General features: G+C 39.0%; 1 protein-coding gene and 1 long non-coding RNA gene across 6 annotated transcripts; one reads left to right on the plus strand and one right to left on the minus strand.

Annotated features, from left to right (window-relative positions):
• Positions 1-741: 741 nt before the first annotated feature.
• LOC142041306 (uncharacterized) lies at positions 742-18,109 on the minus strand. Of its 4 annotated transcripts, XR_012653420.1 has the most exons (4): positions 16,420-17,977; positions 15,180-15,356; positions 10,345-10,510; positions 742-1,210 (listed from the first exon to the last, which is right to left on the minus strand). It is a non-coding gene; the product is annotated as an uncharacterized LOC142041306 (long non-coding RNA). The 4 variants fall into 4 exon arrangements; XR_012653419.1 differs by lacking the exon at positions 742-1,210 and having other exon boundaries at positions 6,591-10,510; XR_012653421.1 differs by lacking the exons at positions 742-1,210; positions 10,345-10,510 and adding an exon at positions 18,010-18,109 and having other exon boundaries at positions 14,489-15,356; positions 16,420-17,373.
• Positions 18,110-18,195: 86 nt separating this feature from the next.
• On the plus strand, positions 18,196-60,079 carry RDX (radixin). Of its 2 annotated transcripts, none has more exons than XM_075049969.1 (14): positions 18,196-18,487; positions 26,416-26,487; positions 36,841-36,924; positions 41,921-42,016; positions 44,229-44,503; positions 48,423-48,506; positions 48,989-49,135; positions 50,588-50,684; positions 51,316-51,479; positions 52,132-52,262; positions 54,451-54,611; positions 55,592-55,684; positions 56,523-56,765; positions 57,717-60,079. In XM_075049969.1, exons 2-14 carry the CDS (start codon positions 26,476-26,478, stop codon positions 57,879-57,881), a joined length of 1,752 nt encoding a protein of 583 aa, XP_074906070.1. In that variant the 5' UTR covers positions 18,196-18,487; positions 26,416-26,475; the 3' UTR covers positions 57,882-60,079. The 2 variants fall into 2 exon arrangements, with proteins under 2 accessions (XP_074906070.1, XP_074906071.1); XM_075049970.1 differs by lacking the exon at positions 18,196-18,487 and adding an exon at positions 22,861-23,090.
• Positions 60,080-71,853: the final 11,774 nt, after the last annotated feature.

The raw sequence follows: 71,853 nt of genomic DNA on the forward strand, positions 1-71,853 counted from the left end.
TTCATTCATACACCATTTTAATGAAGAAGGCCATTTCCATTAACCAACTTTAGCCCTGTGTTGGACATGTTCCATAGCTCTGTTCCAGCCCTCGGACTGTCATGGCCCTGAGCTCATTACCCACTTGCAGAAGTTTAGTTGGCAGAGTCCAAGGTCAGCTCCTTCACTGATAAAAGCAGTTGTGAAAAAAGCTAGCAGCAAGGGCCTGCCTCTCCTTTCCCTTGAGAGCCACTTTTAAGCTGAGGCTTTGCCCTGGCCCTTGCCTGTGCCACAGTGCAGCCATGCAGCAGCCCTATTTGCACCGTCTCGCATCTCTGCGAGTCTGGCCCTGGTCTGGACTCGCTGACTTGGCATCCTGACTTGGCCTCGGACCTGCCTGGTCACTGCAGCCCTGCTGGGTGACCACTGGATTCTGTCTGACCCTGAGCACTGTCTCTCAACCCAGTCTTGACCCTGGCTTGCCACTCTGCATCCTGAGTCCTTGTTGGTGAGGTGACTGCTTTCACCCACCTTGGTATTGTGCTTAGCTCCCGGCACACCTTCCTCTGCAGAGCAGCCAACTCTTGTTGCTCCCTAATACCCCCCACCCCCAAACACAGAACCCTCCTAATTCCTTCATAATTTCTATATCATGTATGCTTTTGGGTGGGCAAGCTTGAAGAAAATGGTGGAGCAAATTAGGTCAGGATACCTTAATGAAGTAAGAGTAGCAGAGTGAAATAAAAGGGAAAAATTCTGAACAGTGTTTACCTAACATCTCTCTGAATCTCACCTTAGTTGTGTGCAAGTTTTTGTTGCTTGCCTCCATGGCATGCTCATTCTAATGGTAAACACTCTGCGAGAGGTGCTTCATCTTTCCCATGTATTCATATAGGTTCTTGCACATTGGGGAACAGATCTAATACAACCTTTTTTTCTATAATTATGTTATCCAATTCTTTACTGGTTTTTAAGTTTATATTTGTAGGAGGCTAACAAACCACTAGGTGGCAAACAATTTCAGCAAGATAATACACAGCTGTTCACACAGTCTTCTGTCCTCAGCTTCACCATTGAGGCCATGGAGTGTAGTCCCATGGCAATTTATAGAAATCTGGGATGAAGCTGATACGGTCCTTCTCCTCCCTGCCTCTCCCTCCCTTTTTCTGTCGTAGTGTTCATGAGCCAGGTTTGGGGTGGATTCATACAGGTGATCTATGCAAAAAATAACCTAGAAAAAAGAAATAAAAAGGAAAGGAAAAAGAAGAAAGTAAGTGGTATCCAGCCATTTTGGTTCCATCAACCAGCCTACAGACCCCCTGTGCAAAACAAGAATATGTATTCTGGGAGAACAGCAGTCCCAGCTTCGGTTGTTTTATGCTGCTGAGCAAAGGTACTGCATATTCTTCTATTTGGCATAAAATTCCAAGGTTCAGGATGATAAAAACATTACATATGTATACCAATGATCAGCAGATAATTTCTATAAGTTACTACAGAAGATCTCTCTGAGTCCTGGCTTTCCACCTACAAGAGACATGGCATGAATGCATATTTACAAAATGCAAATCCAGCTGTTCTAAAGAGATTTTTAAAATAACAAATCCACCAAGTAATCCGACTTCTGTATGTGATTAGCTTTTCTGGTCATTATCAAAGTTCTGTGTGAACATGTGTTTTAACCTGGATTTTCTTGGAAGCAAAGTTGTGTCAAATTATCCCTTTCAGTTGAAATACTCAAGGAGATCCAGAGAAAGGAAAGGATCCATGGTCCATGTGGAGCCTTCCTTTTGTGATTGTCTGCTGTTAACCAGCATGGGAGCAGAACCATCTCATCCAAAGTTACTTCTCTAAGGTGGCGTGATTTGTGATATCCTACGATTCCCCACTCTGGTTTTTGGCATGACTCTTTCAGTTCAGTCCTCTGGCTACAATTTGATTAGAAGAGTGCAAATAAGCCCTCTTAAAAAACAGACGGGAAAGCAGCGGGTCATATTATTTCACCTTGGCAACCTTCAGGTGACTTTGGGGCAGGAGTGGTCATGTGAGTTGCTGACACAGGACATTTTCTACATATTTGTTCCTCCAAACTATGCCAGCTCTTCTAATTCTGAGACCGTGTAAATGACCAAGGTCTGTCTCTCCACCTGCCCCTCACAGTTCAGTATCGCAGACCTTGATCTAATTGTAAGCAAACTGAAATAAAATGTAGTCATTGATCATAGGAAGCTCCAACCAGTCAGAAACCAGCAGAGATTCAGTCTGTAGCTGAGTGAGTGGCAGACACAGGCTGGGCACTTTGTTGTTACCTTTAGCCCAGGAGCATAGGACTTGAGAGCAGTGAGGTCTGAAGTAACCCATGCTTGAAAGAAGGCAGAAATGTTAAGGAGACGTCATCAACCAATGAAGGATTAATGGGGTAGTTGGTATTATTTGGGGACTTAAAATAGATTGTAAGCCTTTCTGTAAAAGGCAGGTAATCTGAGTACCATCAAAGTGTGTGTGTCGCTGCCAAGTGATTCTGCAGCTGAAGGGAAATTTGGGAACTTTGGCACTTTGATGGTGAGGATCCGGTAACTGCGGTGCAACAGGGCAGGAGGGTGTTTTGTTTGCAATTGCTTTGTCTTTGCTGGTTTCACTATAGCATCTGAAATACAGCAGGAAACAGATAGAAATGTTTGGAGTTTTGTCAAAGAGGTGGAGCTCTGGAAATAAGCCAGAGCTTGGTGTTAGCCACTCAGAGAGGAAAGCTGAGGAGGTGGGTCCTGTCTTATGACAGGAGGGTGAATTACTGCCATGGAATTCTGCTAAAATGTAAATAATTCATTGCTTCAAAGCCATGGTTCTGTCATACATAAGAGACTGCAAAAATCTGTTTGAGAATTTGCATCTCTGAGTAGGGGATTTTAAAGTTAGTTGTCTGAAAGTCTTGATACTCTTTAACAGAAAGATGTGTGAGTTTTTTTACAGGAAAACTTTTCTTACTCTTCTGAATTTCTGAAATTCTTCTACTTTATGTTATGCATAACTTTTCATAGCAACAGCTCCTTCCTATGATAAGTTGAAAAAATGTGTGGACAGTTTAATGTGGAATTTTCAAAACAAAGCAGAATTTGTCATCGCTGAGTTAAAGCCAGACTTCCATTGTGAATATTTGTCTCCATCAATAGGGGATCTTAAAGTGTGTTCAAAATACAACTGTAAAATGTCATGGAAGGGAAATCCACTGTGCAGGCTATTAAGTACAAAACCACCATGTCCAGCTCATGTCTGAAGTCCTTGATCTGCAAGTTGTTGGAAGATGGGAACGTATTCTGGGTAAGTCAATGCTTGCTCCATTCTCGCATTCTTTCCCAGGTGTCAGCTTTCACAGTTGCCGAGACAAAATACTGGGCTTGAGGGACCTTTGGTATAACACAAAATGGACTCTTCTTTGGTCTAACTCCTTCCTAATTTTCATGCATATAATACCACCCTGAAGTTGAAGTTGTGGAGTTCTTACTGGAGGAGAGGAGTTGGGGACCAAAATCCACCACACCTTCCATGGTGAATTTGGGCTGGGGCAATCTTTTTCACTACTAGTGTCCCAACTCCTGATCAAGACAGTAATTAGAGTGTCCAATTAAACAAAAAAGCCATTTTCCGATGGCACAAGATTTGTGTTGACAATGAATTACAGCCTGATATCCACTCCTGTTCCCTACTGGTGCCCACTTTTCTTCTCTGGATAATGCTGTTATGAATTATCAGTAACACATTTTTACTCTCTTCCCAGGAGTCTTTACAATTGTTTTGTAAGAACACATGCAAGAAAGTGTAAGCAAAATCTCTCTGTTAAGCAAGGATGTTGATTTCTGTACATGCTGCAAGTCCTGCTGTCCTGTCAGTAGCAAGTGGAGTGACTCATGTATGAGGTCCTGCATGCTGGTCTTCACTACCTTTGAAAAATACATCTTCGTATAGCCCTCTAGGAAAGAATGCATTTACTTTTAGTGATAGCCTATTGGTCTGTAACGAGAAGCAGCTCAATTACAGGAGTATAAGATACTTAGGGAAAGTGTGATGCACAGAGGTAGTGTACTAAGGCAGAAGGTTTCTGTGGAAGGTTTGTGTGTCCACCAGGAGGCATAGCAAGCTAGGGCTCCGTCTTGCATACAGCCCTGAACATACTGCGCGTACTCGCAGTGAAGGGAGGCTAAAGCTTTCATCAGATTTTTACATCCAGAGAAATTAAGAGATTTCTAGAATAAAAATTAAAATGTGGAGGACTGGCAAGAAGGTGAAGAAATAAAAGGCATATATGTCAAAATGTTCTCTGGTCAAAGGCTATAATTTCAAATAAATTTTGTTGCTGTCGTTCACAGTCATTGGAAGTCATAATTGATATGACTGAAAATAAAAATGCTAATCAGTGTATAAAGCAGTGCTGGGGCTCAGCTTCTTTAAGGTATACATCAGCAGTTGTGTAAGAAGCCAAATTAGATACTTCCATGTACATGTGGAGAAGGACAAAGTTTTGATGCTGCAAACATTTATGCATGCGAATGATCATATCTGTTATGTCTTAAAAATATAAAAAAATTACAAAACCAGCCAGAGCCTTACCAGTAAGTACTAGCACATTTGGTACTCCCTGGGAATCCAGGTTGTAATAAGCTTATCAGTTATGCTTCTCCTCTGACAGTGTAACTGGAGTTAGAAACAATGATCCTTCTCTCTGACACCCTAGGAGCATGTATATCGCATCAGGAATGTGAACAATGGTGTTTTCAATGCTGCTAAATTTTGTAATTTTTAAAGTATTGTAATCAAAGCCTTCTTTTCTGTCATTTCAAAATCAGGTAAACAGCTAGGAATTGGAAATCTAAACCCAAGCAAACAGAAAGTTCTCTTCCCAGGCTTGAAGAGAAACCTGAATATAAGAGCAAGGAAAGGAAATAAAAAGAACCCTCAACTATTCTTAAGGCCTCATGAGCTGGGTTGTTGTTTTTTTTTAATGCCAGTCTCATGACTTTCTGGGAACTGATTTATTGAAAGCCTTGGTTTGGCAATTCTGTGCTTGGCTAGCTTGGGCTTGACCCAAGTCCCCTTTTTTCTTGGCAGCAGTTAAAACAGTTGAGATGTAGCCTATGCTCCTTTGTAATCCAAGATTGCTGTGTGCAGTCAAGAACCCTTAAACATGGGAAATGAACAAAGTGACCCAAAGCTGTGGGACCCGGCTGGCAGTGCAGGCTGTGGGGCTGGGGTGAGGAGCCAAAGGCCTGCTCTGCTTCCCTGGGACCTATGTGGGTTTAGTGCAGCTGACACACTCCGACTGGTGTAGAAATTCTGTTTTACTTTTAAATTGTGCTAGTTTAGCTGGCAATAATCCAACTGCTGAAAACTCACTTGCATAGAGATAACTTGTCTGATATTTCCAGTTCTTCAGCATTTACATGAGCTGCTGCTGCACAACAAACAGACACAGTGTGCGGCCATCTCCTACAGCAGGTCACGTCCTGCTGGAACAGTGCAGCAGCAGCGCCAGGCATTTTCGTGACTGTTCAGCAATCTCAGCAGTAAGGCAGCAATAAAACAATGCTTCCAATGTATTGCACTGGCTTTGCCTGTCGGCTCTTATTTCAAGGCAGAGCACTCTGCTGGCATATATACATCATATAGTAGGTTTCTCTTGCACTGCTCCTAGGGCTCTTAGCCAAACTGCTGGCACAAGTTTGGAGTTAGTAACCCATAGCAGTACCACTGTTGTTCCAAACTGCTGAGGTAGTGCTCTACCCTATTACTTTTTTATACACTTCTGTTTTCTATATAGAAACAAGGGTAACAGAATCATGGAGCTCTCAAGCCTTAAAACAGGGCAAATTCTTTGTTTTAAACCGGCACAGCTGTGAAGTTAGCAGAGTCCTGCTGCATTACACCAGCACAGAGCTGGGCTAACCATCACGATGCAGAGGCCTGTGCAAAGACAAATAAAGCAATGTCTAGCTCCAGTGTTTATGCCCTATGTGATTAAGCATGGTAATTCTAGTAATCTTAAAAGCAAATGTTTTTTAAAGTTTCTTTGTAACATCCTGGTCTTGCTGACTCGCCTGCAGTTGGGATTTCAGGACTGGTGTTTGTGCACTTGACAGCTTTTATCTGTAGACTGGTGTCTTACTAAGGTAGAAGAAACCTGAACTATTCAGTTACATAATGGACATGCAAATGCTTTTCCAGAAATTACCATTTGTTTATCGAGGGAGGGTGGGGGTCTGTGGGCTGTTTCCTGAGCCACCATTGTTGCAGTCATTGCAGACCTGCTTGTGTCTTTGCCATTTGCTAGCTGGGACATCCAATTAATTAGGCTGAACTTGTTTCTTTTTGTATCTATCCATCCTGGGTTAATAGTTTAAAGGGTGTGTATGAAAGACTGAAGTTTCTGGCACTGCAAACTTATGAATAGTTTTATTCAAAAGACTAGTCTCACTGCATGAAAGACCAAGATGTCATCACACAACAGCTAAAGCAAAAATACTTGGATTTTTACATCTGTATTATTACAAAACGCTCAAATTTTACCCAAGAAAAAATACTTCAATTCAAACACAAGGTCACAGAGTTCCATGCTTTTATTTGAGTATATTACATTTTGATAGAAGTACAACAGAAGTTAGCAGTTATAACAGCACCCCCCTCTACACTGGAGCACAACCTGTGTCAAGGTATGCCTGTCCCTAATGCAGATGTCAGCCTCTCAAGCAGCCCCTGTGACACCTGCAGAAATGCTCACTGGCAGCCCATGGGCATCCTGTCTCTATACCGATGCAGTGTGGTGCCCAGAACGGAGCCCTACGTACTGTGAACCAGTCTCTGTGGTGTGCTTGCTTGCTTTCAGATCCCTGTGCACTAGCAGGTGTCTTGATGTTGCACAGCTGGGTTTATGCCTGACAGAGTGCATCTATTCTAGAGGAAGACTGTGGAGCACCCCTCAAAGGGCAGCTGATATACACCCACTCAGACCAAATATGAAACCAGAATTACCCACAACCTTCTCTGCAGTATCAGTGTCTCAAGTGCATCTGGGAGAAATCCTGTGTTCTCTTCCCAGATTTTTGCTAGAGTTCTGACACCTTGTATAAAGAAGTATAATGGTCCCAGCTTAATTTGGGGTAAACAGTATCTTGTAATCTATCTTTGCTGGACTTGCAGAATTATCTTTCTTGTCCTACAGATTTGTTAGCCTACTGTGTGGTTCAGATGGTTCAGATTTCACTGAATCTGGAAAAATTTAGATCACCAGTTCTGCAAACTAAAATGCATATGAGCAGTTCTTTGACTAAAATAATCAGGACTACTAATGAGACTCATAAGTCTTGTGAGACTAACTTTACTCTGTATTTTAACTTACTGCAATAGAATGTTGTGAGCCTCTGAGTAATAGATTACGTTAGGTACTACAGTTATTTTTGTAACTGATTTCTGAATATATTAAGATACAGATTAGCAGGTTGAGTATCTTAAACTGATGAAAAACATTAGCAATTAAAAATCTCTTCCAGGGATTTTGAAAATGTGATGAGAAGCAAATGACATCTGGTTATACTAACATCTTGAAGAAGGCCTGAACCTTCTATATAGCAGCAGCAGTTCTTATGTGGCAAGATGAAGAAGCGAACACAGAATGCGCCTACGTCTCAGTGCAGGTGACAATGAAGCTTCTCATTTTACTCACAATATCTGGATTAAAAGCCCCTAGGCAGACTTCTGATGTATCTTCATTTCGCTTGTAAAACCACTTTAACAATACAGCCTGCCTTGCTGTATTTTCCAGGATGTGGTGTTTCAGTGTTATAAAACTACTAATGAAAAAGACATATAAGCAAAAATGTTGTATTCTGTTCTGCTACTATTAGCAGTAATAGTGTGACTATGCTACTATTGAAGGATAAGCAGGTTACACTAAGGGCTGTATTCTCTTCTTCCATATAGAGTTGTATAGTAGGACTACTCCCATCAGATTTTGTATGTGCGGGAGAATAAATATCAAAACAAGCCTTTGCAAATACAGTGAACTTTAAAGAATCTTGGGTGGAACTGTGACAGACCATTCCACAGGGAATGGTAGCACTTTTGAGGATCTCAACAGTTGGTGATTGCATTTTAAGTTAGAAATTTAATTGCTAAGCAGAGCTATAAACAGGAATCTAACTCACCATTTTCATGGTCTGTTGCATTTGTGAACAAGGTTTTCTGAGCCCCAGTAGTTGTACAGTAACACCTGAAATGGACCTCTGCATAAATGAATTTCCCCAAAGCCTAAGTTGCGTAGAAGAACTGACTTCCTACAGTAATGAAGGATTTTCTGAACAGTTGTGTAACATGTATTTCTTACATTCTCCTAAAGGGAACTAAAAATTGACCTTTCAGAAAGAGGGAGTTTCGAGCAATTACTTGCTCTTCAGTAGTCTCTTTGAAACTTTGCTTTACAGAATTAAACCTTAGAGATTCCTTCCCCTTTTTTTCCTCAAGGCATGTATAGTTTGATCACTGACATGCTCTCTCTGTGGGCTAAACCTAGTTTTATTTCTAAGAAAATGTGGAGCTCACTGGAGCATATAACTTGCCACACTGCATTATATTCATTTAGCCCAGTTGTGTATCTCTAACTGTTGTCAATTCCCAATGCTTCTGAGAAGATGCAAAACCAAAACAAACCCAAATATATTTTCGACAGAATTGGGGTGATGGAGATTTCATCCTAATTACTGACTTGTTTGAACTTTGTTTTTCAAGCTGTTTTTTTTTTTTTTTCTTTTAATACCTCTTATCTAAGTAACAGGAATATCCAGAAATACAGTAATTTGGGACAAGAGAATATTGCCCTTTCTCTTAGACTCTTGCTGTGCGTTTTGACTTCAATAACATCCTGGAACAGTGAGTTTCACAGTCTATTTTGTTCTTTGATGAAAAGACAACACTCAGCTTCAAATATACGAGTTGTCAGCTACACAGTCTGCCTCCTCTTGTACTACAAGACTAAGAAAATGAAAGCTCACAAACAACATTCTCTATTCTATTTTTATGTTTGCAAGCCTTTTGCTAGATCTTGACCCAGTATTTCTAGGGAATATTTACTAAAAAGTGACCTAAATAATACTGTACTTCCCATTTACAAACAGCTTAACAAACAGAACTTAGAAAGAAGGAAAGTAAAGGAAGGGAAATGGGACATCAACTACACTTTCCCTAAAAGACAGTAGTTTAAATTTAGAGTTATCCTCTGATTTCTAATGGCAGGTGACAGCTACTTACCTCCTTAGGTAGTACTTTATTCACTGGTATTAGTGTCAAGTCCAGTGGATTGACCACCTGCCTCAGTTTAGGCTGTTGCATGCTGAAGTGTCAACATGTAATTTGGGTTAGTTGCTCCGAGTCACCTGGTATCCTTTCCTACTGACCATCCTGCTGGCTGTTTCTTTTCATCAGTTACTCGTTAGTGATTTTGTGCTTTTTCATAGGAGATTACATATAAAGACAGAAATAAACCTTGTTGCCCAAGGAAGATTGGTTTTTACAGAGCTTTCCATTCCACTTCTAGGAGCTGCTGCAACCACAGGCTGAAAGGGAGGTTTTAGATTAGGGTGACTGCTAGCCCTGAGCACATTTACACTGAGTTAGTTTGCCCAGGCTTTTCACACATTACTGTAATTACATCACTGTTTCAAATTTATACCATGCTTTTTCTCAGTGGCTGACTTGTTAACAGAAATAGAACCAAGCAGAAACTTCCAACGGAAGGTTTCAAGCCTGCCTGTTTCTGTTCAACTCCTTTTCTATCCACAAGATGCCAATGGAGCACTCACCCCCTCTTGGTTTTCCATTCCTCTACAGTGCTCAGGAAAGGGCTGCTGGGTTTTTTTTTCCTAAGCCTCAGGCTTGCATATTTGAATCTCTTCTTATTTATTTCATTTCTTAGGCAAAAAGCTCTAATTCAGTTAGAGGGAATTTTTTTGTGCCCCTTCAGTGTCTCCAAATGTCTCCTAATTCTGTAGTCTTTTAGGCTGCAACAATCAGAGCTGTACACAGATTTCAGCTGAGGTTGTATGATCTTACATATATGAATCTTAAACATTTTGTTAATCATAGCCACATACTGTACTGTCTACACTGATAGCTCTGTCTTCTTCTGGAAACAATATTGTCAACCTATAATGTGCAAGATTAATTTGTTACATTCTCTGCCTTCTGCAAACTTCATTTGCCATTGTGTTCCCTGTACACCAACACTAAGGAAATTCCCCCAGTCTTTTGCAGATTGACAACAGAAATGAAGTTTGCAGGGCTCAGCTGAAGCAATGAGGAAAAAAAATTCTCAGCTGTACTTACATGATAGGAAATGATGTAAAGAAGCAAGAAAGGGCAGATCTTCAAGCTACCAAACCTCCATTTTCATGCAAAGCCTCCGTGGTTTTGACTGGCTTCATGTAGAAGAAACTCCATATAGAAGATGATGAGCAAGCAGCAGGGCAACTAGAGTAACTCTCCTCTTCATCTGTTAAGTGGGAGCAAGGAACATATTTTGTTTAAAAGAAACAAAAAATGACCAAACCAGAGGTCTTAGCAGGAGGAATGCTTCATCTCATCTAATTAAACTCAAAAGATGAACATCTGAGGTATAGAGATGTATGCAGCAGACAGATGTTCAAACTAGTCCCAGAATTCATCAACTCCAGGACGTAACATAATTTTGAACTTCCAGATGGAAAAAGTAGTAACCAAACCTGCTGGTTTCAATGTAGGCTGTGAGTAGCATTTTATGCCAAATGTTGAACTTAAAAATGCGTTATCTACTGTCTAGTCTGAACATTAGTTCAGGATATCGGAAGAAATTCTTCATTGTTCAACAAGATGAATGACTTGGATTGGTACTTCTGCCTTCATAGTGGATCTCAGTTTTATAACTATTTTCAGCCCAGCTTTTGTCATCAAACTAGGTTCCTCTGCAAGTTACTTGATAACTTTAAAACCTACTAGCCAACTTCAACCAAATGCAACAAAGGTAGGGGCCTTGAAAGAAATTAATATCCTACAAATTTCATGGAAATAGCCATCAGGAAAGAAGAAGACGACAACTGAGGTGTCCCTAGCTGGGAAGGATTGACTGAGTGACCTCTTAACTTCTCAGTCAGCAGGGAATCCACACCAGGCAGAGCTCTCAAGTTCACCTCAGCCACAGGAAAGAATTACAGCTACACCAAGTCAGTTAGTTGTAGTGCTCTGTTTCCAAACACACACAACCTCAGTCAATCTAGTTTCATGGAGCAACTTACCTATTTTGTAATTTCAACTTCAGCAGCATCTGAAGTATAAAATCTGTCCTTATGTGCCATCCTTTCAATCTCTGTTCACCAGTCAACTTCATGAATGACGTGTCATAGAAAACCATTAGTAGAATTTAGACCCTTAAAGGGACTAAGTCAAACTAATTTTCCATTTCAATTTAATCATATTTCATTGCTTTGGTACTCTGGTAGTATTCTAGCCCATCTGATTCTTCAACTGCCTTTGAGGTGTACTTAAGGATAGCCAAAGACTGTGTCTTTTAATATTTTTTCTAAAAGAAAATAAATACTCTTAAATCTTTCAGGCCTTCTTCATACACAGTGAAATGAAAAAGGAGCAGCCTTTAAAAATATACTTGGGAGACATATATAGCACACTGAAGTTCTTAGCATCCTAGAATTATCTTGCTTTTCTCCCTTTCCTGTCTTATGTTTCTCTTTGCTGAACTTTAATAGCAGGTGATTTGCTCTGGTAAGGTTTGACTGCAACACAGTAACTGCTGCAGGAGCAGGTGCCCTCTTAAGGCTAAATTACCTTCCAGACTCAAAATTGCATCTTTGTAGGTGTGCTGATGACAAAGCCTTGGGATTAATCTAGATCTGCAAATGAAATGCCTTGATACATTCCTCACTTGCCATGCTTGTGAGGTGAAAAAAAAATCAGACTGGGGGGGTATCCGCTTCAGCAATAGAACTGTAGCCGGTTTCAATGACACATGCTTTTGCTAATATCAGCTCAGCCTTTTTGTTCCTAAGTTCCTTCAGAATCCCAGAATGTCTGTGGACTTACAACCTTGTACTCAGTACTACTAGACTAACTCTGAAATAAGCCAGTGATTTCAGTGGAGGCATAACATTTAAAATGAGAGGAATTGTATTCAGTCTCTACTTCATTACATAATGTTTGTGCTGGGACTTTTTTTCGTTTTGCTATTGTTTTCTTCAGCAGTTTCATGATTAAGGGCTACACAGGGTTTAGCTGAAAACAACTTTGGCAAAAATTGCTGTCTGTTTTCTTCTAATTAAAACATTTTCTTAATAAAAGTGGGTTGGGGAGACTGTTGTGGAATATCCCCTTTAAAGAGGTGATGGGGCGTTTCCTTTGGTTCTGCAGGCATTTTTTCATCTTTTGTGATGCTACTAGCATGCTATCAAAAATGTCCCATATCTGGAAGACACAAAACTGAACAGTCTACTTCAATTTTCACTCTTTTTTTTCTAAATATATATAAATAATCCAGGAAATTCCCATCTTAAAAAAGGAGTCTTAGCCACTCTATTTGGCTAGAGTTGAGGGGAAAGGTGGACTTCTATGAGGTTTTGACACGTCCGTTTTGGTAGAACAGGGAGGTGACACAAAGTCTTGAGAATATATTTTGCCTGAAAATTTGTAACTCTCCTTCCACAGTCTTGCTTATTTCTGCTTGTTAATAAGGAAGCAAGTAAATGCAGTAAAATTAGAAGGGGTCAGGACCTAAAAATACTTCAGTGACAGATTCCTAGTAAAAAGCGCTACTTTTTAATATGATTTTGTTTATTCACAAAGTTGTATGGCTGTATTGCAGAACAGTGTACATGTGCCTTAGGAAAAGAAAAAAAAAACAATCCAAAATCATTTGCTGTGGCTCTAACAGTTGTATATATTTTTCAAGCTTTCAAACACTTGCATCCAATTCCTTGGTAACCATATTCATTTTTTTCCCCACAGAAATAGTTTCATCAAAAAAGTTGTTGTCTGGATTGCTGCCTTTAACTCTGCCTAGTACCTTACATCCTATTTTATTTCATTATAAATACTTAACATTATTTCACTGAAGTGAATACCTCCGTGATTATCAATGACTTTGATTTCCAGTGCCATGGACAGGACCCAGCTACAGGCACATTATAACTAAAATAAATGCTGTCACTAAAAAACCAATGCTGTCACTGTGGAACAACTTGCACTTGTCATAATAATTATAACTATGAATGAGATAAAAACATTAAGTAGCCAGAAGCAGGAACTGCAGCTAAGTGTCAGCTGTTAAATGACAACCTTATGTATCAGTGAAAGCATGTTTGGGTGACATGACATGAGAGCAGTGACACAAGCAGATATGTCCCATCTCAGATACAGGAAATCAGACAGCTCGCCCCAACCTTAACTGCAAAGCAGCTTAATTTGTTAACTTGTCTCTTGTGCAATTACCAACAGTTACAAAACAAATCATAAAATGATAATGGTGGCTGAAATAATAGATGGAACATAAGGACTGCATAATACATGCTTTGTGTACAAAAATTAAATTAGGAAATTATTACCACAGAGACGAAAATACTGATTCACTTAGAATGAACTGGTAAGATCCATATCTGACACTGTTAAATAAACACACTCCTCTACAAGTGATTTTACTACTTCCCATCTTGAGCAGAAAAGGTATTAAAATTTGGCCCTGAGGTAGGCTGACGCCACTGCGGTATCTTTGCTGTAGTACCAGAGACTGAATACCTAAGAGAAAAACAAGGATGTGTCATTGGAAGAGGTCATCATGTGTGAGAGATGGTCAGTGGTAAAGCCTTTGGGCTTCTCGCTCACCCAGGTGCTAGGCCAGGGTAACGTGTCTGCTTCTGGCGGGCACAGTCATCAAGAGAAGCAATGTTCTCCTGAAGTCTTTCACCGGCAGGAATTCACTGGGCCGCAGGACAACTTTTGGAAACAACCTTACAGATTTTCAATGGTAGAGGTGTCTGCTGGCCAGCCAAGTTTCAATGTCAATGTTGGAGGCTAAGCCTCTTCAGCTAGGTTATTAAAACAAAAGGTAGAACAGCCTGACACCAAGCCAGCTGCCAACACAGCAGTTCATTAGTAGATTATCCTGCTGATCGCTGTTTTTCTGGTGTTTTGATCAGGCTTTCGGGTGCTGGTTTATCGTTTCTGTTTCCTGTGTGTCCCTGAAGAGGAGAGTGCATCCCTTTTCCATATAACTTTTTGCACACTAGGTCTGTCCTCCCTCATCACAACACTGGTGCTGGGGAAATCCAGCTGGAGAGTCCTGGACCTGGCCTCCCCGACATCTTCCCTGGAGCCGAGGCTTGTGAAGGTGCTGCCAATTGCAGGGTCACAGCACTGAAGGACACCTAAGTGTTCTATGGTATTTCAGAAAGGAAAAGGACAAATCCCTCCAGAGTCAGACCATATTTTGCCTTTTGAATTTGATCAAAGCTGAGACTATATATATGCACACAATAAAGGCAACTTGGAATGCTCAGTGTTGCTACTGGAACTCTTATATTTTTATTGAAATCTGGTATTTTAATAATGGATGAAAAATACTTTCTGGAATTAGATACATTTAATTTTAAATGACAGACGAATTTAACAACAGACATAGAAACTATTACTTCAGACATTTATTGTAATTTCACCAAATATTTAAAATATCTGTGAATTGGATTCATCTAATGACCACAAATTCTTTCAATTCCATTTGTTTCTAGCAAAGAATTTAAAAAGCAATCTAACATACTTGTTGGAAAAGTAAGTACAATTAATGTCCATTAAGGTAACATATCCTATTATTGTTATTCAAATACTAACAAAAGAATAAACAATCTGGTTTTAGACCACACGATTAGTAAAAGCAAAATTATCCTGCAATAATTTTAGATTATGTAAGGTCTGCTTCTGTAAACATATTAATAGATGAGTATGTGCGTGTTTAGTCATATGCATAAATATTCCCAGATAGAGTGGCTAGCTTCCAGGCTTGTAGACTAAGTCCATGTGTAACTTTTCATGTTAGGGGCATGATATGGGCAGAACTACACTTCTATCCTAGCTGATGACATAAATCTTAATTGAATTAGAGGATAAAGTAAAGGTGTGTTGCATACCATTTAAGATGCCAAAAAAATTCAGAAATTCCTCAAGGTGATTTTTTTTCTTCTTAGTTCTCCTTTCCAAAATGCTTGTCCAGTAAATGCCCCTTTGATTGTACATTTAGCTTTCATAAAAGTAGGGTCCAACACACAAGCGGCTCTTCACTAATGCTTTATGCCTTTGCAGGTACACTGAAAAAGAAGAGAAGCATTGGCCCAGAAATCTTTACTTTCAAAAGCGATTCTAGGATTGATTCCTCAGATAGGGCAATGAAAGTTTAAAATCTGTTTTTTAATGAAGAGCTGTATTTTGGCATTATTGCTGGAAGACAAACTTTTATATCTTGCAGTTTTGGCATTCTTATCATAAACTGCAGTTACGGCATTCTTGTAAACTTTATCTTTATAACCTACCTCTTAAAGAACTGTGTAATTTAAGTTGATATGGGTATCTGAAAGCTCTCTTTATTGCCTGTAGTTCTTTCTGTAGTTTCAGTTTCACGGCTAAAAAGAATACGATCTCTAACTACACTTTTGTTTTTACTGCCCTGTTTTATCAGACAAACTGCAATTTTACACCTTGTTAAGGAAGCAAGGTGAGAAGAAAACCGCATTATACTGTTGACAAGGAAGATAAGACTATTATTTACCTTGACATTTTTGAGCAATAATATTCTTCATGTAACAGCATAAGAGATAAACCATATCCTATGGTGATAATGCACAAACTGAAAGGAACTTTCTTCCACATGCTATCAACACTAGTAAAGAAACCATGCCCTAGTGCAATAATCTTGTATTTGAGCCAGTTCACAATGGACTATTCTGGAAGGAAAAGCGAGCTTCTAATTCAGTCAACTAAAGTAAACACATTTATCTGTGCACTGCACTGAATCATAGACAATTTCTTTAGGTGACTGAATGAAACAGAGTTTGGTTTTCGGTGTTTTTTGTGTTTTTTTTTTCATTTCCCTTGGATCTTACTCTGACCTGCAGGAAAAGGCTGTATGAACAGGGAAGAGTATGTTGCATATTAATGGCGGCTGGTCAGTGGCACTGTGTATCTGCAGAGGCTGCAAGACACTTCAGAAGTTTAATGTACTGCAAAATATTCTGTTTCAAGCCAGGATGTTCTTCAGGATGAAGAACAACAGAGAGAAAGAGGAATTAGCCACTGTCACTTCTTCCTTGGAGCAAAATGGCATAAACAAATCTGGACTTGAAATTTTAGCCCGTGGGAGGAAATTGAACATACCTTTAATAGACTGAGATGTTCAGGTTCTGTGGTGATGACTGCAAGAGAAATGCCTGTTTGAAATACACAATAAAATGCATAAAATCATCACAGATTAAACTCATTAAATGCCTTTAGAAGAAGCAATTAAACTCAAGCTTATATAATTCAATTTCATCATAGTTTGTATTATGTAGTCATCTAGCTTATCAGAATGTTCTTTAAATTTTGTCCAAACAAATTTAAAAAAATTTAGTCAGTGAGGCTCCCACAGATTCTCGGAGGTAATTCCTTGCTGTTTGCCAGGCTACTCTCCTCTTCTTCCCCTTCTCCTCACCTCCAATTCATCCTAAAATGTTCTTATTCTTTTTGAAGCAGCTTTAATTGAAAATTCCTTTTAGTTCTTCCCCCAACCTTTCTTTATTTATCAGACAGCCAGAGGGCGAGGTGTATTAATAGCAGCTGCATGACTCAGTGTTGGTAGCTCAAGTGGATCCCTTTGCACTGAGCTTTGCTGTTTGGCCTCCCTGGCTATGTTGCCACCCAGCGCAGGGAGCACCTTCACTTTCTTACAAACAAAAATAAACTGCAAAAGCACAGAGGGGGCTGGGACTGCCTCAACCTCTTTATCCTTCAGAAGGATTCTCCTTGTTGCTGTTTGCTTCTCCATCCCCACTGAACTTGTATACAAAAAAATGAAAACATGTATATGAAAAAAAAAGTGTGATCCCATCCCCCAGCGTGACTCTTTCTCCCACCTGAGTGATCAAAAAGAAGCAAGGGTCCCATCACTGCGATGAGAGGGAAAAGGGGAACAAGGTCAGCGCTCTCCACTCAAACTGCATTCCATGCTCTTTCTCTGAAGGCTTCCCTCTTCTCAGGGGCCATCACAGGTTGAGCCTTCCCAGTCCCCAGCTCACCACACCACAAGCCCCGTTCCTGCCCGCTGCGTCCCCCGGCTGCTGGCATTCCTACCTGCCAAAACATTTGGACTCCCACCATGCCTCAGCTGCGCCTATCGGACCCACAGGGCCTTCTGAAATACACGCCGGCCTTTGTCTCCCCAGCCAAGGAGGGCACGTTATTTCCTCCCGGGGCTTCGAATGGAAAACACCCACGCTGCCAACTCCCCCTGCCTGGCTCAGGCTTTACTGACATTTTCTTTTGACGGGTGCCGTTAGACCCGGCTGCCCAACAGACGAGCTCTTTCGCCTCATTTTCTCCTCACTTACGTGAGCAAAGAGTTTTTCGAGGACAGCTTTACTGCTAGGCAGCTATTACAAGCAAACGCGCGGGCAGAGCTGGGCTCGGGCGATTTCCGCGGGACACTCGTGTCTCCAAGCACCGGCTCTGCCCGAGCCTGCAGGACGCTGCGAAGCTCCGTGCGGGGGCGGCCGCAGCGCGGTGCCGGCTCTGGCGGGCCTCGGGGCCGACGTGCTTCGGGGGCCGCCTCACAGGGTGGGCGCTCGCCGGCCGTGCCCTCGCTAGAGCTCCGTCTCTCACCCTCCCTGTCCCCCAACGGGAGCCCCGATCCCCCACCCTCCCCGTCCCTCAACGGGAACCCCTGGCCGCCGCCGCCGCCCCCTCAGGGCTGCAGCACCGCCGCCTCACCACGGCCACGCACGGCTCCTTCCGCGCCCGCGGGCCGATCGCCCGCCGCCAGCCCCCGCGCCCCTCCGCCAGCGCCGGCACTACGGGCAGCGGCTTCGCGCCGCCCGACGCGCATGCCCGGCCGCGCCCGCGCACGCCCAGTGCGGGCGCAGGAGCAACATCTGATGGGGGGGGGGGGGGGGGGGGGAAATCTGAACGGCGGCGGCCGCCGCCATATTGCGGAGCTGTCAGCAGCGGCTGCGCCTGGCGCCTCGTCCCCGGCGGCGCCGCGAGCAGCACGGGGCGACCCCGCAGCGCCTCCTGCCCCGCTGTGAGGGGGGGAGCCGCGCGGCGGGGGGGGGCGGGCGCCGCCCTGCCCCACGAGGAGCGGAGAGCGCCGCGCTCAGCACCCTACCCGAGGGTCTCGCCCCCGTCCCCCCCCTCCCTCCGCCCGGCGCCGCGGAGCGCCCGCCCCGCTCGCAGGGGAGCGGAGCCCCAGGTGAGGTGGGGGCGCGGGGAGCGGCCGCGCCGCCGCCCGGGCCGCGCCGGCCCCGCGGGTCGCTGAGGCGAGGGGAGCGCGGGGGCGGCTGTCAGCGGGCGAGGGCGCGGGGGCGGGGTCTGCCCGGCCGCGGCGCCCCGGAGGGCAGCGCGGGGGCGGCGGGCCGGGGCCGTGGGGGCCCCGCTCCCCCGCCGCGCCGGCGGCAGCCTGAGGCGGGAGCCCGCCCGCAGCCCTCAGGGGGGTCGGGGGGGGCACCAGCGCGCAGCGAGGCGACTTGTTGCGGCGGCGATGCGGCGTTGTAACGCGCCGCTCGTGTCCGGGGCGCGACGCCCTCCCACCTCGCCGCTGCCGCCTGGGAGGGGGGGGGCCCGGCTCGCCGACCCCGCCGCCGCTGCCGCCTGTGAGGGGGGGGGCCCGGCTCGCCGACCCCGCCGCCGCTGCCGCCTGTGAGGGTGGGGGCCCGGCTCGCCGACCCCGCCGCCGCCGAGGGGACGGCGGGCGGGCGCTTTGTTGGGGAAGCCCCGGGAGCGCGCCCTCGGCGTGCCCGTGCCGCGCAGCCCCCTCTGCATTATTCATGTCGCCGAGCGTCGTGGCTCTCGAGGTTACCGTAGACATGTGGCAGTCGGGTCGGCCAGCTGACTGTGGCGGTGTGGAAGAATAATAAGGAATTACTTCATAAACAAGTGCTGCGAAGCATCTGTTGCTGTCTATTGTTTTCAACAAATGCACATTTTTAGAGTCCTTAAATACTGACCGACGTAATGGGCACAGCGGCCCTGAATGAGCCTTTGTGCATTGTTTTTTTGAATGGATTAATGTTTTGCACAAGTCGTGGGCATTTGTAATTAACCTTGCCGCTTAAAGACTAGCGGCAGATAAGGGGCTTTAGTTTCAGCTTTGTGGAATTCATTTCTCTTTTGTCAGTTTTCTTAATTCGAACGTGAAGAAAATAACTCTTTGGACTCTATGCCAACACAACTAATCACATCAGTTGTAAGGTGCTGTTAAGCTGTCTTTTCCAGTCTGTGTAACACCCTAGACAAGTATTTCATGTTCCTCTTACTGGTACAGGCTTTTAAAAAGGTTCCATTTTTTTTAACTGAGTTATGGGAGTTGCAATTCTGAGTTTTAATTAATTCTGTCTTTGTGACTGGTTTGTGTCAGGCCTCAGACATGTCCCTGCGTCTTACTCTGTTTTGTTTTCATCAGAGATGCTTGTCGTTGTGTTTATGTCACAGAAATGTTTTGAGAATGCATCTGCCTGCACAGCACTTCACATATTCAGAAGACTGGAGAAATACCATTGCTGCTGTCAGCTCTTACATTGGCACAATGCTGCTGGGCAGTATGTGTTGTGAGGGAAGATGCAGAGTTGGTATACAGTAGCGTTACGGGTACTGTGGTGAAGTAGTTTTTTGATCGTTAAAGATAAGAGACAAGTAGTAACTGTTTATTGGATTGTAAGACTTACCTCTATTGATCTATTGATTTAGCGTAAGAGGGGGTGTGAGAAAAATAAACTACAAGTCAGTGCAATGTTCCCAGATAAGCAACCTCCCAGCAAATGGCAATTGCAAGGCAGTGGCATATTTCCAAGCTTTGTGCCAATGTGACACAGCTCTTCTGTCAGGTTGGGAGACTAGAGAGCAAAAGTACAGCAAACAGCTTTAGAAAAAACATGGAAAATGTCGTGGTGTAACATGTCAGGAGCTGTCCAGAGAGTTTTCCTTCGGTGCTGGCCGAAAGAAATGGTGTAAAAGTGTTTGTAGAGACGACAAAAAGAGTTGTGGGCCGACTATTTCTGCCATTGCAATAGAGAGCATTGCAGGACTTGATAATAGAACTGCCAGAAAAATGTTGGTTCACAGAAGATTAGGTAAAGCCATAGAGTGAGAATATGGATCCATCTACAAGATGCAAAATTAGGGGAGCAAGAAGTGTAGAGGTTATGATATTAGAAGGCAGCTCCTGGTAAAGAAAGTTACTTTAATTGCCAGGATAGGTGTATAGCCTTTCTTCTTCAACAGTCTTGCTCCCCTTTTTGAGAAGGGGTACTTCTGTTGGCAGAGGCAAAGAGGGAAGTTGGTTAAGGTATTCTTTCTATTAGATGTGTTAAATACATCAAAGCTGTCCTATCACTTTACATTAGGAGTCTGTGGGAGTAGAAGAAAGGGAGGATTTTCAAGTCTGTAAATGTAAACAAAGCTTTATACAAACTTCTGAAGAAAGTCCTGATTGTTGAAAGATAGTGATCCATTAAAGCAGCACTCAGTGTATCTTGTGTATCTTGTGTGCTCAGTGAGTTTATGCCAGAGCTGAAGGGGCCTAGGTAAACCCTTCCCTTTCAACAGTGAAGGGCTGCATCTGTGGGCTAACTTTACCAGTAGGCTAATTCTTAGCTGCGTTTTGAATTTAAAAAACTCTTTTTCCTTTCTGCTTCAGACACTTATTAATCACTCTGTGAAATGAAACCTTCAAGTCATGTAGTACAAGGAAAAACACATATTACATTGGCCCAAAAAGGGAGTTAATAATCTTTACACTAGAACATTTTGATTTAAGACCTCTAGCTACTCTGTATGGAGACTGATGCAAGTGGCCAGTTCATGTTCATAAGTTTCCTTTATTTTATGGAACTAGTTATAAGACACTTAACAGCATCATTCAGAAAATAGAATACCTGGTTTTGAAATGGGATATACCCAGAATTTTTATTATGTCATAATTCGTTTCTAACTATATTTTTAGAGAAAGGTTTATTTCACTTTGAAACAACAGAGTACCTGCATCAGTCACGCTTCTTAATTTCCGTGTTTGCTTGTATATCAGATGTAAATGGGAAGACTGGCCATCCTGTCATTGTAGGACTCTTCAAAATCTTAGAGTTATTTCAAGTAGTGCAGCTGTGGGTACTTTGAAGCTAAAATTTGAAGTTAGGGTTACTAAGCTTAATAAATACTAACTGTATGTAAATTGTATAGCACATCTATAGCACACTGGTTTATTAACTTGTAAAACTGCAAGTGTTGCACTAATATTCTTTGGCTGGTCTGTGTTGCTTTTTGTTTAACTACTGTGTTGGCAACTGCCAAGTTTTCACTTCAGGAACTCCAGTTTAGAAGAAACACTTCACTCTTCAAAATATATTTAACTATAAATACATTTACTGCATAACAGTTGTACTGGTTATATTGCAGTTATTTTCCAGAGAGACAGCAAGCCTACCTCAGGTGTTTCAGGGAAGGGAGGGTTGGGGGGAATGGTGGTTTTAAGAAGGTAAAGTTACAGTACTCAAAAAAAAAAAAAAAAAAGTTAGTATGTAAAACTCTGCATGTGATATATAGCACTGGTCAAATACCTATTATTATGTGTTAGTTATAGAATTCAGGTCTCTATTTTTCTTATTTTACTCTTTTGTGAGATAGATGGCTTGTTTTGGTTCCCCCCTTGGTTTGCTTACATCGCAGACAATTGTGTAGACGACCTCTCTGTCCCTCTGAAAAAGATGTATGCCGAAGTAAAGTCTGTGGCAAATGAACTTCTTTATTGAATTGCAGCAAGTGTGTCATTAGGGAGCTGTTAGCATAAAAGATGATTGCCCTACAGGCATTCACAGGCTGCTTTGGAGTAGAGAGGCGAGGTGTTTTTGTAGAAAGCTGAGACCAGTTAGTCAGGTACAGTGGCCTGTAAGTTGCCTATTGCTGCCTCCCCAAAGACCTAAAACTTTTAGTTATCACAAAAAATGGAATGGTATAAGACTTTGAAAAGAAAAAGTATATTAATTTTAAATAAGTTCCTGTAAATAAATGAGTTAGTTATACTGCTGTGGCTAAAGCTCTGTGGTCCCTGCCATCTGTATGTAGGAAAATAGATGATGAACCTCTTGCTAGAGCTTAGGAGGCACACTGCTGAAGAGACTGCTGGTGGGAGAAGATCCTAAACTGTGAGATAGGGATCCTGCTTTTGAGGCTTGGTTCTCTGCCATCCAGGCATCCTGCTCAAGCCTTCTGCCTCCTGTCCCATCCTCACCTGACCTCAGACCCATGGGTGTGTGTATGAATGTTTCTTTTGAAAACAGCTGCTGCATAAATTATTTGACAGAATTTTGGCATCAAGCATTTTAGGCACCATCATTTTCCAAAGAAAGCTTTCTTTGTCATCTTTCAACAATTGCTTTATTTGTTGGCTTCTGTGGCATAACTGGAAACATGGATGATACTGATTTAAAAGTCCTAACTGCCTTGTAGTGAAATGAATTAAAATCACAGTTCTTCATTTCAAGTGAATTCTTGAAGTTCTGGATGATTTTTGTTTGTGTTGTGGAGCCTGCTGATATTTTGGTATTTTGTTCCAGAGTCCAGATTACTGCGTATGTTGTGAAGGTCTTGAGGGCTGGAGTGTTGTAGCAGTAGGAACTCTGCAAAATCACAACCCTGCTAATCCTGACTTGGAAGAGACACCTTTGGGAATTGAAATGCCAAAGTGATGAGCCTTTATGTCTAGTAGGTCACAAGCTCGTTTCAGAATGCAGGAGGAGACAGGGATATCATTCCCAATCCCAGTTGACTGGGTTTTTTTGCCTCTATTTGCAATGCCATTTCATGTGAGTGTTAAGATAAAAGTATAAGTAATTAATTGTTTCAAAGATAAACATTTACTAAAACTGATATGGTTGCGCCCACTAAATATAAATTTAGTGGAAACACATAAGTAGCAGAAGTGAACTCCCACTCCAGTAATAATAGTGGAGATGCACAATATTTTGCCTGGCAGTGATTTTTGGTTTCTTTTGGCCAAATATTTTTCTTCTATTTGTTTTGTTTTTAATGTTAGCTGGTGCCAATAACTGTGAAAGATGGGGTGTTATTTTTCTATTCAGTGCTTATTTGATTTCGTTTTTTGCACAGTTTTAAGATCTGTGAACTTCTTGATTTTTATATACATGCAACACTTAGTTGCAATGCTTTTGTGTGAGTATATTGTTTTGAAATTGCATAACATTTTGAGTATGAAAGCACATAGACACAGACTGTGTTTTGCATTGTATATGAAATGGAAACAACGGTCCATGGATTTAAGTTGTAGACCCTATCATTTGAGTTTTATCCCCCCCCTTTATAATATGGCACAAGGTCTTTATTATCTGAAATAGAAAGAAGTTCAACATAGTTGGCTCTAAATCTATTAAATTTCTTTTAAAAAAAAAAAATTTATTAATTTTTTTTTTTTACTCTAGTAAAAGGTATTACAGCAAACACTTCAGCAAAAAATACCTGGGCTATTACTTGTTTTGCATAAATTTTTTTCTATTGCTCATGTACTGTGATAATTTATCAGGCCTGTGAGATCTGTGGGGCTGACAGTGAGACTTCATTTTTATTGAGTTTTGCACAAGAGGATTCTTACTTTTAGCTGATATCTTTGTTTTATTGCATGGGAACAATAAATGTTAATTCTGTAAATTCATTTAAATTACATGTCTACCAGCTGTGATTTGATGACATAGAACTATCCTATAATACTTAGTAGTCGGATTTCTGATTTTAAAAATTACCGTAAGGTTTTAAAATGTGTTTTCAAATAAGTAATTTAGAGTTGATAGCAATTTAACAAAATGTTTGGGTAAAACCCAAAGCAAAAAGTTGTGTCATATTTATGGAAGAATTTGCAGTGATAAAATGTATCAGGGTATAACAGTCGTTTTAGAAAGAGATAGACATGGTCTCTCTTGGAAAGACCTCAGAAAGTAATCAGTTGATAACATGTATCTCGGCCTTGTGCCATATGCTCTCATTTGTCTCCTGGAGAATAGACTTAGTAGCAGTCATCTTACCATACCCCTTCTTTTCAATGCTAACATAACTATAGGCACATAAAAATAGTTGTGCTACTTTCTATTCCTTTTAATACTGTTGAGTTGGCACGTTTATAAAATGGTGGATGAGAATCTTAATTTAGCTTTTGCATCGTTAATTAACTGAGTTTAACTTTAGGGCTTCAATCTGCCTTCAGTTGTGCAAGCAATGAGCCTCTACTGTCAAGAAGGTGAACACAGGGATTACTGCAGCTCGGAATCCTGCTTACTGTTAGCAGATATTACAGCCAAGCTTGTTTTGCTTTTTACTAGTCTTCTAAATTTTTCTGAGGAGTACATTTGGGAAAGAGGGGAGAAGAGGGGGCAATCTCTTCTGTGAACTGGAAACATGCTGTTGGATTTTATCAAAAGCCAGTGTTGGAAGCACCCAAACCCCATTTTTTTTCTTTAAAAAAAAAAAAAAAAAAGGGAGGGGGAGGAAATTGAGGAAAAGCGTATTCCTATTTTTCAATAATATATTGAACAATGTCTTAGAATAGTAGTCTTACTCATACTATCCAATACTTTAGAATATCTTCCGTAATTAAAAAAAATAATCTACTGGAATGTAATTGTCTTTATGCTAGGCGAACATAGTATTATACCTTTATAGTTGTGCTATGTTAATTATATCGTAATGAATATAACTTCAAGATACTGTTTTAATTTTTTCAGGCTGATTTTTCATTAAACAAAATTTGCTCCATATCTGCATTATACCATTAGATCTCTCTTTCCATAATCTTTAGTCTAAACATTCATCTTTCTTTACCAGCCAACAACACTGATGCTTCTTAAATTCCCTTTTCATCCTTTATCTTTGTTCCAGTTCCTCTTTTCAAATGTATCTCTGCAGATTAGAAGAAATAAAAATGAAATGCTAGTGCACCTTAGGTTGCTGTGCAAATGTTTCTAATATTTACTGTATTTTTTATTGCCAAGAAGTAAGGAAAAATAACTTCTTTTGTAATTGTATACAATACCGTATTTGCATTTTTCTTTATGAATGTGAAATCATTTATACAAAAATTTGCTTTTGATAAATAAAATTTTCAGAAGTGCTTAAAAAGATTGAGAAAACCAAAATGTTCAGAGTAATTAATTTATCTGATGCAGTCATGGAGTTATAATACTGGAATCTTGGATTATTCTGAGTAGTATGTAACTGTCATTTTTCTTAGTATAATTGTAATTCCAGTTTTTGAAAAATTATTATTTTTGAAGGCAATGCAATCTTTGGTACTCATTGCAGACCAGCAGCAGCACTGATTCATGGAATTCATTACTTCCAAAGTGTGTGAGAAGGTGACTAGCTGCTTATTCTTTTTGAGTTAGAATGAATTGAAAAGGAGGCAGGATGCTATCTACCAATAACAATGCAAGCATATTTTATTTCAAGGTATAAATACTTTTTTGGAACAGAACACAATACTGCATACTTTCATTACCATGTAGACATAACTTACAGCCTTTCCGCTTTTTTTAAAAAAAAGCTCTATTATTTTAAGCAGAGCAGATTTTCTTGCTTTTTTACTGTGATGGTGTACTTGCATTTCTCTTCATTTGGGAAAAGTGACTGTATCATTCCTTCACTGAGAGAAATGGATGCTTTTATAGACATGAAATACAGTTTTGATGCTTTAAAACTATGTTAGGTTTTTTCTTTGTTTTCATGATGTTTCAGGTTTGGCTAGAGTTGGTAGATTAAATTGCAGCTTTTGGACTTCCCTGTACAAATTTTACTTCCTCATAAATAATGTTGAAGGTTTTTAATATTAGATGATGTCTGATATCAAAAGTGTTAAAAAGAATTTGTAGCACTTGAACTGTTGTCTCTTCATTCTAACATTAGTGGATTAATATTCTACAAAATGTGGAGGTTACTACTAAAAGACCTGTAGATTCTGGTACTGGCTAACTTAGTTGCTCTTTGTTTATGTCATCTACTGAAAAGTATATTGTGTATATGTAGAGCACTTGTTTACCTGCTTTGGGATTTGTACTATTTGCTGTGATGTACATTAACTCTGTTTTAATAAACTTAAACCCAACCCTTTTAATTTGTTTTTGACAGAAGGGGACAAAGAGCTTGTAGAAGGCTGAAGTGGACAAGAGACTAAAGAAAACAAGAAAAATGCCGAAACCAGTAAGTAGCTGTTTCCGTATCTAAAATCTAACAGGGTTTTCACATTTTAGAGTTGTGATCTTATAACAGCTCTAGTTTTGACTCTGCCCTTTCTAAATTTCATAAGATCTGGTAATGTACAATTAGAGTTGAGATAGTTAATACCAATGTGAGAAAAGATCAAGAAAGCTCAGTGCTTGGAGATAGGGGCGTTACTTATAAACCACAGTGAACTTAGAGCCCATTTGGCTGGCAGGAGGAATGGCTTTTCAGGAATTGTTGACTTTGAGATGAGATGACATGACATATAGCAGTTAATGGAGGCATAATTTGAGCCTGCCTCAACGTCTGTGAAAATCAGTGGAAGGATTTGCTGCAGGATCTGGCAGGGGAAGACAGAATGTGTGTAAAGCGTCTGTGACAGTGACAGTGCTAAGTTAGGTGGTGGTTTTACCATAGTAGAGGGTATAACGTAGAAGGTAAGTGTTGAAGGGAGGAAATAAGCAATGTTTGTGGTCTCCTGTTTATCTTCAGCTGAGATAAAGGTTCATCCATTCTCTATCCAGGGGAAAAAAATAATCTCCAACTTCTGTTTCAATAACAGCCCTATAATTCTTTGAGGAGATAATTATTCAGCAGCTTGATTCTTTTGCTGTTGATGTAATATTGGTTGCTTAGGATTTCACCTGCCATGTGCTAAATGACTTTTGGTTGTCTCTTCCTCTTGTATCCAGTGAGCAAAGCATTCAGAAAGGGAACCAAATTGTCAGGGAGATTATTTCTATTCAACTCAATTGGTTTATGTAATAGCCTTCAGGCTTTCTTTGTTTACTGATGTTTCATTGAGGTAGTAGATTAGGAGCAGGGCAGATCTGTTACTAAGAATAAATACATCTGTGTGCATGTGTGTACACATATACATAGATGTGTAAAAGGTTTTTTTCCTATTAATCAGAAATGAATCAGTGTAAATAGCCTGTATTGCGTGCCACTATTTGGAACTGGTATAGCTTAATGAATAATGTGAGCATGGGACTGTCCAAGGGCTAGAAGTTCTGTTCTGAGCTTTGCTGTTGGTCTGCTGACCAACTGGCCATACCATACTGTTTCTGTAATTTCTTGTTTCCCCCCTGTGGACTGGGGGCAGTATCTTAGCACTTTCTGAAGTTGGAAGTAGTTATTTGTATCCTGCCCCCTTCTTGCAGAAAGCTGCACTATTAAGGACAGGAAAGTGAATTAGCAGCATAATGTTTTCTGACCTTTTTGAGTCCTGGCTATGATAATTGAGTAGTGCCTTTGATGGAGCTGCTCAACTGGAAGACTGTGTTTTAAGAATAAGGCAAAAAGTCACTGTGAGCTCTTGTGGTTCCTGAGGCCCCCAGCTCCGTGCAGGTACAAAGCAATGAAGTCACAGAAGCGGTGACTAGAAAAAAAGACAGCCTGAGTAAGATTACTTCTTCTTAAATTCTGGGATTGGAACCATGAAATTTACGCAGGCAGGGTTCCCTCTATTTTAAGGACCTGAGAGAATTGTAGGAAATACAGTTTTAGGATTGTTCACAAGGAAAGCAATATCTTTAGAACTGAGATTGCAGAGGTGTTAGAAAAGCTCACAATCCACCCTAGGAATGGAAATTAGCTACCAGATCTTAGGAAAGAAGCTGGACTCATGCCAAAGACAATTTATCTTTTTTTCCTTTTATGAGGGGCTTTATATATGGAGTTCTCGTATGTTGGGATGTTCTCCTATGTCTCTTGATGATGTAGGCACATGTGAGATCTTAGAAGGAAGCCAAGTGGAAGGAGCCATTAAGAAATTAAATTAAATTGATTACATTTCTCAATGTCATATGGATTTCTTCCTGTAAACTACAGGTTGCTGTAATTGTAATTTGTAATCAGTGAATGAAGAAGTAGCACACGTGCCAAAGATTAAGTAATTTTACCTATAAAAATCAAACCTCAGATTATGCTCTGGTTGCTTCTTAAATGGTAGATTGCTTTGGAGCGATCCTCCCTCCCTTTTTATATTTTTTTTTTTTCTCCCTTCTTTGGAGACTGTAAAAGCCTAGTCATTGGTTATGGTTAATGAATCTAACATTGTTCTTTGAAGAGCCTTGCTGTTCTGCTAGGATTTGATAGCACTGGACTGTAGAATGTCTTTTGCTCTGGGCATTCACTATAGCTCTCACCAGTTGTCTTTAAAGACAATCCACAATAACCGAATGTACTTCTAGTCCGGAAACTATTTGTGCTTCAACTCCTTGTTCTTTATTTTTGACAGCTGTTGCAATAAGACTGTCAGCATTCTGTAGTTTTGTTTTTGGAGGTCTTCTAACTTGAAAACTAATGAAATAATCATGGTTAAGAACTAAGAAAACCCAGTTAATGTAACTGGTGAGAATTTTGACAGTTATTTTATAGCTTTCCTATCTGTATTACTGTGACCTATTTAGGTTGGGGTTTTTTTCCAGATTCTGCTGTAATGATCCAATTAATAATTTTCAGAAAATCTGGTTGTCCTCTAAATATGTGATCCTGTGCAGTACAACTATAAGTAAATTCTCTCCATGTTTTTGGAATGAATTTTTTTTGTTATGCATAACAAATAATTAAGCTATAGATCAGTTTAAATGAAATCAGTAGACACTAAATCACAGCAAAATCAATGGAATAGATTTGGGTTTCACTTTTTTGCTTTCATGTTGAAAAGTTATGTAGTATTCCAGACAAAATAAAGTAAATGAGACCAGTAAAGGGTCTTGGCATAGCTGAATTTAAAGCAAGGATATTTCATTTTTCCTGGAAGTCTCAGTCTGCTGCTGTGAATGATCTTCTTATACATGGTAGTAAAAGGTCATTGTTCTTATGCTTTTGGGATTTTCTCTCTTAGAGGCTACTAGGTTAAATAGCTTGAGTGAAAAGGCTGTTTTGAAAGGGTAAAAGTGACTTTAATATATTGTCCTGAGATATTAAGGTAATATGTGTCTGAAAAATATACATTATTGAAATGTTTTCTTGTTTGATTCCTTCAGTAGAAAAGTCTGTTGTTCACTTTGGCTGTGTTTATAACAAAGTGGCTTTCCATTGTTTCAAGCAGTTCACTCAGCATCTCTGCTACTTTAAAAAAAATAATAGTTCTGAGACTTAATATTCTTAGTTCTGCCTAGCAGTACAAAATTAAGTTTCACTTAGCTTGTGTTGTGATTCATCAAAAAAAACCCCCAACAACTGGTGATTTTGTTTAATGAGGTCTTTGCTGCTGTAATCAAAATCGGAGCTGTTAATAGGGCTGTTGTCAGTGTGCTTAGTTCTCTGCTTACTGAAGAATAGAATACTTGTTGAATCTTACTTTCAGTGCTTTCTTACTAAAAGAACAGATAGAAAATGTTTCTCAGCTGTATGCCATTTTCCCCAATCTTCACCAAAAATAGAAACATAGAAACTAAAATTAGACATCATTAGTTACATAACTGTTAATCATTTCATAGGCTAAGAAGATTAGGTTTAATTGACTGAAATATTAGCTGCATTTATAGGGTGTAAGAGGAGTTAAAGTCATTAGCTGTTTTTGCTGGTAGTTCGCAGCGGTTTTGTACAAGACTACAAGGCATGAAAGAGAAAGCATTACGCTGGGTAGTAACGAGTAGATGTCAAAGTTACTCAGATTAACAGAGAATTCTCTTTTTAGACTTCAACATTTTACAATGTAGTGTATTCAGAAGGAGTAGATATCAGATTCTGGAATAATGGATGTTTAAAATTTGAATTATCATTTCCAAGATCAAGTTAATTTCTGTGAGGTGGTTGAATTGACATAGTGTATACATTAATTTTTGACTAGAGTATTGTTTTACAGGAAAACCTTTGAGATGTGTAGTGCAGTATTTGAATTGTGGTTTGAATATATGATTTATTTCTGCAGCATAAATAGGTGATGTCAGTTTGGATGACTGCTTTCTTTTGATTTGTCTATTAGTAAAATCTATTTGCCATTATTCTGTAGCCTTCTGTTTCTAATGCTGTTTAATCCTTGCCTTTTTATGTTATCATCTTCATGCATTTTTTCTCTTGCATCTCTTCCTATGTCTGCTTTGAGTTTGATGCAGCGGGTGTACTGTGTATATACAGTGTGTAAAGCAGTGGGACCAATATACTGCTACTCCTTAACACAAATAATTTAATATGCGAACTTGATACAGTAATTGGCTGAACTAGTGTGAAGAAACTTTTGGAAGAAACCTTTTTTGCTATATGCAGTTTTCTTATAAATAAGAATTGTAATGGTTTCTGTGGCTCTTACATGTGACTAATTCATATTCATTTATTAAAACAAAGCAAACTGACTGGAAACCTTTTTCATGTAATTTTTAAATAGCTTTGTTACTAAATACTGGTACCTACTCAGTTTTGGGCTTCCTGATGAAAGCTGAAGTGCCATGACTAATATCTGTGAATGATGGCTGAAGTACAGTAATAGGAAGTATTGGACTATTAAGCTAATAGCAGTTTTCGTGCATATTATATGGACTGTATCTACATTTCAGGAGAGGTCTAAAGGTTAATGTGGTGACTGTGCAATATCCCATGAACTTGTGGAGAGTTGAAGTTAGATACTACAAGGAAATTTAGAAATGTTTTTTCAAATCCTCAAAGCAGTGAAAGAATACAGCAAAAATATAATTCCCATATGAAATGTGTGCTTTTAATATGTGGACATGGATGTTTATTGTTCCAGGTGTGTTCATTAACTATGCTCTTTATCGGTTGGATAAATTCTTTCATAGATAAATTGCTTTAGACTGTTTTTATAAATACTATTTTGTGAGCTGTGGCAAATGTCCTCATAACCCACTAGCAACATTTGTTATCAAAACATCAGTTGCTCCCTTCACAAAGAATAATCAACATGTATGTATGTATATGTTCTTCCCCTTCCCTTGACCACGTTTAATCATTCTGAAGCAGGTCTGGTAAAATACAGATAAACTCAGACCGCTAGTTCTGATGCCAAGGACCTGGACAAGCTTGAGAAATGGACCCATGTGAACCTCATGAGGTTCAACAAGGCCAAGTGCAAGGTCCTGCAGCTGGGTCAGGGCAACCCCCAGTATCAATACTGGCTGGGAGATGAAGGGGTTGAGAGCAGCCCTGCTGAGAAGGACTTGGGGTACTGGTGGATGAAAAGCTGGACATGAGCCAGCAATGTGCACTTCAGCCCAGAAAGCCAACCGTATCCTGGGCTGCATCAAAAGCAGCATGGCCAGCAGGTCAAGGGAGGTGATTGTCCCCTTTATTCTGCTCTCATGAGACCCCACCTGCATCCAGCTCTGGGGTCCTCAGCACAGGAAAGACATGGACCTGGTGGAGCGGGTCCAGAGGAGGGCCACAAAAATGATCAGAGGGGTGGAACACCTCTCCTGTGAGGAAACGCTGAGAGAGTTGGGGTTGTTCATCCTGGAGAAGAGAAGGCTCTGGGAAGACCTTATAGCAGCCTTCCAGTACTTAAAGGGATCTTATAAGAAAGATGGGGACAGACTTTTTAGCAGGCCCTGTTGTGATAGGACAAGTATTAATGGTTTTAAACTAAAAGAGGGTAGATTCAGGCTAGATATAAGGAAGACGTTTTTTACAATGAGAGTGGTGAAACACTGGAACAGGTTGCCCAGAGAGGTGGTAGATGCCTCATCCCTGGAAATGTTCAAGGCCAGGTTGGATGGCGCTTTGAGCAACCTGATCTAATTGAAGATGTCCCTGCTCATTGCAGGGTGGGTGGACTAGATGACGTTGAAAGGTCCCTTCCAACCCAAAATATTCTATGATTCTATAAGGTGAAGAAGATAACTGTCACAGTGCAAGGGTTTAAAGTATTATTATTTGGGAAAAGTTTATTACAAATAGATTAAAAAAAATATGTGTATGTATCCGGATATTGGGACAAAGCAGTTTTGTTAGAAATAAGAAAAACTATACTTTATGTAGCAAATTTTTTCCAAATGTTTGGTGATCCTTTAATGGTGAAAGGTTTCTGTTCCTGGCCACTTGTTTATATTGTTCGGTGTAGGCAAATGAGTCAAGCTAAATAGTCACTTTAAAAGCTACGAGGTAGGTATTGGTATTCTAAACAGAGACTTGGTGCTCTAAAACAGACCTTTGCAGTAGTGTTTTCCTAAACGTCCAGCAGGCTTTTTTCTATGGTATGCTAAACTTCACCGTGTTCTTTATACCCTCTTACAGGAACTCTGTTTATAAAAATGCACTCTTAAAGGTAGCCAGCTGAAGAAAACTTTGTGCTAAGCATTTTCTTCTTCTTAGGATTTTTAAAAAAATTAAAGTAATGCATTAAACTGTCCTTTTATCTTTTCCATTATGGCCATTAAAATGCAGCCTGTGCTTGTCTAGATGCTTGGCTTATGTAACTTAATGTATAGTTGCATACAGGGAATGTATTCAGGATGGAATTCTGCCAGAAAGAGGCAAACCCTAAAGGTGTTCACATTTTGCCTATGGGTTGTAGGGGTCTTTTTTTAAATGCCACCTTCTTCCCAGCACAAGAGTGCGCTTCTTGTCCTAGCTTTACTGGATGAACATCAGTGTAGCCACATATCTAAAGTGGGAGGTGAGAAGCTGTCTTACACCCTTTGCATTAAACCCGTATATAGTTCCATGGGTTGGATGTTGGAAGTATTAGAGTTTTTTGGTTGTTTGTTGGGGGGGTAGGGAGGGAGTTAGTGTTTTGGGGTTTTTTTTTTGTTTTGGGTTTTTTTTACTGTGTACGTTGCAGTGGCCTAAGTCAGTGATTTCTAGTGCGGGATGTAAGAGGGCTGGTCTAGGAGTGCTGTATTGCCTGATGTCAATTCTGGCTGTCATCGCAGAGCTGCCGTTCAGGTATGATGTTGCCTGATCTGTGGAGGATGAGGGGAGGATCTCTCACCACATGGACCTTGACAGAGGATTCACAAAGTCTAAGTTACCCAGTTACTAAGCCTAGAATAGCATTTTTAAGTATTTCCCTGACATGACCACCATGATATTTTAGTATTTAATATTTGCATAGAGATCTCTAGGTCAGTAATAAATGATACAAATTGTTAAATTGTGACACCAAAAATAATGTTTGCATATAGCCACTTTTTAACCTTAAAAAAAAAAAGCTTACTCAGGCATACTACGAATTGCAGAACCACCTAGAGAGTTTCTTGATTAGCTTACCAGAGTAGGATCCTTAGAAGGCAGTCAAAATTACATATGAATATACCAAGTGAGACTTGTTGCAGCTCTTGCCCTGAGCCCATGCACAGCAGAACGGGATTTGTCTCACGACTGAGCAGCTGAAGTAATTGCCTTAAGTCTTGTCTAGTGCTTTGTCATAGTTTCTGAAGTTTGAAGGAAGATGTATAATCCTGGTGAGAGCAAGATTGAAAAGCAGGTGTTAAATGGGTCTTGTGGTATGAGTAGTGGTAGCCTTCCAACGCTAGCTACAGGAAACCTTCATACATTTCTCTTGTCACTGTTGCAAGAGCTCCTTCCTATTCCGTATTCATGTGGTAAAGTTGGTTCAGGGTAATTATGTTCAGATTAGTGTCTGTCTTCATAATTTGTGGTTCAGATAATTTCCCTCTGTCACCAATGTCACATGAGGAGTGTTGCTTCAAAGTAGCTGGATACCCAACAGCAGATTGCATGAGTGACAGTTCATTGCTGCATTTACTGAGCCTTCTTTCTCTGCCTGTGTTTTCTCAATTCCCTGCCTTATTTATAATGTGGAAACTACCCCCATGACTCTTCTTAATGTAGTTGGTTAGCTTTATTTTACAGACAACAAAACTTGACACCAGAGGTTTGATTTTGTTGAGAGTGTGCTGTATGACCGACATTTGGATTAGATAAGTAAAACTTCTGGGCTCAGTCTCAGGTTTTGCCAAAAGTAAACTTATTTCCCATGCCCAGAAATAACTGAAGCTGTGAAACAATGTTACAAGGTTGTAAAAGCTTGGTATTTGTATGCTAAAAATCTAAGTCAGTGCAAATGTCTTCAGAAGGAAAATGATCCAGTGTAGTGTTTAACTTTGTAAGTCTTTTCTTAAATAACTCATATTGCAAAAGTCAACATTTTAATATTGCTACAATTTAATTTGTGACTTAGAACTGAAAGTGTAAATATTAATTAGCAGTTGGGTGATCTGTTAATCAGAAGTTCAAAGAAAAAGAAAATTGCTGAAGACTTAAGCAGTTACTGTAATGCATATAAGTGACCAGATACTCCTAATGTGTATTTGTATCTATTGCAGACGTAGCAGCTGTGTACTGTTACAGCACTCAGCTTTTATTTGAGGCAGTAACATCCAGAAGCAAACAGAATCTACAGGCTGTGTTGAGTTTCCCTCTGTATTACATCTATTATTTTACTGTTTGAGTATTTTAATTCTTGTGAGGTATATAGACTCTCAGGTAGTAATTATTGCATTTGTAGAAGATGACATTTGTTACAAGAATATTAGTGTAAGAAGTTTCTGCTGCAAGTCTTAAGTCTGCTGCAGTTAGTTGAACTTGCTGTGCTTTGTAGATCTTCTGTGATGCTTCTTGTTTTGGCAGTGGTGCTGTTACATAACAGTGCTTTGGCATTTAATAAAGTTATATTTTAGCCTTATGCTTTGTAACTTGCTTATTTGTAGCTGCCCTAAAGCAGGCTTTTTTAAAAAAATTGAAAAACTGCTTTAAAAAAACTAACTTCTTGTAATTAAGGGGCAGCCCCACACACTTAAGCCAGTGCAACTGGCAGTGAGTTAGACCTACCATTTAAAATGGGTTGTTCTGCTAGAGAATAAGCAATTTTTTTTTTCTTGAAATGAGCAGAGTAAGAGAATCTACAGAAAACACCTCTTTTCCCTCCTCCTGACACACAACCTTTAATTTTTTTTGCAGTAGAAGTTTACTATCTTTTACTCCAAAGCCTTCAACTCCTTTTTCTTTATCAGTGCTTGCACACAAAAAAAAGTTTGCTAACCCCCTGATATCTTCCTTGTTTGTAGGTCTATAACCTAGAGGTCCTTGGACTCCTGCTACTCTTGTCTTGTGTGTCCAGCTCATGCCCAAAGTTGTTTACCTTGACACTAAAGAAAGGAGTGAACAAGCTTATTCTGTTGTACGGGGACAAACTTCTCTGCAGTTTTTGTTTCTGCACCTTAGATCTCCCTTTTGTGTTCTGTATTGGCAGAGACTTTTCCAGGCTCTCACTTCTCAAAGTATTCCACCTGGTGGCAAAATTAGGGAAATAGTTAATGGAAATGGTTACACAGGCATAGATCAAGTAGTGTAAGAACCCGTAATACAAGTCCTAATTTATTCATGTTCCATATTTTATAGTAGAGAGAGAGAAATTAGAATATATCTATGTGTCTTATTTAAGTTTCATGTTTCTGTTTTTCACATTTACAGCAAAGTAGATTTGACCTTTAACACTTTATATTCCTATTCACTAAAGATAAATAAAATGTGATACCCTGGCAGTAGGAATAGAGGACCATTCTAACAGTGAGAAGACAGTACTGTGTATTTAACACTTTGTTCTGTTTCATGAAAATTCTCACTTCTGTGTGTACCAGTTGAAGAGAAATTGGAACAGGCTGTTGTACTTCCAAGTAAGATAGGCTTCCAGATATCTCCTGGAATATTTGACTGCTTGTTTTAGAGCAAATAAAAATAGTGACTGTCAGGAGTCATCTGGAAAATCATCCTCTACTTCAGGAGAAGGAAGAAGTTCATTGAATAGTGGTGGTTTTTTCAGTATTATAATAAGGGAATTGAATGGGATCAGTATTAAAGGAAGCCAACTTCTGTAGTTCCTCCTTCCACTGATGGAAAATCTGCTATTGGTCTGTCCTGAGGTGTACAAGCTCTAGCCCTATATAGTTTAAGACTGCTGAACCTCTTAATTTTAGAAATGGTGGGGCAGGAGGCTGCTTGTCTTTTTATATTGCCAAGTATAAATACCTTAAAATGATATGTATATGACTAGGAACTTTTTCATTCGCACACATTTGGGAAGCCCACTGAAAGATAGTGCCCAGCAGCTGAATGTCGCAGTGTTCTTTCAGTGTTCAGTAGTCACGTCAGCTATCCAATTTAAATTAATTTTGAACTTTGGTTCCTGGTTTGACCTTCAAACCTAGTGTTAAATATTATCCTGTATATATGAAATACAAGATGAGATTTTTTGCAGATTCAAATTCTCCATTTTTTGTCTGCTGTGGTCTGTGTGTCTAAAAGACCATTACAATGTTGAATTGACTTGCCATATATTGTTTCTTACAGGCTAATTACAGTATATAGAAGCATTACACTGTTACAGTAATATTTCTTTATTTTCTGTAGATCAATGTCAGAGTAACAACAATGGATGCAGAGTTGGAATTTGCCATCCAGCCCAATACCACAGGCAAACAGCTTTTTGATCAGGTAACTTATATGTGTCTCTGTGTATGTATGTGTACAAACACATAAAACTATTGTGGGTATTAAGGCATAGTTTGAGAAAGCGGAAGTGTTCTTATGTATAGATTACGCTTTTCCTTAGATTATCTAAGCTATTCTCTGTTTGAACTTCCTCATTACTTCTCATGAAACTTACTAAATTCAAAGAGAACTCTGTGTAAATAGGTTAACAGTGAGGCTTCAGCTGAATCATACGTATTCAAATTAATACGCATGCTTTGAAATTAATGGTATTTTTTACGTCTAATCACATTATAGTTGGAACTGTGATATAAATTTCTTATACACATAATTCTAAAACTTATATAGCCTTCACTAATAATGAATGTAACAATAAGTCCATTAAGGGAAGCTAAGATAATCTATTTTTTTTCCCCAGAATGGAAGCTGTAGATACTTTTTCACTTCTCAAATGTTAGAAGAGTAATGTTGTCCTATGATCCAGTTTAAAATTTAAGTTAATAATAATAAAAAAAATTAAGTGGAAACATGAAAATGATGGCTTTGTGCTTATGGGTTGCAGACCCATCAGAACTACACATTCTCACTTGATAGAGTCTGTTGTACACCAGTCAAATGGGCTAAATGAATGACTTCTTAAAAAAGGTTGTTCTTGCATTCCTTTCACGTGCTGTTAGCCATCAAAATCTTGAAACAATTTTTTGATCTAGGTTGTGGACCGTTCTAGAAAATGTTAAGAATAGAAGTTTGTAAATGTGTTGGGTTTTTTTCCTCAAGAAACCAATAAATACGTTATATTATCTAGATCCAAGTTGTATGCATTTAATTAAAAATGCAGAAATATTCGAAATTACTCTTCAAAAACCATTTAACTATACCAACAATTATGTCTAGTAGAACTGTTGTTTCTGTCCACTCTATTAGAGATGCTTAAAGTATGTAGTACTGGGTATTACGAGAAAGTAACGCATTGAAAGAGTTCTTTAAGAACCCTTAAACTTTTAATTGACCTTTAAGAGTTGATTAAATGTCTTAGTATATAAGTTGAAAGGAGTACAATGTTGATTGAGCTTTTTCTTTTAGATGAATGAAATTTCATTTGCAATTATTGTTTGAAATGACTGTCTGACTCTTAAAACTTCTACCCCCACCCCTTTCTCTAACATCAGTAGCAGTATATCTTCAGCCTCTACATAGGAATAGACTTCATGACTCTTACAAAGACTTCTTGAAGAAAGGAGCTGCTTTTTGTCTAACCAACACCACCATCAAATAAAAAGTACAGTATTCTGTGGCACAGAAGCCTCAAGCTGTAACTTGTCTTTTGCCAACCTTTGCTATCTTCTGCCATGCAGTATTGGGTGGGGTGACATTCTGCTGTGTAACGTCTTGTGCCCAGGTAATCAGGTTCATCCAAATTGGGGCATTCACAAACAGGGAACAAAGATACAGCTCTGAATTCTTTTTCATGCTCTCTTCAGCTTTGTTCCTCTATTCACTGTGTGGCGTTTGACATCTCACCAGTTCTTACAATCAACTTCTGGAAGCTTAAATTGAAAAATTGTTAGGTCAAGCAAAATCAGCCAGCGTAGTTGTGTGTGACAGAAGCATTTTCAGCACAGTCTTAAACGCATATGCGAGTTCCACAGAGTAACATCAGGAGCTGAATTGTATTGCAAAACCAGCATGAAATTTTCAGACAAAAGTTATTCTGTTTCTCTATAGAAAGAGAATTGAATAGCACTGTTACTGAGATGGGTCTCCAAGGTTTATACAGAAATTTTTGTGGGCATGACGGTAGACTTGTTGGTTATTGCTTGCAGAAAATAACCTCTCCATAAGTTTAGCTGTTTTGTAGTGCTCCCCTATATTTTTGGTGAACAACTTGTCCTTTTTTCAGTCAATGGTTCTTTTAAGCTTTTAACTGGTGTCTTCTGGAGTTGTTATTTGTTTCCCATTCCATTCGTGTGTTTTCATCATCTTCATCTGCTAGCAGACAAGAATTCATCATTTGACATCTGTGGCTTTCTCTTTTTCTCTTACATTTTGAAACTCAGTAAAGTTACTATTTATTGCACAGACCCGTTTTTTCAAAACTGCTCGTATTTCAGAAGGTGTCTTGACATATTTATCACTAGTACTTCTGTCTATCCTGTCAGTGGTCAGAATGGGCAAGAGGGGATCTGTCCTCCAAAAGACAAGTCCTCCTTAGTAAACCAATTTAGCATCTATAACTTTCCTAGGAGAACAACCCTGTGATGGGTATCTTTCCACACACTGGTAACGGTGGGGGTTGTTTTCAATAAGGTGATAGCACTGAGCATCAGTACCTCTGGTTTACTGTAGTTGCCATTCAGAAAGAATGGGAGGGTTGTCTCCTTTATCTCAAGTTACAGCCCACTGTCCTTTTCAGATATCTTGGAAGCCTCCCTTATGGTCTTTTGGAAGCTGACTCAGTGAAATTCTTGCTAGGTTGTCTTTATGTATATGTTTTGATTTGCTAAAACATGTCTACTGCTCTGGTTGCTGTTCTTCAAGAAGTTTTTACTGCCTATTAATAGTCAAGTTGTAGGATGTGACAGTGGATAAATCTGTTTTACAGATGTGATTGAAGACTTGCTTGAAGCCACTTAATGAAACTTTTGAGCCAGAATCGAACTCCTAAGTTTCTCATTCTGTACTTATTTTCATATCATACTAGTGCAGTGCATAAGTGCTTATATTATCTTGGTACAAAGTTGCAGAAATTTTTTTTTCTTTCCTTTGAGTTGAGAAGCAGTGATAGACGATGCTCTTTCCTTATTTGTGGAGTCTGAAGTAAAACAGACTAATGTGTAAGCTGGTTTTAGTATTGGTTTGCAAGCATGTATAACTCTGCATTGCAGTAGACAAGTTGTCTGTATTTAAATAATGTGCATCTCGGTTGAAGGGCCATAGTTAGCAGGTGAGAGCAAAATGTTTTGATGTGAGCATGAGCACTTGTCTCCTTATGCCTTATGGGCAGAGCTGTTGAGCATCTGCAGTTCTTACTGACTTCTTTTGCAGCTCAGAGAGCTGATCAGGTACAAAGGCTCAGCTTGGACAGTTGCAAAGTAAAGAGCATTCTCAGTCATCTGATAAAGCCATACGTAGTTTGATCAGCATCGTATAGGAGATCTGTGCCAAAAGAAGCAGCAGGTCTGAAATTTCTGTGTTGGGACACCAAATTTGATGTTGCTCAGTACCATAATAATAACAGAAACCTGTTCTTAACATTTCTTGTATTCTAAAGTAAATGATATAAGAAATCTGGAGAAAATATCTGTGCTCACTAAAGGAATCAGGCTGGATCCATGAACATTGCCCATTCTGTGCTTTGGAGCTTGAAGGTGAAAGGGTAGAGGAGGAAAAAAGGTGTACAGCTAAATGATTGTTAAGTAATAATACAAATATGCAAGGCATCAGAACTAAGTTTGCACAGCTATCTTTTGACATTTTCTAATTTTCAAAATCTTAATTTTGCAACCCGATAGTACTACTTTAAAAAGGAGGAGGATCTATGTGTAAAATTCTATTTACTTCACATGCATCTGAATGCTTCCATAAAACAGCCTTCAGTAAACCAGCTTGCCAGCATGGTCCAACCTGAGAACATACGTAAGTACTGCCATACTGGATCATTTGGAGCCAGAGTTTACGGTTACTTAATAATCCTTGCTGGACCTTTCTGATTAATTGCTTATTGAATCCATGTGTACTTTTACTATGCAAAAGACTTGTAAGATAATTCCACAGTTTCATTATACTCTGTGTAGTAAAAGTGCTCCTTTTTGTTTGCTTTGAACCTGCTACCTAATGATTTCTGTTGATTCTCTTAATTCTGACGTTATGAGAAATAATGAATAATCATTCTCTATTTTCCTTCTTCATGCCATGCAAGTTTTATAGACCTATATCGTTTTCCCTTTCCTCATTTCTCTGACAGTAGCCTTAGTTCTCATCTTAGCTATGCAGAAGATGTTCCATGTCACTGATCATTTTTTTCAATGTTTCTGAAACATTTCCAGTGCTGCAACATCCTTTAAGTTGGTGTGACCAGTCCATATGTAGTATTAGAGATCTGGGAATACCATAGATGTGTATAGTAACATAACAGCTTTGTTTCTTTTTTCCTTTACAATGAGAAATTTGTTCACATAATTAAAATTGTTGTCTTTTATGTACAGTATTTTTTATTAAATATCATCTTTTATTGAGGTTCATCTTCCTTTTTACTGTTCATTTGCAGATCTTTATGGAAGGCTTTCTACAGCAGATTCTGTCACATCAGTTTCATTATTTTTTGCAGATCACATATGAAGTCCTGGGGGACTTACCTAGTGGTTACACTAGAAGTCTGTTGTGAAAACAGTTTGTTTGTTTGTTTTGTTTTTCTTTTTAACTAGTATATCCATAGAAAGACCTTCTCTCTGTTCAAAGACAATTTTATTTCTTTAGTAGCCTTTGGTGATAGACCTGGTCACAAATATTACAAGAAATCCATGTATGGCTTATCAGCTAGATCATCCTTACCCCTTTTATCATTAACTCTTAGAAAACCTCAAAAATATTTGAAGGAGGTGATTACCTCCTATTTGTCCACAAGTATCATTCTTTATTATAGCTTCACCAGTTGTCTTCTGTTGAAGTGGACTTACTTGTCTGTAGGTCTGCAGATCACTTCCCAGACATGCTTTCAAATATCAGGGTCCTCTTTGCTACTTGTATTCCTCAGGTGCTGAGTTTGATGTAAGCAGTAAGCTACACACTCCAGTCAGTAGTTTGGCAACACAGTGTTTGAGTTTTAGAACTCTAAGGTGAATGCTTCCCTGAACCTGATGTTTTGCTACTATTTTAATTTTTTTTCATTCTTGTAAAACTTGATTACATTTCAGTTTGAGATGGTTTCTGTAGCTTAATTACCATTAAAAAAAATTCCTGTTATAGTGTTTGCTGATTATTATGGATCATTTATCTTTAGGTGGTGAAAACTGTTGGTCTTCGTGAAGTCTGGTTTTTTGGGCTACAGTATGTGGACAGCAAAGGCTACTCAACTTGGCTGAAGCTAAATAAAAAGGTAATAATTCCGTAATATTTAGGCAAGTGTACAGTTTGAAATATACTCTTACAAGGCTTGCTGCTTTAATGTTGTAGGTGAGATATAACTGGCTTCAAATTTAGTTGAAAAGTTGCTTATGTGATTTAAATGACAAAATACAGTGTTAAGTTTGGTTAGTTATAAAAGAATATGCAAAGCTATATCAACATTTGAGAAGGAGATACCGATTCCTGTATTTCTAGTACCATGGTGATGCATGCATTAGGAAAACTTAAGTTCATATGATTGTTCTGTTTTCATGTAGCAAAATATAATAGAATAAATGTTTTACAGCTGGGGCTGTGTGTGTATGACGTATTTGAGCTTCAGGAATTTGCATGTATACAGCTATAGATCTTTAAACAAGGCACCAATAATAGGCTCCTAAACTGCTGTTTAGGTATCTATAAGTAGATTGTAGGATGACTTTTATCTTGTTTTTCCCCAGCAACACTGAGTACCTTGTATCTCCCAGCTATTGGGAACCAGGTTATTTTACTTCAAATTCTATTTATGAATTTGAATGGTCACTTTTTATTTTAATATTGGCTGTCAGGTTAGTGGCACTGTTTAGAATAAAGAGGTTTATTTTTTTTAATTCAACTTAAGAATACCTTTTTTTATCTTCAGTATTAGGAGGTAAATTGGGAGGTTTTTAGGAGCAAGTCCCACTGTCTGCATTTATATAATCTTTCCTTCTCTGTGGTAAATCCAGCAAGTTAAACCTGCTAACCACCAAAGCTGTCTCCTAGAATTTCATGCATGTCTTGTTTCACATGCGGTAAATGTTGTAGTGCTACAAATATTTTGTTAGCCCTAATGGCTTGCCTGCAGTGATTTGAGACTACAGGATTTGGTGCATCATTTGCAAAAAATACAGAAGACATTGCTCTATGAAAGCCTTCAGCAAGTTAAGTGGCTGGTGCAGTTCAGGAGCAGCAAGGGTGTGCTGATTTCTTTAACTTTGACTAAGGCAGTTATCTATTTTTTTTTTTTTTTAAAGCTTGTAATGTTTGATTCTTAAATGCATCATCATAAACTGGCTCTAACTTGTAAGTTACTACTTAAATATTTGCAGTAAATACAGATAAGATCTGATAAATCACAAAATAGATGTGCAAATAAGGTTTTGTTACAGCCAGAGCACAACTAATAGCTTACTGGTGAGATTAAAGTGAAATACTGTGTACGTAAATCAGAAACAGATGGACAATAATGAAAAGCGAGCAAAACTTAAAATTTACTTCTGAAATGTTGAATATAGTACTTATGCTGCCTTACGTACGTGATTACATGGTTGCATTATAGTTACAGTATTTGATACTTCCTACAAGTCAAGCAAACAGATGCATCATTTCATGTGTAGTGAAGAAGTTCTAGAGGGACTACTAGTGCACATAAAATTAAATGTGTAATAGAGTGCTGGAGGAACTGGGATGTATGAGATTTATTTTATTATGACTGTACCTTTTAGCAATCACAGTATTATTTGATATTAAAATTCATTTAATTTTGAATGTTTTTGCTTTAGTCATAATCAGTGCTGAAAGCTGAACCCAAATGAAATGGAAAATTCTACATAAAAATGAAGTTTTGCTGAAATTTGAAGTAGATGCTTACTTAAAACTTAAGATGACCACATCTGATCTCTTCACAGAAATCATGATTATAAGGCTTATCCATTCTAGAAAAATAATGTGATTAATGGAACTATATTTTTTGCACAGGAGTAAAGCACATGTATTTAGTTCAATAGTTCAGAGACTTTTAAAAGAATCCAAATTTACACTTAGATTGAAGAAATGTGCTGTAGGTCTTGCTAAAGAAACCTTCTTAGATCCTAATTTGTTACTTCCTGCAATGCATCCTTGGATATATTTTATTTATTTATTTTAATATGTATTACAACTTATTTTTTTCCCAGATCTTTATTGTGATAAATACAAATTCACACAAGCCTACAAAAATAATCTTAAACAGCCTTCGAGTAGTGTTTCAAAATTGTCTCATTTATCCAAATTGGTGTACTTGATTCAGTGCCATGTGAACCTTTAGTGAGTTCCACAGTGGGCTTGTCAGGATGCGCTGGGTTTCAGTGTAGAGGAGCTAAAGAGTTCATTACTACTGAGCTAATTATATTTAATATACCATTTAGTGCTCTCTTTATTTTGTCTTTATTCCTCCCTCTCAGGTAACACAGCAAGATGTAAGGAAAGAAAACCCTTTGCAGTTTAAGTTCAGGGCCAAGTTTTTTCCAGAGGATGTATCAGAAGAATTAATTCAGGAAATAACTCAGAGACTTTTCTTCCTGCAAGTCAAAGAAGCTATCTTAAATGATGAAATATATTGCCCACCAGAAACTGCAGTTCTTCTGGCTTCTTATGCTGTCCAGTCCAAGTATGGAGATCACAGTAAGGAGATACATAAACTAGGCTACCTAGCCAATGACAGACTTCTCCCTCAGCGGTGAGTGAGACTGTTTTTTGCATCATGTGCTGCATATAAACCTGATTACAGTGTGTTTTTAATGATTAAAGTATTAAGTGATAATGTGCATTTAATGGTAGCTTTCTTAAGAGTGCATGTTTTGCTAGTAAAACTTAGAGATCCTAATTTAGACTCTACATAACAAAGTGTCACAACCATGGGTTTCTTGAGATCTATTTCTTGTCCCGTCCACAACCATCTGCACAGATTTAGTTGAACAAATTTCCAAAGTACTCCAAAATGATCTAATGTTCTTGGAGACTTGCTTCTGCTAAATTAAAGTCAAAATACTCTAATACAGAAGTCACTAAGATTCATTTGATACTCACTTCTTTTCTTCAGTTCTTGATGTTTTTGTACACTTAAATGATAATTTCCTGAAAATAATTATAAAGTCTATTAGAAATAAAATATATTGCAGAAAAATGCTAGCCTGGACAGAAAATTTAGAAACTAAATTGTTGCCATTGCTGTTGAGTATAAACTCTTTTGTATCAGTCACTCATCTAATTGGTTAGGAAAAGTAAGCACCAAGATTATAGTTCTTTTTCTTTATGCAACTGAAACCATGCTCCTGGCATGTTTTGGCAGTGAGAGAAGCATTGCAACAGTAAGGTACAAAGTTAGACAATTTTGTTAGTGTAGATCAATCCATAGTGATGTATTGTGGACAAATATGTGCTTACTATATATGTAACATTAGTGCATCTTCAAAGAAATAAGAGCCATGGAATAATTTGAGGTTTCTTTAAAAGTCATATGCTTTGTCTCTTTGATTTGAAAATGAAATGTGGAAACTCACTTATTAGCGTAACTAAGCTTGAGAATTTTCTAGCAAGCAAAAAAGCATTCAAAGGATTGTGGTGAAGTATTGAAATTTTTTTTAAAATGTTTCAGATTTCTAAAAATCCTGGCCAGGAGTTTGGTTTTGGCTGTTTACTTCCTTCTTGTGACAGTGAAGTCTATACCTCTTTCTAGAAAAATACCCTTTTTTTAGTAAGGTAGGGAGATGTAGAACCAGTAAAACTGTTGTTACTGAGTATCTTAGTTCACGAATCTTGGGTTTTGCTCAGTTGTGATGATAGCCTGTGAACACTGGAGTGCTTGTATATGACATATTCAGATCCTTAAGATGCTCCTTTTCAGTAGACAAATGTTCAGATGACTTCCTAGCATACGCTTTCAGCCAGTCGTGTGCTAGTATGCACTGAGTGAGCACATATCTTTTGTATTCATTCAAACACAATTATTCCTGTTTTGCCTCCTGTCACCAGGAGATTTGCCAGAAAACTAACACATACATCATAAAAATACTTCAGAACAGTATACAACATAATGTCAAAAATGCTTACTTGTTTCCCAAAGTAGACTAGCTTTGGAAAATTTTACTGAAAAACATGAGAAGATTTGCAGTTCCTGTTAATTATAGAGTCTTAATGTTCACCTGTCAAAACTACTGCATATTTCTTGGCTCAAAACTATGAGCTGGGTAGCAACACGGCATCAAGTCCTTGCTGAGTTATTCTGTTGCAATAGTCCTTGCATATCTGCTAGTGGTGTTTAATCAGTAGCATGCGAAGAGAGAATGGAGGGGACCAAATTGGCTATTGCCAAAGACATTGCCAGCTTTGAGGATATTATAGAAATGCAGAATCATCTGAGTTTGGAAGGGGAGCTCTGAAGATCATCTAGTCCAGTCCCCTTACTCAAGTAGTAACCCAGAGAGGTGGTCAGTGCCCCGTGCTGGTCAAGTGTGTAAAAGGCCTGTGAACAATGCCCTTAATAACATGCTTTGACTTTTGGTCAGCCTTGAAGTGGTCAGGCAGTTGGACTAGATAATTGTTGTAGGTCTTTTCCAACTGAAATAATCTATTCTAATTACAGCAGGTTGCTCAAGGCGTTTTCCAATTGGGTTTTGAATATTTCCAAGGTTGGACTTTCTGCAACCTCTCTGGGCAACCTGTTCTAGTGTTTGACAACCTTCGCAGTAAAGAAGTAAAATAAAAAATTGTGTTCAAGTGTATTTCACTTGTGCCCATTACCTCTTATCTTTCAACTCAAATTCAATACAGAAAGAGGAAAGTGCAAAGAATTTCTATAGATGTAGAAATTTAACTTAAATTGGAAAGCCTAAGAAAGCACAAGTTTTTCTGAGGGTGACCAAGTGCTTGCATAGGTTGCCTGGAGAACTTGTGGAATCTTCCTCCTTAGAGATAGTCAAAAGCTGTCTAGACACAGTCCTGAGCAACTGGCTGTAGGTGACCCTGCTTGAACAGGGGGGTGGATGAGAAGACCTCCAGAGGTCACTTCCAACCTGAACCATTCTGATTCTAGGAAGGGCAGCTTGGGAAGAGGGTTTTATTTTCAGATGGGCACTTGTGTGACAGTCCTGGGGTAGTGTATTTAGCAATATCTTGTTTTGTCCTTCATTTTTCTTTTGATTGTTAGCTTTATGTTATACTGCTATGAAAGCTTTTGAACATTTTGTGAATATCTACTGGAGGAGTAGAAGAAATAATGATGGAAAGCAGTTCACAATGTAAATATCACAATTGAAAAATCAGGCCTGATTTAATTACAGAACTTCTTTAATAATTAACATTGTCCTAGAATACTTGGAATTATTTTTTTTATGTAATAGAAACTTTTAAATGATTGCCAAGATGCTTTTAGATTATTACAGCCAAAGCAGGCTGTTCTATTTTGTGTGTTCTGTAACAGGCTTCTGTATTACATTTAGGGCTTATATTTATATTCAACATGAAAGATGAGAAAACAAACAAAAAGGATGTCTTGTCATTGCATGTTCTTGTATCATTTAGCTGTGAACACACCAGCTTTGTGCAGGTGCAAAAACTAAAACCTCTGTCTCAGTTTTGAGGAGGAAAACCTGTTGACAGGGTTGCACACTAAGCAAATCAAGATGTGGTATGGCTACCACTGAAAAGTGCACTTCACTAGATATTGGGCAGAGTAGCAAATCGAGTGACAGAAAGATCCTATAACGGAAGAAACACTGCATTAGTATCTTCTGCATCATTCGGTCTATTCCTTATTGTACTTTGCTAAAAATGTAGGGAAAAGTAGTAAATCCTTACTTCCCTGAGTAAAGAGAAGGGAAGGAAAACAACTGTTCTGACTTCCTTAGTAAGATCATCTTGCAGTTTCTTTTTTTTAATTGTCCTTTAAAATAATTTCTCTAGGAATGCTTTGAAATGCTAGGTGCATGGAAAAAAGCATAATAAAGTTGTTATATGCATTTGATTTCTTACTGCAGTACCACCTTGAAAGTTCTAGTAGGTCAAAATATAATTCCATCATTGCAGCCTGCTGTAGATAAACCTCAAATAGATTTCTGAAACTGCTTCACTATTGATTTTATTTATTAAAAAAAAAACAAACCCAAACCAACCAGCAACCGCCAAAAATCCCCAACAAACTAGTCTGCTAACTTGTCTTAATGTGTTACTTTTTCTTTCAAACAACAGCAGAATGAAAGCTTGAGTGTATGTGTGCGTACCTAGAGATTAATTTGCAGTGTTATGAGTATGAGGATTTCATAGGTCTGCATTTTCAGGTGTTCCAGATATTACATTTTGTGACTTTACTGAAAGTTGAGATATGCCATGGTGTGACTTTTTATATTACAGAGAGTGTAGAATACCATGAAAAAAGAAGTGATTTCACACTATTTTGAAAGTGTAGTTATTGAAATACAAAGTTTCTGTGTCTGGGTTAAAAAGATGAGCAGTGTATATGAAGTCATGTTTAAGTTTATTCAGTTAAAGCATATGCTGCATAAGCATAAAGTTATGCTGCATAACCAAACTTATTTTTATAACTTGAGAGGTTCAATTGGTTCTCAGTGTCATTTAATAGCAACAACTTCTATTCACAGTGTGTTAGAACAGCACAAACTGACAAAAGAACAGTGGGAAGAAAGGATACAGAACTGGCATGAAGAGCACAGGGGAATGTTAAGGTAATTACATAAAAAAATGTTCCAAGACCTTTAAGGTTTTTTCATTATTATTATTATTAGGATGTATTTTGGGAGGAGGCATATTTGTTTGGAAACTGCTTTCTTATATTCCAGCCAGGGTCAGCAGTTATCAAAAACTTTATGAAAGCTTCAGTGAGGGTTGAGGTTTCTAGTTAAGTTATTGGCTTACCTATGTGATTTCTGGTAAGGTTGTCAGCTGCCTTTGTCCATGATTGCCTGCCTCTAAAATATATTTAGTATTTCCTTAGCTTACGGGGTGAAAAGACAAAGTGCAATGAGTGGACGGTAGTTGGGTATTAGAGTGTAAAGCTCTACAAGTATCTGAGTCAATGTACACATGAATTTCAAAGAGAAATTTAATTCCTAACTAAATTTTACACTAGTTATTCCGCAGTTCCCTTATTCTTACAATGTACTTTGGATTTGTCTACACTATGCCACTTTTTTTCTTCTTTCATCAGGGAGGATTCTATGATGGAATACCTTAAGATAGCACAAGACTTGGAAATGTATGGAGTCAACTATTTTGAAATAAAGAATAAAAAAGGAACTGAATTGTGGCTAGGAGTTGATGCTTTGGGTCTGAATATTTATGAGCATGATGATAAGTAAGTGGCTAATACTCATTTTGCAGTTCTGTCCTAGGAGATCCTATCTGAGATTATACAAATCCCATCTTTATTGCATGTTCAATAACATCTAGCAAAACAGGTTTTCAAAGACCTAATCTATGTAAAAGATAGAAAAAGAGAGATAGATGTTAACTGCCAGAATATCTGAATTTTAAACAGGGATGTAAAAGAAGGGAAAGGAAGACCAGTTCTGTGGAAACTTAAATTTACGTTGCTTAATATGGATGTATGATAGCTAGACCATCTTTATATGGCTTTTTTCTGTACTTTTCACTCCCTCAAGACTTCCTCTTAATTCAGAATGAAAAGGACATTGAGAAGCTGAGCAACATATTTAATGAGAAACATTTTCTAAGAACAGTGACAAGGATTATAGCTGTTAGAGCATGAAAAACTTTAGTATCTAAAAGTGAAGCCTTTTAAGACATCAAAGAAACTATATGAATCTTGTGTCCTGATAAAGAGATCAAATATTCTCTCCTACTTGAAGAGGGATAAAGCCGAAATGTACAAAATCTGAAGACTCTGAAAACAGAACAACAGACTTAATCTTTTGTTTCTTTCCAACCACTTGTTAGTAGTATCTGATGTCGACAGTCCTTTCACAGTGATCTGAAGTTAAACATGATGTGTCAAACACTGGATAACAGCTGTCAACTGAACTGAAATTTAATGCTCTTCAATGTATATATTCTGTAACAAAATTCTGTAAGCCTTAATTGCCATTAGATGGCAATATAACTCCTGAAAGAAGGAACTGTTCAGAAAATAATCAGATCAGATTGAACAATCAACCACTTTTTGGTATTCTGTAACTCTTGATAGCAATCAAATACTTAAACATTTTCTAATGCTTGTAATTAAGATAATATGAATTGAAAAAACTTTCTGTGCTCATGGAGAAAATTATTTACATTTATGCAGTTGGTGCATAACATTAATGGTTTCTGAACTGAATTTATTTTGCCTAAGATGCAAGGGAAATTTAACTTGAACTAAGAACACATATCTTAAATCTCAGTTAAACTGAAGTACAACGTTGCTGAAGGCTAATTTAATTTCAGTCTTTGAAATGTAAGACTTTTCTCAAATTAAAATATTTATTCTTTTTACTGAAAATAAAATTATCAATAGCTTATAAAGAATCAGTACACGATTGTGATGTTTAGCAGTTATTTAATGGTAGTAGAATAAGTCACAAATAGAAATTCCTTCTGTAACAGTGCCATGTAATTTGTTCATTGTGTAATTTATTCATTTGATGGAATAATGTGTAAAAAAAAAAAATTGTCTTCCAAAATATGCTTGAACTGTGCTATGTTTTGTAAATATAACTATCTGTGATAGTGGAAATAGTATGGAGTTAAGACTTAATGGACATAAATTGCACATCTTTGCTGCTTCTAATGAGAACTTTTTTCTTTGAAGGCTGACACCCAAGATTGGTTTTCCCTGGAGTGAAATAAGAAACATCTCTTTTAATGACAAAAAATTTGTCATAAAGCCAATTGACAAAAAGGCCCCTGTAAGTAGTGTGTAGAATAGTGTGCCTTTGTATATGAAGAGATTTAAGCCTGCAGGGACTTGCTCTGGCATTATGGCATGAGTAAATATTTTGTGACATTTATTATTATTATTGGTAGAATAGTCAGTAATCAAAAGGATATTTTGTGGTTTTTTTTTGAAGTATGGTATATTTATTTTCTCTCTTTTCATTCTGGTTAATACTCTTAAGATTTTTAATTTAAGTCAACTAATATTTTGTGATGTGTTGAAAAGCCACAGTGTAAGATGCTAAATTCTCTGGCCATCCACCTCTGTTTTTCTTTTTTTGTATTAGAGCAGCGCATTTCATGAGACTTTCTAGGTCAAAATTCTTCAGAAATAGAGTAAAGAATAGTCTCACTTTTTGAGAAGTTTAAATAATTTTGTGTAAACTAACCAACCTCTGGAGGAATCCAAGTGTAATTCTGAATTTATCTTGCAAGTTCCTGCCAGTAACTAGATTTATAGATTATGGTGTTGGCTTGCTCAGAGGATGAATATCAACATACTTGTAAGTTTAAATTTAACAATTGCAAGCACATAGTAATGCTTTGAGTCTTGTCACAACTGTATTTTTAGATTAATGGATATGCTGCAATTATTTTTGCTAGGATTTTGTTTTTTATGCGCCCCGTCTGAGAATTAACAAGCGAATTTTGGCACTGTGTATGGGAAATCATGAATTGTACATGAGGAGGAGGAAACCTGATACAATTGAAGTGCAACAGATGAAGGCCCAAGCTAGAGAGGAGAAACATCAGAAACAATTGGAAAGGTAATTAACAAACTTCCATGAAACAGAAAAAAAATTCTTCTACCCTTTTAAGAAAACTAAGTCGTAGAATATCAGACATTGGCATTCTAGAAGAGAGCACTGCTTTTCTTTCTGTAATATGTAAGTAGGTTTGTGGATTGGCACAGCTTACCTGTCTTAATAGAAAGCCGTACCTTTTTTGAGCTTTCAGCATAGTAATAGTAGCTGTACCTTTGTTTCTCATTATGTTTTTGCGAAACAATCTTAACTCTCTGTTGCTTGATCCTTAGGGCCTTTTATACTCTACAGGTGAACCTTTAAAGCAAGTTCAGTGAAGAATGTCATGGCTTACCTTTTGTATATTTAAAAAATACTGTTGCCATTTGTAGCCCAGATGAAACATCAGCCATGTCTAAAATGCAGGTATAATTGTGGATCTACCTGGTTGAACAATAACCAAGGTTTCTAATCAGTTCTGTTCATAAATTGTTTTTTCTGTACACTATTTTGAAACAAACTTGGTGGTTCTTGCATTGTAAACTGAATTTGAAACATTTACTATTACGTGCTTCTCTGCTACCTGAGTTAACTGAAAAATAGGCTACCAGCATTCCTAGAGCAGAATTTAATCCGTTTGAGGTTAAAAAAAACTTTTACTATTTTTTTTTTTCAGGGCACAATTAGAAAATGAGAAGAAGAAACGGGAGATAGCAGAAAAGGAAAAGGAAAGAATAGAGCGTGAAAAAGAAGAATTAATGGAACGCTTGAGACAAATTGAGGAACAAACAATGAAAGCTCAGAAAGGTGAGGTCTTGCTGGTCCTGGATTTCTTGTATCTGATGATAATGTTTAGTTCAGCTGAGTAGTTCAGTTCCACAATTCTCTTGGCATGTGTGGTTTTTTGTTTTGTTTTGCTGTGGTTTTTAAAATTTATTTTACTACTAATAACAATAACTTAGTGGTGTATTATTTGAGACTTTTTTCCTCGATTTAAGAGTTAAAGATGGTGTGTGTGCACATGGGTATATATTTGTAATATAAAACCAATTCCTAATATAGGAAGAATTTCAACTTTCTTTAATAAACAGGAAATTAATGTGTATGCAGCTCAACTCAGAATTATGAAATGCTTAAAGTGCTGAAAACCCGGAGTTGGAGGGAGCAGGGAAATTAGAGAGGAAGACCCAAAGTATGTCCTCTAGGATTTTGTTGAATTTAGCTTTTCGTTTGGAAGTTCCTTGTTCCTTCATTTTCCTATTCCCTTGTAAGTTGTTTTTTTGTTTGTTTTTTTTTGTTTTGGTTTGGTTTTTTTAGAATTTTAAAATTAAAATCTTGTCAGATTTTAGTGAATAAACGCAGTTTCATCAAGCACAGTTCTTTGTGTTGAACCACACGCACAGGAGTCCCTGCCTCCACTACTTCCCAGTCCCTCCTCTCCATGTTCTTTTTTTTGCTTCAGGTTTGGTTCACATTCATAAGTTTTGTTCCTCTCTTCTGTTCATAACTGTTGGCTTCAGGCACGATAGAGAGAATCACTGACTAAATTTACGCACATAAATTACATATGCCTGGCACTGTTCTCCAGCTCTACCCTGACATTTTTCAGTCTTTCCATGTAGAACAGGTTGGACACATCCAGATCATCCAGATAGGTAACACATGAAGAATGCCTTGGAATTGTTTGAGGGAGAGCTATTTAGCCCAGGACAAAGCAGTGTCAGGGTGATTATAAAGGTTTAACAATGTACATTTTCACATAAATTTTGTAAGCAATATAGCCTAATTTCTGATGCAGTAGTGTTGCTGTCTTTTTAGCCTTCTATTCACATACGGAAAAGTGTTTTTATAAATGGTGTCTGCGTCCTGTAGTTTACTTGGTAGTTAAGTGTTCTTCATCTTCACAGGAAGATTGAGTGGTGTTTATAAATATTTTTGCATTTTATTTAATTTTGTAAGTACTGCATTTGTACAACTCCACATCCCTGTAATGCTGTTCATTTAATTATATGACTGAAGTAGGAGGCCTGGGAAACCAACTGAAGAATATTGATTACATGAGACCTAGATAAAACGACAAGTGCAGAGATTAAGCATGTGTCAGCATACCTGAGGAGGTGGGTTTTTTTAGTATTGAAGCATATGGTGAAGGGCAAGTGGATCATTCCAACAACTGAGCAGTTGTTTAGATTTTCTGGTGAAGGAATCTATGGCAGCTATGCCTAGACAAAAACATAGTGGAAAATTTATCATTAGAATCAACAAGGAGCTTCGGAAAGACATTTTTCATCGTCACTTCATTTTGCACGTCAGAGGAGTGTATTTTGCTTGTGTGAATCTTACCTTGCAGTACTGGTAGTTTATTACTACTTCCTGTTTCACTCAGGGTTCTGCCCTTTAGATGGCAATATTTTGCTAACCAGGCGGCTAGACAACTATTGCCCTCCTTTGATTTAAAATTTTCCTGTTTGCACCTTTTTGGCTCTGTTTTACAGATAACTTTTCTGACCCTTCCAAAGGGTCTTAAGTAATTTTGCTGGAGGCATACACCTAAATTGTCTGTTGCAATTAAGAAGTCTGTCAGGCATTTCAGTAGAGTAGAAGAGTGTTTTGTTTTTTTACTGTAATAGAATATGATTTAATGCATATAAAATCTCCTCAGTAGTAAGAGTGGGGGTGTATGTGCATCTATATGTACGTATATTTGGGTGTTTAGTTTTATCAGTGAGGTGATCATTTTCTGAGATGCTGGGCTGTCAGAACTGTCAGGTGAGATGAAGTATATCCAAAGTGTGTCTTAAAGCGGGGGGGGGAAGATCAGACACGGAGCATAGCTTCAAGTAACACGCTCAACAGCTCTTCTTAGCTTGAGGCAGCCTTGTAAATATTTGTCAGCTTTCTAGGTTACTTTGAGCATGTTAACAACTGTTACCTGTCTTACATATGAGGAAGAGCTAGGTAATGATGTCTTGTGTGCAAACTTTCCTTTTGGCAGAGCTAGAGGAACAGACTAGAAGAGCTCTAGAACTGGATCAAGAACGAAAGCGTGCAAAAGAGGAAGCAGAGCGCCTGGAAAAAGAACGTCGAGCAGCTGAAGAAGCTAAAGCTGCTCTAGCCAAGCAGACAGCTGATCAAATGAAGAACCAAGAGCAGCTAGTAAGAAACAAATTGAAAAAGATAGTTGGAAATTTAGCCTTTATTCTTGGTTATATCTGTTTTGTCAAATGGACAAGTACATTGAAACATGGATAAAAGTATGTGAAATACCATTACAGATTGTTGTGGGAACTTTTTTAGAAAATTACATTAGATTTGCCACTACTTGCAAGAAAAAAATGAAACTCTGGAGCTGTAGGAAATTAAATGATGGAGGAGACATTTCAGACTGACAACACTCACTACATTCTCTTTCTAATAATGTCAGGCTTATCCAGCTGAGAACAAGAGTAGCTTCCTTCTGCAGTCCACTGGGAAGCCTGTTCTCTGAGGCAGGTCTGTTCTGAAGCTTGGTGGTGGTGGTGGGGAGTTGGTGACACTGTGGTTTGTTGGGTTTTCTTTTTTGTTTTGTTTTGGTTTTGTTGTTTTGGTCTGTTCCCCCCGCCTCGCCTCTGTTTCCAGCATTTACAGTATCTTCTCACATTCTGTGCTAGACTACTTCTAATTCAAGATTTGCGCATAGTAACTGAGAAAGGCATGAACATGGTAGAAGAAATGATTTCTCAACTATAAAATAGCTTTTGATCTTCTGTAAACTTAGCACACAATTCTGAAGGCAAGGTTTAGCTTAATAGCACTGAGATTATCCAGAATCGTAATCTTATTGGTGGAACCATTAAAGCTGTATTAAACTGAAACAGCCCCAAATGCTAATTTGTAACTACAGCTTGCTCTTTCCCGGCAAGCTTTGGAAGTGCAGAAGATAATTTTTTTTTTTTTCTGGACTTGCTTCCATCAGGCAAGAGTACTGATTCATTCTCTGTGTCATGTATGCTAAAAATTTCTATTTTTAGCAGAGAAGTGATGGATGGTAACTAACTCTTCTCAAGTCAGATCACAGCAAAGGCTCTGCTTTCTTCCACTGCAGAGCCAAAATGATACCAAATTAAAACTTCTACTTATTTTTTTGTTTGTTTCAGGCAGCAGAACTTGCTGAATTCACTGCCAAGATTGCGCTTCTAGAGGAGGCCAAGAAAAAGAAAGAAGAGGAAGCCTCAGAATGGCAGCACAAAGTAATGAGTTTATGCTGTGTGAAGTCAGAACTTCAAAGAAACTCAGGGAGATGAGTGTGGAAATCCCACTGGAAGTCCATGGGGTTGAATCTCTCTCTGTCACTTAGGCTTCAGAGAAGCCTTTCTCAAAGATTTTTGTTCTCCAGTCTACTGAAGCCAGGCTATACTTCTATTTAACTAATTTCTTAATATTAAGTAGTCACAAAAGGGGGGAAATTCTCATCACAAATGTATGGTCAAAGATTTGAAATGGCTTCCTTATGTATGGTGATGAAAAAGATTGGAGCTTTGTGTTGGAAAAGAAAACACCTTAGGGGGGAGGTGTATAAAATCTTGAGTGGTGGTGAAAAGATGAACCAGAACAATAACAAAAGCACATCAAATGCAACTAGACAATAGTTTAAATCATAATAGTATTTCTTCACAAAATCAGTAATTAGCTATGGGATGTGAATGCTAATTGTGTGCACAGGTTCAAAAAGTGATTGAACAAATTCTTATAAGTTCTGGTTGAATATGAAATTCAAAGACATCACCTTTGATTTAGGAAGTCCCTCAAATTTCAGGAGGCTAGGAAAGTTGGAAAGCAATCAGTACAACTGCCCTATTCTCTCACTCTTCTCTTGCCTACTGCTGGAAATAGCTGGGCTCTGGTACAGCTGGTTTTGGGTCACATCTTTTTTACCCTGTACTCCTATTTGACAATTTTCAGTGCGTAAGCTAGTCACGTCATTTTTAAAGGACAGTTTTCATGTGTCTGAAAACATCTCAAATATTTATTTTTCTGACTAATCATAAATAATTTTAAGAGATGCTAAGTACTGTTTACTGTATTTAGGCTTTTGCAGCCCAAGAGGATTTGGAAAAGACCAAAGAAGAACTGAAATCTGTGATGTCTGCTCCTCCTCCACCTCCTCCCCCACCAGTTATTCCTCCAACAGAGAATGAACATGATGAACATGATGAGAACAATGCTGAAGCCAGTGCAGAACTGTCTTCTGATGGTGTCATGAATCACAGGAGTGAGGAAGAACGGGTAACAGAAACACAGAAAAATGAACGTGTTAAGAAACAGCTCCAGGTAATGAAGATTCATGATTGTATCAACATAATTCAGGCTTTAGGTTTTCATTCTTTATTTGTCAAAAATCTTATTGAAATTATGGTGTGCCAAGAAAACAGCCTTTTTATCATTTACTAGGTTTATTACTAATTTACCAACTGATATAATTCATAGTGTTCTAGAAGTGGACTAGATAGAAAGATTGGATGTAAGATTGTGCTTTATAGCTTAAAAGTATTAGTATGTTGTCACACTGGCCAGTAAACATTTCTAATAATTATATAATATCCAGGACACTGAATGTTAAAATGTAATGCTTTCCTTTCTTAATACTGAAATTCATTAAGTGGTATGAACAGATGCTTGCTTAATAGTATTCATGTTTATTTGCAGTCATTCACAGATGTTGTAAGTGCAAAAAGCAAATTATGCCCATTTTGGATTAATCTTATTTCCCTGAAACGGAGCATTTCCTCCTAGACTAGTCTTACCACTCAAAGTATCATAATCCATTTTAGTGGTAACCCTTTGCCTTGTTATGAAATGTCTATTTCAGAAGGAATCTTAGTAGCATGTATGTGTAATATCCTTTCTATTTGGCCAATCACTGAAAAGGATCAGGGAGATAAACAAGAGCTGTCTTTAGTCAAGCAAAAATTGAAAAATAAGGTCATTCTCCTGCTTTATCGTGCTGCTCCCTTTCTTCTTGGATGTTATGGTATGAGGCCTTTTTTTCTTTAGTTTGATACCCCCACTTATGTAAAGAAAGAATCCTATGCTGTCCTTCTCTTTCCTTCTGCAGTCTTTCTGATAGACCTCACAACTTGAGTTACTGAACAGCACAACAAGTATTTCATAGGTTGGCATTTAAGAAATCCTTGTCCAAGTTGCAGAATAGTTGTTACCAGAAATTCCAGAATCGTTAAAAGATTAGTCAAAGTACTTAAATGCAAATATTTTATTCAACAGGCTTTAAGTTCTGAGTTGGCTCAAGCCAGAGATGAAACCAAGAAAACACAAAATGATGTCCTTCATGCTGAGAATGTTAAAGCAGGCCGTGATAAGTACAAGACTCTTCGACAAATCCGACAAGGCAATACAAAGCAGCGTATTGATGAGTTTGAAGCAATGTGAGAGCTGTTATTTTGCATATATGTTCCTCGTAAAGCTGAACCACCAACAGAGAAAAAAGCAGGCCTTTGCAGGTTTGATGGATTGCACCTCACTTTGCCAAAGCACTTAATACCAGTTTGACTACAGTGGCTAGAAGACAAATTCAGGGGAAGCTATTCAACAGTAAGGCAGTCTGTCATCCCTAGCTTTTGGGGGGAGAGGGTGTGGAGAATGATAGCTGGTTTTTTCCCCCATCATGTTTTCAGTTTCATTTTTTCATATTTTTTTTCTTTGGAAATTGATGTGAAGTATATAATGACTGGCAAGTGTATATATTGTTTAAACATTAAGAAATAGAAGAATGGAACTGAACCTAAACTGGATAGGTACTATTTCAGTATGAAGTTTGAAATTACATTTTTCAATGTAGCTACACAATTAAGAGTTTGATATTGCTGACTTTCAGTTTTGTTTTTTTTTCCTCCCAAGTGAAATTCTTTGGTGTTTCATGTCCTGTCATCATTGATGGTTTTCTTTGCCTACCTGTTCACAAAGGTCTGGATGGCAGGTGGTAGTTCCAGGAAATATTTTTAAATGGAACACTACCTGTGGGCAGCACATGGCTGCTGATAGACTTGAATAAGTATTGCTTTTCCTAGGTGATTCTTTTAGATGCACAAAATGTTCTAATGCAGCAAAGGGGAGAGAAAAAAAAAAACCAACCAAAAAACAAAGCTTCATGTGCTATTTGCTTGCAATTATTTTATTTGCAGTAGGGAGACCTGGACCTTTCTGGCAAGGGAGCATATGAAAACATCAGTCCCAGGGAGGGGACAGTATCCTACCTCACTACTATGTACATGATGACTGGTCCTTCAAACACCATGAAAAAAACTGTTTAAATTGACTATCACTACACAGTGGTATCATAGAATGCTAGGAGCCCTTACTCCTGGAATTTGTTTTACTTTAAGATGGATTTATAGTGCTAAATACTGTCTAACTGCCTTTTGTTGAGTTTAAATTGTAAAAGCTCTTGTGTGTTTTAAAGCTGTAACCTGTCACTGGTATACTATCTCCTGGGAGGGGTGTAGAATGTGTGTGTCAGTTTGGTTTTGGTTTTTCAAATACAAAATGAAAGTTCCCCCAATTGGAGTAAAAGTGTCTGTAGCTTCAGTTTTCAGTGAAGCTAGTATTGTAATTGTTGTATATGTCAGATCATTGTTATTAAGTCCTTTACCTCTTCAAAAGGAGACCTGCTTTTTTGAGAAATTTGTTAGAAATAATTTTACAGTTAATGAGGACTGCAGTTATTCCTTCTATTATAGTACCCTAGTAAATATCTACAGTGGAACAATCCTGCTTTCTCTGATGGTGGTTCAGCTCTTTTCTGTTTGATATTATGCACTCATAAATTTACACATATCTATTAAAATTTGCCATTTTATTAAACATTTTTTCATGCACAATAGGTTTAAATTTCTTATGAACAGTCCAACTAAGTTTTTTCTTTTTTTTTTGTTGGAGTTAAAGGTTGGCTATGTGGGGTGACATCATGAAAATAAAATAAAGATACATTAATATATTTTTGGTTTGTGGGGCTAAGCATATCTGGTTGACCTTGAAGACTGATGTGCAGATGGTGTGCACATGCTTCAAAATGCTGCTTGGTGGAAGCTGGTGTTTCTACTTGCAGTGTGCTGTAAGAACAGTTTTTGTTTCACAGGCTTCATACACTGAAGCTTAAGCAGACTTCTGAAGTATTTGAACAGTTTGCCATAGCAGGTAAAATACTGTGCTTCCAGTGAGTCTTCATTTTTCCCTGGAAAGTGTGCACTAATACTGATACATCAGTTTCAGTGTTGAGAAAAAAATACCAGTAAAGTTTGCTGTTCATAAATCTACAATATATAGAGTAGGGATAAATGGATTAGATCCATTTATAAAACTGTGTGATTTTTTTTTTTTCTAAACAACCAGGAACAACCATTTGTAATACAGATTTTCACAATGAAAAAGCTGCTGTCACCAGCAGTTGGGAACACTTACTGGTGCAGAAATACTAAGAATACATTTAATGATTACTTGGTGAAGTAATTTTCCACATGCTTTTTCCTTTAGCATCATGTTTTGTGTTGTACAATTAAGCTACAATTACATCTACTATTTTGGATAACATTCATTGGTTAACAATAAAGAGATACAGTTAATTTCTCTGAGGTCCATTGTTGTTATTTAATGCCCTTTATTTCTGACAGCTTTACTAAATGCACTGTAATAGACTTTTCCCAGAGCAATGTACAAATTTTGACCATATTTTGTTTCACGCTGTGGTTAAAATGAATTTTTTTAAAAAATAATAATTAAAATTGTATCCCTAGAGAATGGGACTGTGCTTAAGAAATTACCACATACAGTTGGGAGGAAGCACTGGTGATTGATTCAAAACAGGATGTGAATCATCAGAGCAAATTGGTTGTCTTGAGAACGGAGAGTAATTTGGCCACGTAAGAGCTCTATGGGTAATGTAAGAACTTTCAATCACTGCCTACATATTGCTTAGCCCCAGGTTAAGTGAAATTCAGTTTAATAGGTTGATGTCTTAAGCACTGAGAAGCCTTGATGGGGTTTTTTGATACTGCACATTATAGTGAACAGTGCTGTCAAATACATGCATGGCCATATGTTTTAGATGATGGTGAGTTTGTGGGCTTTTTCACCTGTGTAATGCACTTGGAGAAGGCAGGAACAGTCCTGTATGAATAGGTATACAAATTAATCTGCTAAGCAGGTCTCACATAAATTAGACCTCTCAGGTGACATTCCATTCTATTTTGCATTTGTTTGGCCTTGCACTCAGTACAAGCACATGACCCTTTTTGTTACCCCCTATGGCAGGATTGCTATGATGAATTAAAACCTGTACTTGATACTTTTAACTGTGCATATTTCTAGTTTTATATTTGTCTCCTCTTGGAGCTCTCCTGCTGAAGCATTAGATTTGAGGTTTCTCACTTGTTAGAGAGCTTCTGCATAGATATGTAACTTGAGAATATTGTGCTTGAAAGGGGAGGTAAGTGCTTTAAAAGCTGGGTTTTTTTTGGTTTTGTTTTTTTTAACTATGCTCTTGAGGTGGAAGGAAAAGGATGCAAAATAGTGCCGCTATTTTCAGGCCAGACTAATACAATCACCCAGAATGCCTCAATGTGAAAGAAGATACTCTATCTTCTTGAAGTAGTCTTCTCTGCACATCAAAACCTACATTTTCTGTTGGTTGTACTCTTTGAACATGTTTCTTGTATACTCTGTTTATTTTGTCCAAAATGGAACAAAAGTCATGTCTGCTTTTTTAAACCCAGTTCGGAAAGCACTATTGTTCTTTCGCCTCTTTCTTAATATTTGTTCTTTAGGGCTGTTCAAGTTACCTGCTTAAGCACTGTTGAGGAAGAAAGACGCTTGTTCTAAATGAAATATTTTAAACTTCTGAGGAGAAAGTATCTCAAGTATGTTTTCTTAATTTTTTTCTTAAAGAAAACATAGAGATTAAAATGATTAGTTAAAACCTTTTGCTTTTGAAAGGGAACTTTTATGCAAGCATTTTCCATGTCTGTTCACATGTGGATAATCTAAAAAGTTGTTCTCAGGACTTTGGATTGGTTTCAAGAACTGGGGATTTTAAAAAGATGATGTATCCCAGTGGGATGAGGTGGTTGATGCTAGTGTTCGTAAACGTACTTTCTGAATAAAAATACCAACGTAAGAAAATAGAAGGCTTCCTTACGAAAGAGCAAAGTTCACTTCTATTAATAGAAGTTGTCTCATACATGTAACTTAACGTATCTTGGCTGGGTGATAAGATTTTCCTGGAAAATGTAGTAAGTGTCAATGGATCAGCATACAAACTGTGGTAATTTCTTTGACTGCCTCAGAGCATATTCTGTTGTCTGTGCTTAGAGATGGAGAGCACCTGCCTCCCAGCTGAAATGCTGTGCTGGCTGGTCGGCTGGGTGAGTGGCTAGGAGATGGTTCTAGCTGGCTACTGTGGGACCTGCCAGGCGGCTTGTCCCTCTGCTCTGCTTCTAAGCAGGCTAATGCAGCACCTTTCCTACCCAACCAATTGGTCTGCAAGCATGTGGGTTTTACAGGACTGATTGTTTTCCCAGTTTGGGGACCCAGTCAGCAGCAAGGAGCAGCTCAGGGCTGGAAGGGATGGCATAATGGTGAAGAGTAATGGTAAAGGGCTATAAGGAGAAAAAAAAACCCAACCAAAACCAAAAAAACCCCAAACAAAAATGTGAGGTAGAATCCTTAACTGGCCCATTTATTCACTTGTGTTGAAGACTCCTCTTCAGTGTACTGTTGCAGCATCCACAAATTCACTCTATGTGAGACCAATGATTTGTTTAGCAAATTCAGCAGCCAGTTTGTTGGAGGGAGTTGCACTTTTCATTTCACTGAGCTGAGTCTAGGTCTATAGGCATAGGCCAGTTATCTGATTTTGTTTTGATTCATGGAGCCTGTCACTTGTGTTCACTTTTACCATCCGCAGACTCTGAGTTGACAAACTGCTCCTTTTGAGTGCAGTTAGAGAAACTTAGGCTTGTTTTGCTTTTCCTTCCTTCCATGCAAAGAGAGTGCTGACATATCAAATGTGTATGTTTCATTTAATGCGAATGAAGTGGATGCACCAAAGCCCAAAAAGCCTTCCCCCCAAAACTCTAATCCTAGACCATCAAATTTCTTCACAAGAAGAGACCGCAATATTTGCAGCAGTGCCTGCAATATTCTAGATACTCAGGAAGAGATAGATGATGCTCACATAGCTCATGGTTTAGGGAAAGACAAAGTTAGCAAAGGGAAATGGAGCATTTTGAATTGCTGGGGTTCCATTAGGTGTTTATATTGGCTTTTGTAAATAATGCATCAGAGTGTTTTTGTTCACAGCAGTAAGCTTTAGGCAGCAGAAGAAACAAGGGGACATGGAAATGCACATCAAAGGAGGCGGCCTAGTTGGTGCAAATATTCCTAATGCACATGTGCGTAAGAGTTAATGTTCCCTGTGCTCTGGATAAGTGGATCAGGTGAAAAGGGATCAAGCTCAGAGGTAGGAAAATGGCATTGCTTTTTTTTTTTTTTTTTCTTGTTTGGGGCTTTTTTGTTTGCTTTTAAACTACCTTATTTACATGAGAGGAATTGCCATTATCTGAATATTTAGCTGAAGGCTTTAGAAAGCTTGCTATCCAGCACTAAAAGGTCTTGGAGTTCTTAAGGCCATGTGTACCCAGACTGGCCTCTATTATAGCTTGCTAAATTTCAGCAGAAGATGTCCTCTGCAGTCTGATAATTTTGCCTTGGAGCATTTCTGCATTGACAAGATAAGTTGTGTACATGCACGATCCTAGCTGCCCCACTGCTTGTTCCAGCAACGTGAAACCCATGCGTACCTATGTGAAACAGTAATCGCTTGATAGGCTCCGTGACTACATATGCTGAACTCTGCGGGATCTTGTATCAAGTTACAGCTCCCTGTGGCCTCAGCTTTCATGCTTCTTATTCACCCTTGATTTCTTCATTAAACTTGATACAGTATTTAACTATTTAATCTATAACTTAATAATATTCTACTAAACTGAGCTTCCAGTAAATGATTGACTACTATGTCAAATGTTTTCTTAAAATACATTATACTGATAAGTTGAAATAGTTGCACTTTATTTAAGCAGCACTTCTGATTAATTAATAATCTCTATGAATATGGTAATTGCAGTTGTATTGCCAGAAAGAGATTCATTTGCATCGGGGCTGAGGCTGAAAACTTTTCTGCCAAGTGCACTTCGATCTTCAACAAAGTAAGTTGAGAATGCATAGGTAACATCCAGAATACACAGACCAGTCAATCCTGCTGCTGCTGCCTTTATTGCTGGGAACAAATTCATTTATGTTTGAGTGAGCAGATTCAGTGTTTAGGGATTTGCAGTAGGACAGCAAGCTTGTTCATACATCAGAAAAATTTCTAAAAATGATAAGAAATATTCATATCATGAATTGGTACTTCTGCTGTATATTTCCTGTCCTTGATAGTTTTTCTTCAGTTTAAGTCACGTTTTGAATTCTTGGATTTCTTCTCTTGCAAACAGTGTTTCGAGCTTCCGTCTCGCTGTTGAGTGCCAGTTGTTGTACTTCTGTACCATATAAAAACACAGCTCTTCCTCTTTGTTCTTTTGCATTTGGGATCTTACAGTGTTGCTTTCAAAGCCAGCGAACTCATCATATTTAAGTTTAGAACTATTACTGCTACTTCCTGGAATAATCTTTGGATTAATCTTGGCTACGTGTTCTCTTATCAGGCACACATAGTATATGCCACTTCATAGATGAAGTAGCTGTATTGAGTAATTAATAATTGCTAGGAGCATTCTGGAGAACAGAAAATGTCAGAAAACAAGTATATTAATGCATGCAGAAAACTGGGGAAGATCTGAATTACAGTGTTTATACCCGTGAGGTTCAACTTTGAGCCTAGCCCTAGTCACACAACGGAGCAGGTGGGAGAGAAATCCTGTGCTTTCGTTGTGTAGCTTATCTGTCTGTCTGGACTGTGTAAGAGGAAGCACTGGAATAGAATGGCTGTGCCTGCTCAAACAGCAGAGTAGTTGGGCACAGCTGCATGGTGCTATGGCTTTGCTTTTCTGCACAACAGTTGTCCTGCATGTAAAAATACTTAAAAGAAAAAAACCTATGAAGTAGTTGACTTTTTCCTGTGAACTCATTTAAGAGTTATGGTCATATTCCTGCCTGGCTTCCAACCTTGTCTGCACGTCACCCTGGTAAAACCTGAGCTCTTCTATAGCATAAGCGCAGACGCCCTTGTGGACTTGGGTATCCAGTGGTTCTTCAGCCCATCCTGACTTTAAGAAGCAGTGGCAAGCATGGGGGGAAAAGATCTCATACCCATCTCTGTTCATTTTAATACGGGGCTGTGAAAATAAATTCTGGAGAACCTTCTTTCTAGCGGTGGCTTCTGTATGCTTTGGGTGGCCCTTTTCACCCATGTTTTCTCTCACTCTTTGAACTGGTTCTTACTTCTTGCCTTGCTTTACTGCTGTTGGGTTTTTTGGCGGGGTTTCTTTTGTCCTTGCTAGTGTGTCATGTCATTTATTTAACCTGAAGAATAGATTTCAGTTTAGATCATCGAGAGCTTTAATGCAATTAAATAACTTTAAGTATGTGAATGCAAATTTAAGACAGGGAAGGAAGATGTTGCATAATCAGAAGTTTAAAAACATTGTGGGGAAAAAAAGCTTAAGCCTAAAGACTGACCGAAAGAACTATGTTGCATTAGCTGACTAGTTAGAGTACAGGGTGAAAGCAAGAGGCAGGCAGCTATGTACGGCAAGGTCAACTTTTTCTCAAACTAAATTTATGGTGGCAAAGTACTTTGGTAAAATTCACTAGGCTATTTATTTATTGACATTTGCTGGATTTTTTAGGGAGCACTGGAGAAGATAATACCACATATTTCTTCAGTCATATTTTCTTTAATTACTTCTGTTGTGGCTTATTCTATCAATTTAAGAGTAAAAATGCCTTTTTCCTCCCCAGCGATTTTGTAAAATTGTGTTCTGCCTATGACACTGCAACTAGCTTTGCAGTCTGGAGCTTAATGGATTAAACTATTTTCAGAGGAAAAGGTAGTATAATTTGCTTTGCGTTTAACTGAGCTTGGTAATTTATACACATATATATATAAATATATATAGCATGGTTAAACTGGAGATTTCTGATATAGTATGTGGCATCAGGCCTTGTAATGGCTCTATTAAAGTGAAATACACAAGTTGCTACTTATTTTTGTATAAAACTTTGATCATTAATAGTTTTAGAAATCAAGCTCTTTAAAGCTAACTGTGTTTAAAAAATTATTTTAGAATAATTACAGCATGCAGAGTGAATATGGTTCAGTTTTTTGTCCTTGATAGAAAAAATGGATCTATTTATCTGCATGTTTGTTTTTGTCCTGCAAAAGCCAGTTGTTTTTGAGGATCTCTTAGTACCGGGAAACATTTCACTGGTTTCAGTGGTACCTTCCCACTGTACAGTTTCACTCACTGCCAGAAGCCCGTTTCTTCCCCCCACCCCTGGCCAGGAATTGCTGTCAGCTTTTAAAACACCAGCGTGGTTTTAGTACTTCTGAATCTTAACCACGTGTCTTATTTGCTTATGCTCAAGCCCTGGAAGTTCCCACTGACTTTCTGTGCCAGAAAACTATTTGTGTGGGGAAACAGGCTGTGGTATAAAATTCGACATGACATTCCTACGTGTTACATGCTGTAGCTGTACTTGTAAACGTAAAAAAAGTGCTATTGAGGGCTTCTTACTTTTGAATAGCAACTGATTTCCTATGCTTATTGAATGACAAAGAGAATCTGGTAATTAAGTCTTTTTCCGGATTCCTTTTGAATAAAATTCTGATTTGTTAATACTTATAGCTGAAGTGTTTCTCTAAAACAATGGGAAAGAGAGGTTTGCACTGTAGGAAGGGTGAATTTAAAATACTGATTATTCTTTGCCTATTCATGATATACTATATTAAAGGAAGTCATTCTCTAAAAGGAAAATATTTTTCAAGCCACTTCAACAATGAGTTTTCATTAAAATCAACATGGAAAATACACATTTTTGAAATGTATCTTCACTCAGGTAAATTTTGACTCATTGTAAAGATTTCCACCAGAGAACTTTAAACTTTAGGGGAGAAATAAATTTGAGAGAGATTCTTTATGCTGTCCTTACCTTTTCTCCAAAACGCTCATGCAAGGCAACAAACTGAATAAACTAAACCCCAGAGTTTGTACAGAAAATGGCATGTGTGCTGTGCTAAAAAGAAGAGATGTCTGCAATCATATTGGCTGTGATTGAATGTTCTACAGATATGTCCTATATTTGGTGTATTTATGCACAAGGCATCTTATTTCAGTCACCTTTGGGAGCAGTTTTAACACAGTCTTACCTATGTCGCACTCAGCTGTGGTTTGTGTCATCTGCATTAGCAAATTAGCCCTTTAAAACTACTCCCTGGGTGGATTTTAGGTTAGGTTCTTTATAATGCTAAAATTTGTCATCAAAACTGTACTGGTATCTGTAAAAATTTGACTCTGGCATAGAAGAGAAGTTGGAGAGTCAGACCTGCTCTTCAAGCTGAAAGACAATGAAGATGGGTTCTGGGTGTCCTTGGGGGCCTTGGCCACAAGAACCGTCTGTTTCTTAAATCATTCTTTTTCTGATGCTCCCTCATTCTGCTGATGTCTTAGAAACAAAATTCAGTTGGAGATTAAATTCAGAATAGTTACAGGGAGTGAAATATGGCTCTTACAATATTGCTGCATATTTCTTTTTATTGTTTTTGTTTAGTATCCTTTTGCTAAATCTACTTGATCTCTCTGTGTCTTTTTGTGCAGGTTACAAAAGTACGATCTCTTGCAGCCCTTAGGATAGGAACAAGGTAAAGATCAGCAGAAGACCTGGGGTCTGCCAAGGCCTGCTATTGTGCTTCTGTAACTCTGGGACAGTTTACAGCGCTTTAAATTAGGTGCTGCCTGGTCCATGAAGAGTTTTTTGGAAGGACCAGAAGTGCTGTTATGACATTTTGTTAATGTTTGGTTCTCTCATGGTCTCTCTAAATCTTTCCTTTGTTGTCTTTTCCCAGGAGAAAATTAGCTTTTTTAAAGTATTTAAGCCATTGTTCTTCCCAGAAAAACAGGAAATAATACTAATATGTTAATCTTTAACATGTAATGGGACGTGCTAGAGTGAAATGTGACGTGACCCTTCAAAGTGCTTGGAGGATCTTGTAGGTGTTGCCCACAAATGATGTAGTGTGGGAAGCCTGACTCTATATCCAGCCTGGGTAAAGTGAAATAAGAGTAGATACTTTCCAAGTTTTATTGGTTTTCTACACAATTCCTAATAGCCCTGATGATACATGAATAATGTCAGATAATTTTCTAATGTAAAACTCCCAATTTAATATGTCTGTACATACATTCCAGTGTAAGCACCCGTTGCTACTTGCCTTTTTGTACGCTAATAGGATGTGCATACTGTGTATACGTAACTGCGTTGAATTGTGCACCCTGCACAAAGCCTGAATAAATGGGTTTTAACGTTAATCCAAAGAATCACTATTCATTTGATGATCAGTGTTGCTTATTGCTAGTGAAAATTTTTTTCAGTTCTCTGAGAAGTTTACTTCATTTTGTGGCACCAATCCAAAGAGGAGTTTCCAGGTAAATGTCTTGTCCTGTGATCAGGTAAGCCATGGGAGGCTGGATTTGCAAAGAACGGATCTTTCTTGAAGGAAAAGATGGGAGCTGGTAATTAAGGAAGCTGTTAATTAAGTAGATGGAGACCTGAATTATTCCTGAATTCAGCTAGCATCCCCTGGGAATATACCAAACCTTGGAAACACTTGTGTTTCTCACGGTGCCTTCTTGCACAATGGCCTCCTGCATTAGGAACCGTGCGGGTAGATCCATCGGAGGACTTGGATCTGAAACAGCGGCTGCCAAAGCCTTAACAGCATGTGTCCAAAATCATTAGCTGACAATTGCCCAGCAAGAGAGCTGCCTCAGCACTTTGCCAGCCTCCCATCGAACTGGGACGCTGCCTGGGTGCTCGCTGCTGTGCCTCCTGCGGGGAGCAGCTCTCTGACTTGGCCGATGGTGGAGGGGCTGTGTGCAGTGGGCTCTCCATCCTGGCAGGGTTTTGGAGGCATGTCCCCCAGACCTCAGGACTGCCAGTGGGCAGGGTGGGCTGTGGGTCATCGCCAGCCTCCTGCTGAAACCCCTGCAGAGCCAGGGGGCTGCGCAGAAGGAAGCCTCCCTTGCCTCTAACTGCTGGTGGGTTACACTAGGGCACCACCGGTTGAAGCAAGACCCTGGCTCAGCCCTTGGAGGACAACGTTTGGGTTCAGGATGCCAAGAGGAATGTGAAATCCAGAGCTGTGGGATTCCAGGGGCTGCTTTGCACATCTAGGCCAGCACCGGGGCCTCGGGACTGGCTTGCTCAGCACTTGGGCGAGTCTTTTAAAATTGTTTCTGCAGCCTCCCTCTCCCTGCGTCGCCCATGCGAGGGGTTAGAGATGCTCCTGGTGCTCAGGGGAACCAAGGCACAGTGGCCTCCATGAATCTTATCTCTAGCCAGATTTTCAAGTGTTTCTGCAATAACTGCCACTTTGAAGTAGCCTTCTCTAAGACTGTTTGCTTCAGGTACTAACAGTGAAAGGTAATAAGACCCTTTCATGCAGATGCGTCTTCAGTACAACTGCAAAATGTTCCCAAGGCTTTTATTTACTGTTGTGCCTTTGCTTATGTCTGCCTATGATGCTTTTTAGCTTCTGTTGTCAGTGTTGAAGTGCTCTGGTGGATGCCCTGCAGAGGGGGAATTGAGCAAGATGAAGTGTAAGGTACCCTAGCAGCCAGAGTTAAAAACAGAAACCTGAAAGTGATTTTGATGTAATGAAAGCTTTGGGCTCTTTCTCACTGCTGATGATAGCTTTGTTCAAAATGTAGCTGCTCTGGTCTTAGCTATAACAGATCAGATTGGCTGCTGCTTGTTGTTAGCTGGAAGGTGCAGGTTCGCATCCACTGCTGGTGGCTGGCAGGAGCTGGGCTGGGAAGGCAGCTCCCTGCTGGTGGCTGCTGGAGGACCTGGCCTGGGCACATCACCTCCTCTGCTGCAGTTGCTTTGTATAAGCTTGATGGCTGAAAATTGTCATGGTCTTCCATGCAGGGTGACAATCATGCCTGTGGGAAGACCACAGGAGGTTTCTCGGTCACCTCAGGGGGTGTCAGGATTTTCCCCTGGTGAGGTTGATGTTGTTGAAATAGCAGATTGGTATTTACCTGTAGGTAAAAGTCTGTCTGAAGTATTGTCGTAGCAGAGTTGTATGGTGAAAAATACTGTCATGCGGGGAAGGAAAGCATGAATTCAATCATGCCTGTGAATACCCAGCATGCAAGAGCAGTGCCTGGTCTGTAAGGCAGAAAGCAACTTGATCACCACCTGAAGTGGTGTTTTCCTTCCTTGTCCCCCTCACCTCTGTGCTATTTCCACACTTGGTGGCTGGCCAGTGACTTTGCTGGTCCTTGCGAAAGTTCATCATGGGTTTTTCCTCTAATTTCACAAGTAGCCTTTGCATTTGTGGCTGCAGCAGGGTCTGGCTTTGAAAGCAGCTGGGCTGCAGCTGGTGGGGGGCAAGTGGGCACACAGTGGCTGGGGTGCAGACATCCTGGGTCTCAGGGCTTGGCCGCCTCACTGCCCCAACTGCGGAGGACAATATCGTAAACCTACATACATTTGGGGGTTTTTTCCCAGTTTCTGTGATGGCATGACTGAAGCTCTGCTGCTGCTTTGCTTTCAGCAGTTGATGTGTGCTGGCAAGTTAGTGAATGAAAGCCTGCATGCCTCCCCAACACTGGCAGCCTCCTATGGCAGTGCTTGCTGGCCCTCAGCAGGGGGGTGGTATCCCACTAAATTAGTTTTAAATGTCAGAAGAAAAGGGTGGGGTGAACAAGTTAACTTTCATTAAAAGTCTGATCCAGGTTTAGAATAGGGTAGCAGCCCCATTTCCTGGCAGCACGTGGCACGCTAACACTTTCCATTTTTATCATGCTGACATTTTCCTTTCTCTGAAATAGTTCTATAGATGTAGCCCATGCCAACTGCGAGCAGCTCTGCTGTGTCCTGCATGCACAGAGTTTCAGCATTAATTAAATCACTTTGTTGCAGAAGGAGCCAAGGGAAACTCATTTCTTCTTGTTATGTTTGTTCATTGATTTATTTCATACATCATCCCTCTCTGCAGTTCCTGGAGCATCTGCCTCTCCTTGGCCATGGTGACCGTGATGATACCAGGGCAGAGCCTCAGCCTGTGAGCGCTGGGGGCAGGTTAGTGCTGAGGGCCACTGTGGTCTGCACCCACCCAGAAAAACATTTAACTCGGTCTGAGCCCCAGCAGGTCAGTGATTATAGTCAGTCTTCAAATATGTGGCTCATGCCAGAGTCACCAACAACTGCTGGAGCAGCAAGAGCTGCTGCTGTGGTCTGTGAGGTGGGGGAGCAGGTAGGAAAACACACTGCCAGACACGAGGAGTTTTCCTACTGAATTCAGTTCTTTCCCTCCTGAGGGGGAAAAAAAAAAAAAAGAAAAAAATATTTCTATTTCTGAATTTGGCAAAATATAAATTAAATCCATGTTTTTGCGTACCTGAAAGTTTTGTATAGGTGGATGAAAACCAAATTCCTTCTCCCTGCCTCCCAAGCACCCCTGGCAAGACCCCCATGCAATTTTCCCCTTTTCAGCCTGTATGTCACCCAAACCACTGCGACAGCTCTGGTTCCAGGGTGCAATTGGGGATCTCTGTAAGGTGATTTCCTTAAGGAACCTGCCTGGCAAATGCTCATCTTCAGCTCCTTATCCCCCACGCTCCTTTTGCTTATGCTTCACCCAGCTCATGTAAATTAATAGCAGCATTTGATTTCTGTTGTATCCACCTGCTGCTGTTGGCAAGTTCAGTGGGGGACGGATGGACGGATGGACAACCAACCCTTCCTATGGAGGCCATTAAATAGAGTGACACCAGGAACATCTTCTGCATACCTACCACGGGGTGCTCTTGCATACTGCCCAGTACCCAGCTGTAGGTCCTGGTGAGAGTGGGGCACCCCTGCTCCTCTACCCACCCCCAGTCCTGCCCTGGGGGACTCCAGTGAGGACTGGTCTCCTACAAGCTGGTCTTAGGCAGGTCTTCCTCAGCCTGGAGTTTCTTCCAGGCTCTCCTTGGAGAGCTTTGTGGGTTGGAGACATCCCCAGGGATGGGCAGAGCAATGCAGGGCAGCAGCTCCTTCCTGCTGGTGGCTGTAGGACTTCCTCTGGGAGCCTGTGGTGTGGTTGAGAAGGCACAGTGAAACAAGGGTGTGCGATAAACCTGAT

The sequence above is a fragment of the Buteo buteo genome, chromosome 18 (genome assembly GCF_964188355.1).
Source record: "Buteo buteo chromosome 18, bButBut1.hap1.1, whole genome shotgun sequence".
Classification (NCBI taxonomy): domain Eukaryota; kingdom Metazoa; phylum Chordata; class Aves; order Accipitriformes; family Accipitridae; genus Buteo; species Buteo buteo.

Bases quoted from the DNA above. Each gene is read 5' to 3' on its own strand.
- RDX (XM_075049969.1), top strand. The intron at 36,925-41,920 runs GTAACTTATATG...ATTTATCTTTAG, and splicing joins GCAAACAGCTTTTTGATCAG to GTGGTGAAAACTGTTGGTCT. The intron at 56,766-57,716 runs GTAATGAAGATT...TTTATTCAACAG, and splicing joins GTGTTAAGAAACAGCTCCAG to GCTTTAAGTTCTGAGTTGGC.